The sequence below is a fragment of the Pezoporus flaviventris genome, unplaced genomic scaffold, assembly GCF_033815535.1.
Source record: "Pezoporus flaviventris isolate CSIRO_AGI_PZ_B2104156 unplaced genomic scaffold, CSIRO_AGI_Pfla_v1 ptg000066l, whole genome shotgun sequence".
Lineage (NCBI taxonomy): Eukaryota > Metazoa > Chordata > Aves > Psittaciformes > Psittacidae > Pezoporus > Pezoporus flaviventris.
Window position 1 is genome coordinate 1068909 of NW_026892614.1, and position 69202 is coordinate 1138110.

Here is a 69202-nt window from a genome sequence, read left to right on the forward strand (position 1 = left end):
TCATGAGAAAGCCAAGGGAAGTCAAGGAATCTGTCAGCTCATGATAGCTCAGACAGAATCCTCAAACCTGAGATGAAAGCACATATAACAAATATTTATCCACAATCTTTAAGCGTCTTGAGAAATCGCTGGTGTCTGATCTTTATCTCACTAAAATGTACCCCAAGGTGCCCATTGAGTAGATCAAGGATAAAATTATGCTTAAAAAAGAAGATATATAACTCAGTTAAGTCTCAGCTGCAGGACAAGCATGCTGTATGGTAGCTACTGATTATCTAGGTTTGGCAAGGAAAGGCCTGCCCACTGAATGGCAGCCCTTTCACAATCTGTGCTACTGTGCACTGAGGGCTTGGTCACACCAGAGCACAGCTCATGCATGCTTAAACAGAAGGGTACTCCTGCCATAGTCAGCAAGCAGCTTCCCTGCAAGGAATTAAAGGGTAGTATGTATTTAAGAGCTTTGCTGTATCTGGGTAAATGTGCTCCACGCCTTGAGGGCTTCTGCTTTCATTTCACAGTGATGCAAACTAGAATAACTCCACTGACATTAGTGGCATTACTTTCGCTTATACCGCTATGCAATAACGCCATAACTCAACCGTACTAAGTGCTCTACACTTCTGAGGATACCTTTGCCAGAAATGTCAAGGTTTTGCAGAACTGACTGTTATATGGGGCAACTGAGAGATTTCCATCTCTGTAATATTAATTTGTTGGCTTCTATCATCATGGCCTGGAGGAACCATCTTTCAACAGAGATATTGATAAATTCCCTAATATGTATACTCCTTTCCTTTTCAGTGCTTGAACTGAATACATTTATAAAGCAGATATTACTTCAATCGCAAAAATATTCCCCGCAAGCGGACATGTTACTGTTCTGGTTTAGCAGGGATGCTGTTCTTCTTCCTAGTTAACAGTTTTGTTTGTCCAAGGAAATGTTGAACCAAGGAGATCTCGGGCCATCTAGTGGTTCACAGGGAAAACTGCATCTGCATGCCATCTGTTTTGGGGATGAACTGACGGCAATTAACAAGAGAAGAGCTGATAAGGAGGGCTACAGGGGAAAAGTTTCACCTATTCCAAACCCGGTAGGCAGGGAGCTCTTGGCCTCGGTCACAAAAAATCAGCCTCTTAAAAGCTTTGCATGTGTCGCTGCCCAACGTTCAGCACCACTTTCAAATGACAGTGACAGGTACCAGGCAGGCTGGAGGAATACAGGAGTGTGATCATTTGCCCTTTGCACCTGTTCACAGACTGTGATAGAACAGGCCCATCCTAACGGGGGGGGGGGGGGGGGGGGAAGAGGAAGTAACAATGGAGGACTAGCCTTGTGATTAATGGGATACAAAGCCAAACGTGTATTTATGCCTTCATTTTCCTTGCATGGTTAATGGCATATACTAAAAATTGAATGTTTACAATATGGAAATGCTGCTTACTCCCACAAGAAGTGTCTCTCTTGAGTAGGGAAGCAAAGAAGATGGAGTGTAGCTGCCAGTCAGATACGTACCATTCAAATCCTTATTCTTGTCGACCTAAGTGCAAATAGCTTGGCTAACAGTGATAATTTTGCAGTCTATTAAATGCTTTTCTAAGGGCATTGTTTTGTATGGCCTAAAGCTAGACTACAAGGGGATTCTTTCTAATACTCTGCATCTTGCAGGCAACACTTTTTTTTTTCAGACTGCCCCGCTGAGATCAGAGATTTGCTTTGCCAAGTGTTGAGCAAACATATAAAAGAGAGACCCAAATATATAAAAGGTCCAAATTAAAATTCAGCAAGAAACTGAGGTGAAAGGAAAGGCAACTCATGCGTAGAAACAGACAGTATAAGAAAAGAACACAGGACAGAGATCAGTAAGGAGGGCAAATAAATAAATGAAACCAATTGTCACTCCTATGTCCACCCCATCTCCAAAGGCTTCTCTAGAGTTCCCCAGGCTCAGACTGTTGCCCTGTGTGTTTTGGGTTTTTTTGCAGTACAAGATAAAGGACAGGCTCTCTGATTTAAATGCCATTGTTAAGAAAAAAACAAGTACACTTCCTTCTTGATTGTAAATTAGATCTATACATTATAAGAAGTGAAAAGGATTTTATCAAGATTGCAACTTTGCAGTGCAAAGTTAGAAAGCGGCAGAATGATGGCAGTACACAATTTCGGTTCAGTCCTCTTGTGTCTCTATTATGGCACACTTTGGTTTCTTGATTATGTGCTATTATTCTCAGCAGCCCTGTGACATATTGCAGACCTGAGTTGAACTGATCATCAAAATTATGCATGGCAACTAGCAGGGAAGCTGTCAGCTACTAGAGAGATCTACAATGAATTCAGTAGCACCAGCAAAAAATAGATACCCGGAGTTCGCCTGGTAAAGGTTAAAGTTATGATCAGTATATATGCACAATTTTCCAAAACTGTATTTGTGGGTCTAAAGTCCTCTAAAGCCAGCAGGGAATACCTATGCCAAATAAGTGATCAATGTGCCTATCAGATGGTTCATAGCCTATTATGTAAACATGTTTGAAGCCACTTAGCAAATGCATCACACATTTACAGACCATACGGTAAAGGAAAGCAGTTAGTGTACATTGGATTCTGGCTACCAGATGAAATGCTGTTGGTCATTCTTTGCCCAGGAACATCCAAATGCTGTGCTCTTGGTGTTTGCCATTGCTAAAGTAAAAATATTTAAATACTGGTTCCGGTACTAATTCAAGTCTGCAGCAAGGAAGACCAAAGATGCATAGGCTAGAAGAGGTAGGCAGAGTAAAGGTGAGCAATGATAGCCAATTCTGCCGGAGCTGCTGCATTATGAAAGCAATTGGTGCAACTTCTCTTAAGGGGTACTTGTTCCTGGAGTAAATAGGTCTCGATGTGTTTATTCTCTGGCATAACACACAACAAGGCATTCCTGAATTCCCAACTGATCAGAGATTTGCATTTCCAGCAAGTAATTTTAACAAATGTTATTGCTTTTAAATGTTGCTATATGTAGATTGATCTTCACCATGTTAACAAACAGAATGAGATGTGAGAGATGGAACCTATCTATCTTATTAAGGCTATGGGGTCCAGACTGAGGGTAAATACCTCAGAAAGACAGTGGTGCTGTGCAAATAGAAGTACCAGACTTAATTTCAAAGAGAAAGTATTCTGTGTAGTAGGAATGTTTAAAAGGGCTGAGAAAGACACATCACAACACAGACCTAAAAGGAAAAAAGTGATTGCAACTATGCAGTATTTTGTGATTCAACCACAGGAAAGCTTCTTGAGGAATATTTAGATGTTTATATAATATATATAATAAAGGATAAGATTATTCAGAATTATTGCAAAGAATAACGTGAGCAAGAAGTGTGTTTTAATGCTGAATGTCCCTGCTAGGATCAGATCACTGAACACTGGACAGGAACGTTCTACTCATATGCTCACATGGGTAGAAGTACTCCTACCCATTATAACCGTAACTATCCATTCCTACTCAGGGGTTATGTGAGGAAGACTTGTGCATATCCTTAATATTGATATATTGCCCTCTCCTTGTAACTTCAACTTGAGTACTTTGCTAATCAGTTTCCAATAATTTCAAATAAGCAGCATGCATCACACAGAACTGAGTGAGGAGTTCAGGAGGGAAAGATGTGTCTATGAATGTTCAAATAAGTGCACTAAAGGGCAACTTCTTCCTCTGTGAGGGAGAAAAGAAGGTTGTTTGTATACATGTGAGCATCTACTTTTCCATAAGATTATGAAAAAAAAAAAAACACTGGAGAAAAGGAACCCTAAATTGCTCTATTAGAAGAGGATAACTAAGACCCATTTCTTCATCAAAACTGTTTTTTCTTTCTTCTTGTAAAAGTATAAACAGCATTATGTGTTGCTTCGTGATACTTTTTGCCTCCTCTGGAATATATAAAACTCCTAAGAATAGAATGGAGAGTGTGGGATCATGTTGGTTTACAACTGCATCAAAAAAAGACTGCTTAAGAACAGCAGAACCAAGAGAGATGATGGTGTTTCCTGATGTCAGGTGAATGGGCTGGCTCCACACTACTACTTGCTTCAGGTGAAGAAATGAGGCTTATTCCTACATTATCCTTTAGGGAAATCTGGTAGATACTGCTTTTTCATTTTCATTTTTTTCTTCTTCTCCTTTCTACCCTCCTGGGGCTTAATTGACATTCATGGCAGCAGTCTGACTATTGATCCATGGAGCAAAGATTCTGTCCAGTTCTTCTATGGTTTAACCTCATGCCAAAATCTAACCAGTTCATCCCCTTACTAAAACTTCCCTCTTGGCTGTCTTCTTTTTTAAAAAAAATAAAAATTATTGAAGGCATTGAAGGGGAAAGAGATTTGCAGCAGAACCGAGTGTCAAAACTCAGTTTCTCTCCCTGATTGTGCTCTGATTTACTGTGTTACCCTGCAAACAACGTGGTGAGACCTCCCTATGCCTTGCCTGCTTCTGCTCTGTAAAATGGAAGTAATTAAAAACACCTGTCTTATGGGAATGCCTTACACTGATACTTAATGGATTTACATTTGTAAAGCTCTTTGAATGCCTTAGATGTGGGTCTGTACAGAAATTCAAAGCATTGTTATCTTGCAAGATAAACAGGCATTTCTCAAGGTCAATCCTGCTTTATTCACAGTATGTGAAAGATGATAAAATGTGGGGATAGCTACATCACTATAATTCACATAGAGCAAAGCCTGCTGGTTTTCCTGTGCTTCTCAGACTATCATCCTGCCTTCAACATCTACTGTTTATATCTTAGCCTGACAGCAAAAGTCCCAGTGTAAGGGTAACTTGGGACTTAAAGACACAAATGCATGTTTTTTGAAATTCTATGATAGGGTTTGGAGAAAATGGATATCCTGGTTAGAATCTAGAACAAATGTGTGTTTTTCTTCATGCATTGCACATGCCAAGAGAAAACAACTTTAGAAGGCGTTTTCCCCATGGCTGTGGAATGATGTGATCTTCTCAATTACAGGTGATATTCCCTCCTAGCCTCTGGCACTATTAGTAATAGGTGAAATTGTGTGTTGAAACAATAATACAAAGAGAAAAGATGATTATATTTGAAAATCTGTTAATCAGTAGAGTGTTTCTTTTGTATTAAGAACAAGTTGAAATTCTGCTATTGTGTATCTTAGTTACTTTATAACTAAATATTACAATGGTAGCTATAATGATAAGCAATTAACATAGCCATATATGGGAAAGGGTATATGGGTGGATCCAGGGCAGTATTGTGAAACTCTGCCGAAGCAGAATTCACGAAGGTACCAGGAGCAGTCAAGTAAAAATAAGAGAATGCTGGCGTCCACATAATGGCTGGGACATGTCCAAGGAACAGAAAGGTGAACAGGACAAGCTGAGGAAGACTTCTTACTTCATCCAAGGAAGACTCCTTACTTCATCAGGATGACCACCAGAGGGGGGCTGCGCAAGCACAGAAGAGGCTGATGTCGTAATAGACTGATGTGGCAATCCTTGATGCATATGTATTAGTCAATGATGTAATCTGTGTTGAATATGTATTAGTGACGACATTTTTAGTGTAAAAATTGCGAGTGCAATGTAACGGGGTTGAAGCCAGATTTGGGCGCGTGCCCCTGGTTTCCCAGTGCTGCAATAAAGCACCTCATATAAACATTCCGGTGGTTATGTGTCAGTTCTTACGCTAACAGCACCAAGAACACTTTTAACTCTGGCCATAAAAGCTGTCTTAGTTCTGAATATAAGGGCTGTTACACTTTACAGATAAAGGATAAAAGTTCTGATCCAAGTTTTCTGTTTGTATGTAGATTATATATCAGGTTTGTCTGCTGTACGGAGAACAGGGAGGCCTTCCCACAATCTCTCAAGTATGTAACTGGGACCTCTTAACAGGACAAATATGTAAGTAGCACAGAGGTCTTCAACATGCATGAAATCATACAACTACAAAAAGAGGCAGAGAGTGTATCATCAGACCATGAACCAGCTTATGCATTCCCTTTACTTTGGTGAGGGAAATGAAAGACACCCAAACTAAAACCAGCTTATCCTATGCATGTGCCTTGTGGCTCTTGGCAACAACACAAATTTGGAATACCTCTTTTAAATGTAGGAAGGGCTCTTTTTTAATCTCTTTTCTAATTCTTCTGTTGCCTTCTTCTTCCCTTACAAAAATCAGTCCATTCTGTTTGTAATTCTGCTTAATACAGACAGATGAAGTGAGTCAAGTCCTTTTTTTGTTATTTATAACAGATGTGATATTTAGTTAAAATATTACAAGCAATCACAAAACCACTGATAATCTTAGAACAAGATAGTTGTGGTTAAGAGCCTAAAGTAAGTGAAATAGAACAATCTCAGGCTAAGAAAATAACAATTATGAGGAAATCTTCGGATTTGAATTTGTTTTTGTCCTTTAAAAAAATAAAATGTAGAGAGATAAGAACTTTCAAATGAATAAAAATTGTATATACCCCAAAGGAAAATGAGAAAGTTTGCTCTGGTTTTAGCAGATGTTTAGATTCACTGTATGGAGTTGCATCCCATAAGGCAGACTAATCCAGCTAGTTGGTCTCATATGTACAAGAATTAGAGGTCAGAATGTTTATTTGCCCCTTCCCCCCTGCCCCTCCCTAGAGATATGCTAAAAAGAATCCCATGAGTTCTTTTCAACTACAATAAGCAGTACAGCCTGATGTAATATTTGATAAAGCACATGAATCTCAAGGTACAAGCCAAGATGCAAGAACTTTCAAGGTATATTTAAATCTCTATTGACATAATTTCAACCATTTCAATAACATACAAATAAAAGGAGGCTGGCTTTGCAGTTGTCTTCAGTTTTACTTTGGAATAAATGGATACTGCCAATAGTGAGTTTGGGTTGGTTTTTTGAGTGATATGTCATGAAATATTTAGTTGTGACCTTGACTTAATTATAGGAGTGGAAAAAGAAGAGGCATTCAAGTGTTTTACTGAATTCATTGTTTTTGTTAACTTCTCATATACAAGCAGATTAAAGAGTATAATGCAGGAAGCAAGTACATATTGTGGGTGAAATAGATCTGATTAGGAAATAACTAATAAACATGTCTATAGCTTAATTATTATGGAAAGCTTGTTGACTTCAGTGAGGAAGCTTAAATCCTTAACACGCATTAAATGTCTTCCTGAATCAGTGCCTATAATGGGAAGTCTAGGGAATGCTTTCTTTCCTTTTTGGAAAAGGGGTTCTGTGAATTCTCCCAATTCAAACTAATATGCCCACTGAAGCATTTGCAAACTATCTTTAGAACTTTGCACAGTGGTCTCCAATTTTGCAGATTGCTGTGTATTACTCAGTAAGCATGCGTTCCTACCATTGCAACTTGTGTTAAATCCTGCTGACATCACTGGACTTACCCTAAAGAGGAATCTGGACCAAGTGTTCAGCAAGTAGCAACGCAATGTACTCTAGGACTTTGATCCAATGAGGAAATAATTATTATCGGTACTCTGTGGTCCTATTCCAGCTGCATGCTGGTTTTGCACAGGAGTTATTCCATTGACCTCATTGAATTTGCACTGGAATCAAGTTTGTTCTCTCTCTTATTGCATATTTGGATACATTAATAAGTGTTTATTTTAGGGGGAGAACATTGCTGAATTTCAGTCTCTTCTAAACCATGGGATTCAATGACTAACACAAGCTAGATGCTGGTCACAGAAAGCACTATGCAGCACGAGTTTAACGGCACAGTGTTAAAAATGAGTCACTTAATTAACAAAGGCAGGGATTGATTAGCATAGAACAGAATAAATGGTACACAGCGGAAATATTTCTCTGCTGTTTTCTTTCAATTTATTTCTCACTTTAAATTTCATGGATTAGGGAAACCAGGCTAATATATTTCACTTTGCAGTCCCAGCCTGAATATTGTGGTGACAAATAACAGTGAAAGTTAAATATGCAACAAGTCACTCTATAGATACTCATTTAGATTTGTTAGGTGAGTGTTCTTTGGCAGGGGAATTTTAAGTCAGAAGATGGCAACTCCTAGAATTCTCAAAGGTGAAATATATTTTGTGCTGTGTATCTTTCTAGGTGGTAGCCATTTCTCTGGAGAAAACATCAGGTGTGTTAACATGGAAATAAGGAAATATTCCAAACTTACAGTTTTATGTAAGAAACTATTGTATATCCCATTTCTGACTATCAAGGCTGAGTATTTATTTTTTTCTTCTAATTCTTAACTTACATATTGCCTTTCTATATTCAAAGTGTTGTATTCTGCCTTGCACTTCTTGTTTTCTGTCATGTCAGCTAGTTGACGTGTTTCTTCTGCTATTCTTCTATTAAACAGAAAAGCCTGACTATTAGCAGGCTTTCCCTTTCCTGCATCTGCAGTTTTCATTTCTGCTGCCTCTTTCACTGATAATCTCGTTAGTGGTGACAGCTCACTGAAAACATTCTTTTAAATGTCAGCAAATTGTGTATACTGCCTTCTTGATGGCGCATGTTTGCATTAGGAAGAAAACAGGACCATGATCAAAGCATTTTGAATCTTCTTTCCCCCACACCCTCATCTTTGCCCTCACCTTTTTTTTCCTGGGTTTATAGGGACATTCCTCTACTCTCCACTCTGCCTCAGTTCTCCACCTCTAACATGGAGACAATAATGGTGATCTAAAGAAGGGGAAGGTTAAAACAGCTAATGGATTGTTTCAAACTACAGGAGCTATGAAAGTACTATTTATGAAACAAAAATACAGATCACAACTGAGGTATGGCAGACAACCATAACGGAAATTCCTGGACTCAGATAACGAAGTGCTGCAAGACAAAGATGGAAGATACAGTAATTTGCAAACTTCCCCATGCTGCACAACGCTGAAGCCACAGTGACCTTTTTAAAAAGTAAAATGCTGTCAGTTAGTGAATGGTAATAGGAACACAAACAACTGCTGCTGGTAAGTTTATTATAGACTCTGATGTATATACCCACAGGAGAATTACAGCAAAAGAGAATGTGATTAGAGGCAGCTGCCAGAACTGGCGGGTAGATGGAAAAAACACTTCAGAGTTATGTAGGAAATGAGGTGAAATGACATGAACTAGCCCAGCTGAGATAATACAATGGTATATGCATTTGCCAAGTTTATAAATAAAACATTGACCTATTATTGTACTTCCATGATGTGCAGATCCCAGAGAATTTAATATAACATGATGCACATGTGGGGGCAGAAGGGAAGGTCATATACGAAACTATGATGCTGGAAATGGCTTTCATGTAACCTGTACAGGGGGAGGAAAATAAAAACCCCAGCATTCAAAACCTGACTGTTGTTTTTCTCTTTAAGCCAAAATTCTGATCAGGACTTGGGAACAAAAAATTAAGTTAGACTTCTAGCAGAGTCATTCAAATGATAGGAGATAGATGCATCACTTCATTTATTACTGTCTTTAAATGGTTTCTAGCTCTCTTTCAATTTTTGTCACTATCTCAGTCCATTGGAGCTTGATGTTGTTTTGATTTGAGTTAATGCAAACCTTCCTGATAAACAGAAGAAACAATCCAAATAATGTAAAGTGTCTTGTTGAACACAAATGTTTGTGTGTGCTTTTAAAAAAAGGTTCTCTTTCTTCAACTCCTGGTGTTTGGAAGGAAGGAGAAACTCAATAATTCAATATGTTCCAAATGGAGCAGGTGAGTATTTGATGAATGTACAGAACATGAACACAGTACAGAGATATCCTGTGGAGTGTCTTTGTAAATAAGATCTCAAAGTGCTATATGATTTTAAATTGGGTAGAATAATTAAGAAATTAAAAACCAGGCAGGTGAGGAAGTTGGGCAATATTTTTCAGCTGATGTAAAGATACAGACAAGTTTTCAGCTCTCACATGATAATAGAGAAAGGTCTTGCACTAAAGCAGCAGAGAGAAAGTTTAAACTAATAAAAAATATATAGAGGGAAAATCTGAATGTATTTACAAATGTGTGTATAAAACCTCTGAAGATTTTGCATAGTTCATTGGAAACCCTAAGAAGGAGGGGGTAAATACCAAAGAAAGGCAGAAGAACGTTTGATACTGTTCCAGAAAGATTTTAAGAGGTGGCAGAAAAACTGAACGTCTGCACAAATTACATAGTTATCACTTTTCCAATCTATCATGCAAGCAACTTTATTTTCCATATCTGTGTCTATGGGTAGGCTTTGATTTGGTTTTGTGTGTTTACACACCCTCCTTCAAGCAGGAACTGCCTGTTGCTGAGTTTTGTTGGTCTTTTGAATGACTATTGACACAAAATTGAATCACCTATGTTTACCTGCTTAGCTGTCACTCTCCAAAGTCTACAATGACTCCATTATTGCTGACTTCAAACATTTGCCCTTGTAGGTGAAGGAGGGCATTACAGGTATGACACCATGTGTTGTATCTGGATGCTCCCTATTCCTACCGTATTGCTGCAACCTAGAAATACTGCTGGAGAGGGGGACTTGCCTTAAATTAGTTTACCTTTTCGTAACAGTTCTTTGGCCATCTGACAGCTGCCTCTGTATTGCAGCAGACAAGACATAATACAAATAAACTTTTCACTCTGAATTCTGCTTCTGCTGCACAGTGCACAGTACTTCCAACTGCTGCATGAGCAAGACAAGTTACATAGAATCATAGAATCATAGAATACTTAGGGTTGGAAAGCACCTTAAGATCATCTGGTTTCAACCCCCCTGCCATGGGCAGGGACACCTCACACTAAACCATATCACCCAGGGCCTCGTCCAACCTAGTCTTGAACACTGCCAGGGATGGAGCATTCACAACCTCCCTGCACAACCTATTCCAGTGCCTCACCACCCTAACAGGAAAGAATTTCCTCCTTATATCCAATCTAAACTTCCCCTGTTTAAGTTTTAACCCGTTACCCCTTGTCCTGTCACTACAGTCTCTAATGAAGAGTCTCTCCCCAGCATCCCTATAGGCCCCCTTCAGATACTGGAAGGCTGCTATGAGGTCTCCATGCAGCTTTCTCTTCTCCAGGCTGAACAGCCCCAACTTCCTCAGCCTGTCTTCATACCCATCCTACTGCAGCATGTGAAGGACTGCATTCTCAAGTTTGTACATACATCACCTCCAGAGTCTAAGTAAAAATCCCACTGGATTACTCTTCACTGAGTAAGGCATCAAGGTACCAGATTGTCACACACTAGCTTGCAAGTGTGATTAGAAGCACAAATGGAAACCTTCCTCATTCCTCTCACTCTCTGGTCTGCCTCAGGTTCCCTGTGGTAATAATAATGGAGTTTCTAATGGCATTAGTCATTCCTTTACATTCAGGGAGTTTTGACTGGTAAAGGCATAAAAATAAGCAAGACACAGTACAGATAAGCAGTAGGTAACAATTTTCCATACAATTCCTCTGCACACATTTTCACTGCAAATGTCACTGTATGAAAGAACTGTATAATCAAGGCACAAATAAGTAAAGAGTGCAGAATAAACATGACAGCCCTCTTACTGCAAGATACGAATCTTGTACTTATTGAACTGTAAAGAGTGTACTGAACACTAAGGAATGGATCACCTGCAGTAAGATAAATTGTTTTTCTTCTTGTGATATAGTTCCACATGGTGTGTCGTCTCAAGAAAAGGGAGGAAGGAAGGTAGAAGTAGTAGAAAGAGGAGGAAAGAACAGAGCTTTCCATCATAAGAGGAGAATGAAATGCATAAACTAGTGAAAAGGCACTGTAGCTACGAAATTCAGCTGTGAGACACTTTTAGTGCAGGGAGAAGCCCCAGATTTTAATCTACTTGGTGATTTCAGAATTAGACACTAACAGTCCTTTTTGTGGCCCAAACAGGGACATAATTTTGCCTCTTGAAGCCACTTGAAGACAGATGGTCTCAATAGCACATTGAACCTTTTGACACCTGAACTTCAGACAAGTCTCTATTCAGACTGAGTCGCATTCCTGGTCTGTTAATGCACAGCTTCCAACGGGACTGTGATCAACTACATGAACTGCAGTAAGCTCCAGAGTAACAGAGAAGATGAAATTGACTTCTAGAGAGAGATATTACATGGAAAGAGATTTAAGAAAACCACGTGTCTTAGTTCAGCTGAACTCCACCTTCTAATACTTGTGTTGTCTTCAGATTTTGCTATTGGGTTCAAGCTGGTGAGATACGTAGTTCAAATGCTCTGTCAAACACCTTCATGTAGTGATGATGCATTTGTACTTGGTGTCATTTATACTGTGCTACATAGTAATATAAAAATTAGAAGTTAACCTCAAAATCTGAATTGTTAGGAAGCACAGAAAAGATTCAGCTACAACAGTTCTGTAGACCTCAGGAGCAGTATGAAAGTACACTACCTGGAAAATAAACCTTATAAATGCACTTAGCTTGCTGTTTCCCCTAGCTAGATAAGATTTCTGTGGGAGTTTTGTAATGAAATACTTGTTATTTTTGAGGAGTTTAGGGGAGTCAAGGAAAAGTAACTGGAAGAACTGGATAACTATTAAGGGTAAAGAACAAAATTTTAATATATTATTCAGGAGGGGGTTCACTATAGCATGTACTTCCATGTGCACAATTAGCTAAAGACCCCAAACGTTAAAGCAAATTATCAGTGTCTGTAACTTCTCCTGGGATTTCACATTGTTCTACTACAGTTCAAGTGAGACAATCTGCCACATAATTTTGGTAGATCTTATTTCATGTCTAGTTCTTGTAAGCAGGAATTTGATTTAGAGCTTGTATAGAGTTTCCGTATTTCTCAGGAAAACCATCTCTTCCTCTGCCAGTGAAGTTTCCCATTGTTACTTCAATTCTGCTGCTCCACAGAGGGGTCTTACTGTAATTTCTATTTGATTTGCAGGTGTCATGGGACAGGAAATAATTCTGAAGTGACTAGTATTCCTGCAGTACAACAGACAGCAAAACATACTCTCTGAAGCAGTTTCTTACTCCTAGATCACAGCCTGCATTTATAAAGTATCATGTGTAGAATAGAAGACCCCTTATAAAGCATTACTAATTTGGTTGGGATTGCATAAGCCTCTGGCACCACCTAGCTGCAAACACACGGGTTTTTAGTTTTTCACTTCAAAAAACACCTTTTTAGTTCAGATAGCACTGAATTAACTAACTAATAAAAATAGTTAGCCCACTTAAGGGCTAACTATTACTACAAATATACTTATCATCTGATCTATGGTTATCCAGATCTGTTCCAACTCTTCTGCACATGTTGGCTTGTCTCACTGATTTGTTACAGGATGGTGCATTAGTGCTTAAGTTATGTGAACTGACTCACTCGAAAGAGCTCAGCTGTCTCAGGCTCATTTCTAAGTATAAGATCGCTCATCTGAGCCAAGTTCCTAATGCGTATTTCTTCATTCCGGACCACAGCACGTGCTGAAGTTACTTGTCTGTTAAATCACAAATTTGTTTTCTCACCCCAACAGAGAAAAAAAAAAGAATCTAAAAGCAAACACAATAAATAAATACTTATTTTACAGTAGGAATTACAGCTGCATTTTAAAAGAAATGTTGATGAATAACTGTATCAAACTGTGCTGTTTTGTGGAAACTAGAAGAACTTTTTTCTTTGGATGAAATTTAGCAGTTTCCACTTCTCAAAAAGACGTGAGAAATATTAAGCTTTCCAAATTGTCTTTTTTTTTTCTGCAACCTCTCAAAAACATGACAAATACATTTTTGAATAAAATCAAACACCCATATTTTTAAAGTTTAAATGAAAAAGCAAACACAGAAATGAAACCTTCATTGCTCTTGATACGTTTCCCTGAAACCTTGGCATAAAAGAAGTAGAATTTGATATTTACAAAATAGGTTATTTATGAACTTGGTGGCCTTGCATAGGCTTACAGTTAGAAAGATGCTTGAGTTATAATGGACAGGTCTTCATGATTGAGTGATCATTTTACCATTAATAGTTATTATATGTGGCCAAAGAACAGAAAGCTGAAGTTTTTCTTTGTTAGTGTTCATCTCTGGAAGAGTTTGGAAAAATGCCTTTGATAAAGATGCAGTACCTACTTGAGAGAACAGTTGGGGGGGGGGGGGCTTCTTTTTCTTTGAAATGGCATTTTAGACATGTCAGCTTTCATGTCTTTTTGCAATATGGATTCAAGATTTGTTTGTCATTGCAAAGAATTTCTTGCACAAAATTAGACTTGCAAACTGCAGACTTTTCTTTCTGTATCATTATCAAAGGTCCTGCAAAAAAAAAAGTTCAAATGCCAGCATTAGCACAACTGGACCTGTGGTTTCTCAGCATACAGCAAATAACTTCACACATGTCCTGTGATCGATGGAGAGATCTCACATAAGTCTGAGTAAAATTTTGCATGCATGAACAAAGAACTACAGCCAAGCAAATCTGAAAGGCAAAAGCATCTCAAGGGGAAGTTAAACACTTAAACATTTAGTGAGAGTGCCTGAAAAGGTATTGAGGTGTTTCTGTGCCTTTCAACACACACTCTTCCCCACTATTCAGAACATACACAGCTGCTGGAATGGTTCGTCATTTCAGCCCAGAGAAACAGAATTCACATTTAGAATCATAGAATCATAGAATAGTTAGGGTTGGAAAGGACCTTAAGATCATCTAGTTCCAACCCCCCTGCCATGGGCAGGGACACCTCACACTAAAGCATGTCACCCAAGGATTTGTCCAACCTGGCCTTGAACACCGCCAGGGATGGAGCATTCACAACTTCCTTTCCCTTCACAACTTCACTACAATCCCTAATGAAGAGTCCTTCCCCACCGTCCTTATAGGCTCAACATACTGGAAGGCTTCTATGAGGTCTCCACACACCTTCTCTTCTCCAGGCTGAACAGCCCCAACTTTCTCAGCCTATCTTCACATGGGAGGTGCTCCAGTCCCCTGATCATCCTTGTGGCCCTTCTCTGGACTTGCTCCAAAACCTTCATGTTCTTTTTATGTTGAGGACACCAGAACTGCACACAATATTTCAAGTGAGGTCTCATGAGAGTAGAGGGGCAGGATCACCTCCTTCAACCTGCTGGTCACGCTCCTTTTGTTGCAGCCCAGGATATGGTTGGCTTTCTGGGCTGCAAGCGCACACTGAAGCCAGCTCATGTTCATTTTCTCATCAACCAACACCCCCAAGTCCTCCGCAGGGCTGCTCTGAATCTCTTTTCTTCCCAACCTGTAGCTGTGCCTGGGATTGCTCCAACCCAGGTGTAGGACCTTGCACTTGGCATGGTTAAATTGCACAAGCCTGGCATCAGCCCACCTCACAAGCATGTCAAGGTCCCTCTGGATGTCATTCTGTCCCTCCAGTGTATCAACTGAACCACACAGCTTGGTGTCATCCGCAAACTTGCTGAGGGCGCATTCAATCCCACTGCTCATGTCAGCGACGAAGATGTTGAACAAGACTGGTCCCAACACCGATCCCTGAAGGACACCACTTGTTACTGGTCTCCAGCTGGACATTGAACCATTGACCACAGCCCTTTGTGTGCAGCCATCCAGCCAGTTCTTTATCCACCGAGTGGTCCATCCATCAAATTGATGTCTCTCCAATTTAGAGACAAGGATGTCGTGTGGGACAGTGTCTAATGCTTTGCACAAGTCCAGGTAGATGACATCAACTGCTCTACCCGTGTCCATCAGTTCCGTACCCCATCATAGAAGGCCACCAAATTGGTCAGGCAGGTTTTCCCCTTAGTGAAGCCATGCTGGCTGTCACCAAGCACCTTGTTGTTTTTCATGTGCCTTAGCATGCCTTCCAGGAGAATCTGCTCTGAGATTAAATTTAATAAGACGAAATAATAGGAGAGTAAAGAAATTTGCCAGAGCACAGGCATATAAAATACTGAAAAGAATTTCTTCTTATCCTAAAAAAAAGGAGGAAGGGATTTATTTGGGGAATTAAGAGAGTTTTATTTCCCTTCTGTACCTACTCCTGCAGGACCTCACATGACATGATTTCTCCTGATGAGTTTGAATAGCCCTTATCTGGGTGACAGTTGCACCTGGGCTGATAAATCCTATCTGTTAATTATAACCCAGTCAAGGGGAATAATCTGGAAGGATAAGTTTCGGAGATAAGAATCAATTAGACAAGAATATTGGGAATGAGAATGGGGTGAGGAGGAAAGCCTTGACCAGAAAAGAAAGTTATGCTCTGGAGAAACAAAGTGGAGGTACAAAAATAGTAAGGAATCATAAATGCCTGTCAGAGCTTGAAGTTTAAAAAAAAAAAAAAAAAAGTAAAATGTTGCATATTTGCAGAAATAAAAACTAATAATGAAAGAAATGGTGCTGCTATGTATGGAGATGGTATGGGATAAAGATAAATGATACATAACCAAACAGTAAATAGTATCTTGTTTCGTGTCCTGCATATATATTCCTATTTAAAGTGCAGTATAGGCAAGACTGTTAATATAAATGAGTGCATAGATATGGAAAGTAAGCACATTCAATACAGAAATAACTGACCCAAGGCTGGTGGCAAGCTTATTTAAAAAGATGTCCCTTCTAGTCATAAATAGTTCCATGAGATTTAAGGATAGGATATTTTCCATTTAAGAAAGGAGTAGTGGTGTGATTCAGACAACTCAACTGGTCTGTTAGTTTAACGTCAGCTGGTTAAGCACTATCTAAACATTGTAAACAATATTTTGCTGAAAGAGAAGGCCTAGAAAGAGATAGCTAGTGGAGCATTTCAATATCTGTCTTCAGAATTTTCCTGTCAAATATTTCCACTAATGATGCTGGCTCAGAAATCTGGTGTGCTGATGAAATTTGCTGCATAGACTTTGCAATGATTAGCAAATCGGAGGAGGTACTGAATACCAGACAGGAAAAACTGGATTACTACAGAGCCCTGAGTAAGAGAAATGAGATGAAATTAAATCACACAAAATGGAAGGTCATGTATTTATATCATGTATTATTGATCATTCCTTAATGATGAAATGACAGAAGGTCCTATATTTACTTGTTAGTCATACTTGTCTATTACCACCAGTATGATATGGTCTTCAAAAAGACAAATATGTCTTGGGATCATATTAGGAAAGGTATTTCCAGCAGCCAATGTATCGAGAAAGGATTAATTTTAATACCTAAGGCAGTGTTCAGACTTAAGCTGCTGTAAGGATGTATCTTAGAATTTATCTCTAGCCAGCCACCCAGGTGAAGAAAAGGATTTTCTTATTTCTTAATGCTGGAAAGGTGCAAAGAGAATGTTAGGTCATGAAGAAAGATGATCAACATATGTGCCACCCCTGGTGGCATTGGGACTTTATAGCAGTGTTCTGTAGCCACGGGCCTCCAGGAATGATTTTGCCAAAAAGTAGCAACACTTATCTGGCTCTCAGCACCCAAACAATAGTAAGAACAATTAATTGCCCATGAGGAAACTTAATTACAGCAGGACAAGTGCAGAGAAAGGCTGTCCATTTCCCTGCTCACTTTAACAACACATCTACTAAGAGAAATCTGAAAGAGATGTGCTTCATCTGCTCTGAGAAAGGGTACACATGAATGGAAAGCCACGGAAAGATGTGCATATAAGATAGAGACCAACTTGTGTGTAAACTGCTGACATTTTTTTTTTTCAGGTTGAATTTTTTTTTTAGGTAGCAGGTGGTTTACAGACATCAGAGCTCCTTGGCAATAAACTGGCTTCTCAGCAAGAGTAAAAGTGCAAGTTTGTGATGTAGCCATCTGTAACAACAACAGACTCATCTCTATGATCCTCACAGTCCCTTCCTGTCCTACTAAATTTCTGAGCAAAAATTTCCAGCCAGTCTTCCCCCTTTGTGTTTTTTCCCCCTGCGAATTACCCCTGTGATTGTTGGAGGTCATAGCAATCTGAAAGGAAGACAGTGAGCAGGCAGTGAAACAGTTATGTGTTGACACAGGAGTCACAGACAACGCAGAGACCATCAATGTGATCAAGCGATTGCCAGATTTATTACAAAGCCTTAACTCCTTATATACTGTTTCTTACATACACTTACAGTGATTTGGCACATTATGAGTGGATACATGTCTTGAAGAACCTTAGTGACTAACATAAATTGGTTAAGCACAGGCGTGAGAACTTGACCTCGAAAGCTTGCCAGCAGTCCACAGTTCTCATTAACTCAGTGAATTCCAGCTTCTTCTTATCTTGCTTAAGCTTCTTCGGGCCTCTCATGGCCTTGCTGTATCTTTCAGGATTATTCAGAGTTTATGTACCAATTATGAATTCTCCTGTGAGAACACTGTCTCCACAGTTATGAAACTCTAGTAGGAGTCAGTTGGAAAGATAAGCAGAGAGAGTCTGAAATGATGGTGGCTTTTGTTTTGGTCTTGCCTCTGTTGTAATATATCCATTCTTAAAGTTAACATCTGCATTCTCCAGACTGTGCATGTGAATTGAATAAAGTCTTTGTAAACTTCCTCAAGACTGAGCTAATATCCTAATGGTAAATAAACTAGCAGGATTAGGGCCATATCCTTCCTATCAAACTTCTTTCTTTGAGCTGGAGTCAAAATTAGATCAAAAGGCTCAGTACTCTGTAGCCTTGTTCACTCATGCAATCGTTTACCTATGGAAGATGACTGTAAAATTATTGTACAAGGAAGAAGTCAGTGATGACTTGGATTATATTTTCTACTTAAAGGAGGACTTTCTGTTCCCCCTCAAACACCGTGTTAACAGATAATGTGAGTTGTTAAACTGTTTAGCTTGTCTGAAATAGATTTTTCCAAAGGAGGCATTTTCCATTAAAATTTTTTTGAAGTCTAAATTTTATGGGAAATTTCTGAGAAAAATTTTGTTATTTTTTTTCATATTTTGAATATTTTTTCAAATATTAAAAAAAAAAGAAAAAAAAAGGAGGAAAGATATAGGAGGAAAAATCTGAAAACACCCTCAATATATAAAGTGTCTATACAGAAATTAACAGAAAAAAACCTGCTCTCAAGTCACTCAAGTTTACAGACCAAAGATGGCAGATTAGAATAAACCATAGATAGGAATGTTTCATTCAATCCCACAACTATATTTTGTCCTGATACAGTAAAATAGGCTTAATTTGGTTTTGATTTTCCCTGCATATTAATCACCCTAAAGGAAGTGCTTTACTATGGCTATGTTCTAGATCACAATTTTCTATGACAGTCAAATGTTTTGACAGCACGAACAAATTACACGGAAGTTTCCAGAACATTTCTTTGTTATTAACCACCATTAGTTATCTGCAGAAAGTGGAGCCACCCCAGTTGGTGGAAATCAGAGATTACAACTAGGTCCTGCAGGTTTGGCGGTAATTTTTTTATTTATTTTAATTTATGTGCCTTACCCTCCTCCCTCACCTTTCTCCCATAGCGTACCTTTTCAAGTCAGAACTAAGTTCCTCACTATGGGTACTATCTCCTCTGGTATGAGTGCAGAGCCCAGGTCCCTATGGGCATAGTGTGCTTTAGCAGAAGAACTTTACTATGATGTTCCCCATGACATGATTTTAGTAGGGCTTGTGCTCTTGCTTGCATGCTTCTGCACATGTGTGAGCTCTACATGTTGCTACTGACCAAAGAGGTCAGTCTCTTTCTGTTTTCTCATAATATGTCTAAATACCTCCTTGATGGCAAATACAAACCCACAGTCTAAGGACCTGCAGTCTGATGTGCCATGTCAGGTGTAGACTGCAAGGTGATTAGATCACATACCTGCATTCCATTCCCTGCCCTGAACACACACACATCTTTGTGGCAGGATATACTTTGGGTCTGTGACAGCGCTGTGGCAGGTAGTTTCTCTTCAACGTTACTTCTTCATCACCCCAAGGAGCTAAATAAATTACACACTGGCACGACTAACAAGTGAGCAGGAAGTGCAGCTGACAGTGGGCTAGGGGCTGGAGGATCCCATCTACCAGATTACAATGGTGGGAGAAGGCAGAAGCAAGCACAGGCAGTAAAATTAAATAAGTATTCCTACTGCATGTCCTTAATGAGGATTATTTAGTCTATGTTATAGCTAGCTTGTCACTCCATCCAAAACTATGGACATCTCCTATTGTCTGTAACTTTGCCAAAGACCAAAGGAAAAAGTGTATAATGAAGCTCATACAAGTAAGTGAAGGTGAAATAACTTAGGTTATTATATTGAAATGTGAGGATTTGCTAAGACTAATTAAATCAATGCTCCTTAGATAAGTGAGGGGAAAGAAGGATACCACTGTTCCGATAGCTGCCTCTCAAGGGCTTGATTTTCTGTTACATTATTTTACCTATCTGTAATCACTGACATGAAGGTGAGTGGCAGAATTCTCTTCTCTAAAAACAGCATCTCAAACCCACTTTTCCATCACCTAAGTGACTAAAAAATGCAGAGGCAGTAATGATCCTCTCTCTAAAAACTCAAATAAAGTTCTTCCAAGGCGTTGTCGTATTTTCACCTTTTATTTGGAAACCTGTTGCAGAATGACTCTAAGAGCAGGACCATAGAGTCCTGGAGGACTGTGCAAGCAAGGCAGGGGGTGGCCCCCACAGGTGGCCGGAGACCGGACCTGGGAGGAGAATGTGGAGGAAGCTGTGGGGGCTAACCAATACTGTTGTGCCAAGAAGGAGTGGCTGAATACCACTCCTATATATGTGTGAACTGTGTCACAAATAAAGTAGAAGTTGCTTATCACCCATATTGGGTTGGCCTGTCTGCTTCTCCTCGCCGCTTACAAATGGCACCCGAACAGGGACGTGGATACAGGGCCCCGGTCATCGGGGATCCGGATACAGGGCCCCGGTCGGCAGGGACCCAGATACAGGGCCCCGACTGACGGGGACCTGGATACAGGGCCCCGGCTAACGGGGACCCGGAACGGCGAGTGAGCGGCGCCGGCGGCAGCGGCCGGGAAGCGCGGGCAATGCTGCTGCGGTGGCGTGACGGACCCGGGTGCTTGGACTAACCGAAAGGAGTCCGCCACTGGGGCGAACCAGACACTGCTGCGTCGGGAGGCCGATCCGGAGACCGATCCGGAGACCGAGGTTACAGGACGACCCAGGGGAGGACGATTCGGAAAAGGCTGGCCATGAAAATGGACCGAGAGGTAGCCCTGAACTTATTACAGTGCTTCTTATAAAAGCGGGGAACTGAGCCCTGAACTTTTTATAGCGTTTTTTATAAAAGCGGGGAATTGAGCCTGAGACTCTAAAGCAGCTAGCAGGTCTAGTGGCTAGGGAAGGCTAAGGGATTTTTTGCAGATCCTAATACAGTTTTTGAGGAGAGTGAGTGGCGAAAGTTTGGTGAAGAACTATTTGACTCAATGCTTAATGATGATAAAACAGCAAAGAAACTCAGTAAACCACGGAGAGAAGTAATGAACTGTATAAAAAGATACGAGGCAGAAAAGAAAACTGCCGTGGTAGCAACGAAGAAACTAGGAACAGACGTTCCCGGTCGGTTGAAACCGGGGGAAGATTACAACTCGTTTCCCCCAACTCGCAGGAGCAAAGGGTTTCCCCCCCAACCCCCCCCCCTTCCTTTTCTCCCCCTCCATCAGAAGGTGCCGCGGAGGAGGTGTAACCCCCTGCTCCCCCACCACCCCAGTTCCGAAAGTAGGGACTTTGAAAAGGACAAAGTATATTAGAAGGGATACGCATGATAAATGTCGAGAAATCCGAAAGAAAGAAGGCGGTGCCTCGGCGCCGGATCGATTGCGGCGCCACTATGAAGCACGCAGTAGAAAATAGGGATCATGCGCTAGTGGGGGATTTAAAGGAACCGCGAGCCTCTCCAACCCACTATGCCTTAGAGTGAAAAAAAAAAAATTAACTCAGTCACGGAGGAGCCAGGTCTGCAGACGGCTACATACCGAACGGGAGACATCTGATAAGAAAGACACAGCTGCGAGCAACGGAGACCCCGAGTTCGGCCCAGGATCAGCCCCCGAATCCCCTGAATCCGAGCCAGATTTATATCCTCTGCTTCCACACCCTGACTCTTCGTCTCCCGGGTGGGTCTGCTCAGACTTACTGGCCCTGGAGACGCTCAGTTGTAACAATGGGTAACCAAATATGTGATCATTACTGGGGAATTTTCTGCAATGGGCATCTTTGCATATCCTGTGTTTACTACACAGCAGGGGGCTAAAGAGTGGGAAGCTCTTGATCTCAAAATAGTTAAGGAGGCCTGACAAACAGTGACCACGTATGCGTTAAAATCCTCTTATACTCAAGCTGTATATGTTATGATTTTTTCTTGCAATTGACAGGGGGAGCCCATACAGTTTCTCTGTGATACTCATGTACTAGAAGTTGGTAAATATAAGTATGTCCAGGTTTCTATCAACCCTTGGAGACCTCTGTAGATACTGCTGGCCACTTCTTCCAGCACAGGCTGGCCACCTGTGTTGGAATGAGTGTGCATTTTGGTCAGTATAAAAGCCCAAGCCTCATACGATGTGGGGGAGGCAGAGCCTCTGTGGGGATGCCTGCTAAGGTTGAGCCTGCCACCTCGCACTGCAATGATGCTTCTCGGAGCTGGTTTGCTGTTAGTCTCCACAGGGTCCTTGTGGGACTGTAGTGGGAGTAATGATGGCTTTTGCAGGGACTAAAAAAAAAAAAAAGGGGGGGGGGGAGGAGAGAGTAATGATGCTGCACTTAACCTGTCTACTTCTGAAGAACTGATAACCTGGGGGAGGGGGTATATTTGTGTCCTCCTGCCTACAGGTCCATGGTGACTGCCTGCAAAGTTTGTCAAGCCTTGCCATGAGCTGGACAGACGAATGGATAAACCTGATGCCTCAGCTACAGGAGCTGACTGTCATTACCCCAAGCAGAATGAGATAGAGGAAGAGAAAGAACAAATAACTGCAAAACATCACTTGGGGGCAACTGAAAAGTAACATCCTGAATATGTGTGCTTCTAAAATAGCTATTATTAGAGGTTGTTATTTTGTGTATAAAACCACCTGTATTTACTAGCTAGTTGCTAATAAGAAACTGCACCTTGTATTGTATAGATTTGTCACTTGTAAAAGAGGTGTTAGAGTATGGAAATTTGCAGTAGCTGCTAGAAAATGCTAAGGCAAAAGCTAGAAAAATTTTAATACAATGGTAGTGTTGTAAAGCAGGTGATGGAACAAATTTAAGAGGGGGGGAGAATTCCATTGGTAAGAAATTTCTTTGGCTAGTCCTTCACTGCCATCAGCATCTTCAACATGCTGCTGCACCCTGTAATAGATACTCAGCTAATGTAAATGTGTGTGTGCCTTGCTGTAGTAGCAACCTGTTACTGGATGAAGCAGGTGAAACTGTGCATTGACAACAAGGTGCAAGGACTGAGGCTGACCAAATGCCTGCTACCACAATCAAGGGCAAGACTGGGTTGGCTTCTGTGTTTGCCACCAAGAAGAACCTTTAGCTCCGCTGTTGGCTGCAACCCAGCAGGCGTGGAGCGGTGGGGACACATGCCATGCCAGACCTTGATGTGAAGGATCAGAGAGCTATACAGCCTGTTATCAGAGAGCCATAGAGCAGAAAAAAGGGGCAGGCCCAGGCAGCCTCTAGTTGGCATATGTTGGAAATATAATCTAGCCCAGATCCCCTGCTCAAGTAGGGCCACCCAAACCATATATAAAACATAAAGGGGGAAGATGTGGAGACAGTGTTCTCACAGGAGAATGCATAAGTGGTACATAAACTTTGAATAGTCCTGAAAGATACAGCAAGGCCATGAGAGGCCCGAGGAAGCTTAAGCTTAAGCAAGCAAGATAAGAGGCTGGAATTCACCAAGTTAATGAGAACTGTGGACTGTTGGCAAGCTTTCAAGGTTGAGTTCTCACACCTGTGTTTAACCAATTATATGTTAGTCACTAAGGGTCTTCAAAACATGTATCCAATCATAATATGCCAAATCACTGTAAGTGCTTCAGCCGGGGCCTTGGGTCAACTAAGCAGACTGGGTTGCTGAGTTGCTAAGCAAACAATTCTACATCGAAGGCAATTCCTGATTTTCTTTAATGTTGACTCTGTAAGACATGCAACACAACCTTTTGTTGTTGGAACAGGGACATGGATGTGAAGAGTTTGATGGAATGTGTTGTATGAGTCTCTCTGATTATGCTAATTCGATGCACGCACAGCTGAGAACCCTGGCTCAGCTTACCCAGCAATAGTAAATGAGCAGTATTCTAAGAATAACTAGATGGTTGTCTTCACAGGGCATTACAGGTTGAGTCAAACACTGTTTAAAAGTATTGCACTTATGTATCATTGACTAGGTTAATCATCGTAGCTATTAGACTTCTTTATAGTTGTGTGATAAAACAGGTGAACAGATTAACCCATAATGCCTTGCTTGCACAAAGAAAAAGGGGGGAATTGTTGCAGAATGACTCTAAGAGCAGGACCATAGAGTCCTGGAGGACTGTGCAAGCAAGGCGGGGGGTGGCCCCCACAGGTGGCCGGAGACCGGACCTGGGAGGAGAATGTGGAGGAAGCTGTGGGGGCTAACCAATACTGTTGTGCCAAGAAGGAGTGGCTGAATACCACTCCTATATATATGTGAACTGCGTCACAAATAAAGTAGAAGTTGCTTATCACCCATATTGGGTTGGCCTGTCTGCTTCTCCTCGCCGCTTACAGAAACCCAGCTTAGAAATTAACAATGCAGAAAACATTGGGAAGAGGAGATGAAAGTACAGAGTGAATCTGCAAACAGCTCCTTTTTGTCTTTCTTTTACAAGATGTTAGCCAAAGATGCGAAAGAGGGAAATATTCAGTGAGATTTTGTATGCTTAATCACAATTCTTTACTGTGATTTGCAAGAACTGAACACAATTGAAGTGCCTAGGGGATCTGAAATGACAGATGTGGGATGCTAAATCTGGAATTGACTTAACAGGATCTGAAAAAGCACAGGCTTTGATATATGCATCTACAAAACAAAAATGCCAACAGTCCATAAAGATGCCCTGATGGTTTTATTATTTTGTTTTGTTCCATTTTTTGCCTTGTGACTTTCTAACTTGATATAACTCTTTGGATACAAATTAACGTTCTCAGAGAGCTGTTTGTTACAGTTTCACTTACCTTGATGGAATGTTTAACAAACTGGAAGTTGGCTAGTTTCAACAATAAGAAATAAGGCAGATTAAGAACCCAGCAATAAACACTACCACCTAATCTTGAAAGGGACAAAACAGGTATACTTTAGAGCCTTGATGAAACTTAATCAATTTTCAAGTCATATCAAACTCATCCAGCACAAAAACAGCCTTGAAAATCTGTGATCTTGCTTATTGTTTTGTTAGGATGTGGAGGATTTTGTTATTGTTATTGATGAAATTTCGCACTTCAAAGTAAATTAAATGAAAAATATTCATAATATTTCATAAAATTAAATGTCCAGCTGTATTTGAAAAGAGGAAGTATAATCTCTCCTCTTAGAGTAGATAAAGTCCAAGGACTGATTTGTATTGTCCAAAATACAGCTGAATTCTCAGGTCTGAGAATCACCCACTCACCTAGTGCCTTATGCCTGTAACGTCAATGGTGCTGATACCTAAAGAGCCATCACATACCACCAACATTCATAAAGTTAAGCAGGATTTCTTTAATGTGGAAAGGAGGAATGAATGGGAGTTACTCATGGGAAGAAAGGGGAGAGCATTGGAAGTTCAAGGAAGAGGAAGTCTCCTGGTGTTTTCTGACAGGCACTCCTTTTACTGTTTCCTTGAATTCAGTAAGATATGAAAAACAATGTAGGCATGCTAAAAGATTAACCCCAAATCTACAATCTGGGGTAGCTGCCTGGAGCAGAATAAGCCCCCAGAGTTAAACTAAGACAATGGCTGACTTTGTTTAAACCTTCCTTTGGTTATGTCTCTGTCAACCTTATTAGATGGGGTTGCTGTGTGTAGTATATTCTTTCTTCTCCCAGTTCTCAGGAATTAAACATACTAAGCACTCAGAAAAGTTGTGGTCAGCCCATAAACAGCCTGTTTACCTTGAACATTGCATAAAGGGTGAAACTGTGCAATCCTGCTCCAGATAAACAAAAGGTCAGCAGCTGTCCTGCACAGAATTTCTAGATAAAAACAGGAGGGCACAAAGTGTTATTGCTCCTCAATTCTGTAATGCTGAAGGGTGATGATGGTATTTCATGCAAAAGAAGGAAGCCAAGAGAAAAAAGTATGGTCATACATAAATGATAAGGTCAAGCTCACAGCTCTTCTTTACTTTCCTCTCTTTCTTTCCCTCCTTCCCTCCTTCTCTTCTTTTCTGCCTTTCTCCTCTTCCTTCTCTACTTACTTCCTTTTCTCCTCTTTTCTACTTATGTCAGCTTCTATTTTTTATGCATTTCTTAATTTCCTTTCTGTAGTGTAGTTGTGCAAAAGTATGGAAGAGTAGAATCATAGAATTGTTTAGGATGGAAAAGACCTTTAAGATCATGAAGTAAAGCCGTTAACCAAAAACTGCCAAGTCCACAACTAAACCATGTTCCCTCAGCTGCTCCTTATAACACTTGTGTTCTAGACCTTTCATCAGCTTCACTCTTCTTCTTTGGACCCGCTAGGTTTAGCATGTAGGATCAATCGGATTTCATGGTATTCTACAGCCCATTATTCTACATGCTGCTAGATACTGCTTAGAGAATGCCACAAATTTCATCACTATGAGCTTAGTAATATTAAAAGATCGTTTTTCTTTTCTTGCTGTTGTAAGCAGAAAAACTGGAGGACATCAATAAAAATACAGCAAAGGAGGAGAGTAATAAGATGAGGAAGGAGAGTGTTTTTCTCACATAGAAGGTAAGGAGGTATAAGAGAAGACAGCATCGACACCTATTTTCTAACCAGCCTGGCTGGTTCCATGCCAATGATTCTCAGACCATTTTGATTAGAATGGCAGGTCTTGTTCTGACTTATGCATTTTTGAGAGGCTGCTGTTTTGGGGTAGCCTTGGCATGGGTATTTACAAAATCCCTACTTACAACTCTGTTTTTTGACACATGCTTTTTGATTGCATAGAAGCAGTATGCCCTAGAGAACTGTGGATATTATTTTGTGCAAGCTACTAGGAAGAAACACCAGGAAGGCTTTCATGCCTTTTTCTAATGAGGAAAGCAAACTATAACAGAAACCTCTGCTGCATCAGCTCCCTATGATTTCTCACGTGTACATAAATTATGCAGTGGTATACTTTGAACTGAAAAATGCTGATACTCATGAGCAACTGTGAGATGTCCTAACCTAGTCATTAATACCTCATATATGCCCTGAAGTTTACTAGGGAATCTCTATCCTCCTGGCAGTGTCTTTAAAGGAGTGCCCATGTTGCTCACTAGTAAGAAATGCAGAGAGAGACAATGTATCTGCTCTTGCAGGAAACAGACAAAACAATCAGTGTGTCTTGAAAAGTCTATAAATTATTTAATGCTCAAATTGCAGGAAGCTGGATGTAGAGTCTTTCCCTTAGTTTGCACTAGACTAAGCACTCCCACAGTCTTTCCTAACTGCAGTCCCAACACAAGCTCTGGCTGTTTTCCAGCCCCATATGAGGACAGGACTGGGTCTTCCACTTTGCTCTGTTTTTTGTTTAGGCATGCAGCCCAAAGTTTCAGAAAGATGTTGAGAAACTCTTAACAGATGCCTAATCTAGATTATGAGGCAACTGTGACTCAGTGTGGCAGATCCATCCAGCTCAAATGGTGTGCTCCCTGTTGAAACTTTTAAAATTATCATTAGTATTTCATTATTAACGTATCTTTAAAACTTTGTCTGATGCTTATTTGAAGCATGAATAGCACTGGAAGTAGTCCAGCACTTTGTATTTTCATATTGTTCTGGAATAGGCTCCCAGAGGATGCTGGTATGTGATTGGACTCTGCCCTTCTGTTGCCCATGTAGATGTTGTGCACCCTGGCAGGCACACAGTTTTATGAACGGCACGGTGCAGAGTCTCAAGGAAAGCTAATTAATCTAAATGTGCATGAATGCTGAATGAGACCTGTAAGACGTTAAGTGTGAATTCAGCAAAATCTGAAGAAAACACACAGCTAAATAAGACATGGCTAATATAGGCTCCCTGTAAGTCATAAAGAAAGGCAGCAGCAGGAAGGGCAAGAAATCCCTGTCTTTGGAATTCAGACTATAGAATCACTCTGTGCCAAACATAAGTGAGTATCTGCATAATGTCTAGAAGACAACTGAAAGACCAGTGGCAAAATTTTCTGTGGATCCTAAAAGTGCCTTGAGTAACTGTCTTGAGCTTCACTAGAGTGACAGTGATTTCTGCAGATAGACGTAGATAGGAATGATTTTGCCCGGGTAGCATATCACAATGCAAACACATGACAGTGCATAGCACCTTGGCTTAAATATACAAGCCTCAAACTTTTAATTCTTTACTGAGTATTAGCTCTTTAGATAGCTGCTGAGAAAAGGAAAGAAATAAAACCTCCAGCTGCTCTCTCAGATGTGCAAAAACTTTACTCTTCATTGACACACGACATGACACGACATGACATGACATGACATGACATGACATGACATGACATGACATGATGGTGTCCCAGTAAAGTTAAAACAGAATTCTCTCTTATGCAGATGCTTTTATTCCATTACATTTATTTTATGGTTTCATTTAATTTTTGGCAAGTGTTTCTGTTAAACAGCAGTAGCTACTTCTGAGAGTAAGAAGCTGTCTTTGGAGATGTAAAAGCCAGTTTTGTGCTGCTTTAGTGAGATATCCTTCTATTTGTGCAATCTGATAAAACAGGAAAATACAAGGCTTCATATACACAAAGATATTTCACTTCTTAACTTTCCTCATATGCTCAGCATTGCCATATTCAATTGGATTACAGATGTAGGTCAAGCTTAATATCGTCTTTAAGTAAAATAAAATAACTATAGAGCCACAGAAACAGACTCTTCACTGTAGGTAACAACATTTACTGGAGAAAAATATTAGAGATCCTGCAGATTTTTGTTAATGCTGTTATTTTTTTCTCTCTGGGGTTGTAACAAATATTGAACTTTAATTACTTTACAAATAATTAAACTTATTTTGCAATTGAAAGGTTCACTGAATTGAACAATTACTACATCTAATACGAAGTTGAAATGCTCTGTGTATTTTAGCCTTCACTGTCACTTGCTGTTTAATTAAATTCATGAAAGCTTTTAATTACAGTTATTCCAGTTCTACAGGAAGAAGTGAGGCTTCATAAATCTGCTGTAAATGTAAATATCAAGCTTGTTTCTGCATCCTTTGAAAACTGTAATTAAAAACAGTATTTTGCTTTGTTATCTTCTCTATTGTTTTGTTCTACGTATATGTTACCTTACTTATCATACTGATGAGAAAGGTTTCAGAATGGCCACAGCACAGGTCATTAATTTTCATTCATTTATTTTCAAATGCAATGGCTTCAGGTCTTTTCTCTTTTTTTTTTTTTTTTTTTGGGGGTGGGGTTTGTCGGAAGGGAGAAATTAAAAAGGGGAAAAAAAAAAAAGTTGCATTAAGTTTTCCTGTTAGTTTCTACCCAGACTAAATTCTGAATAAAGTCAAAAGTCTAAATTCTTAAGACTGAATTGGACAGAAGAAGGTGTTTTACTACAGAGCAAAGATTAAAGTATAACCTGTCTAAACATTTCAGAACATATAACTGTGTCTTGAAATAATGGCTGACACAAGCAATTACAAGGCCCAGTTACTCATACATCAACAAGTATTACACAGGTCAAACGCTAAAAGACTGCGCAGAGAATCATTAATGTTTTTGCAACCATTAGTTGAAAATACAAATACCCCTGACACAGCAATTTGGTAATGGAAAAGTATTTAAACTGGAAGACTTACCATAAAAGCAACATGGTGTATAAAGCTGTGGGGTTTCACGGCTACAACAATACAACAGCTGCACAGTTCTAAGGCTAAGAGCAGTAAATGTCACTTAGGGAAAGATATGTCTTCCATAAGAGTAGCTGACATGATTCAGGAAGGGGATCCAGGAAAATTTTGGGAACCCAAGAGCTCCTTTCATGTGTGAATTAAGTTCGGAACAAGTGCTTCAAGTTCAGCTCAGCAATGGGTGACCATGCTCTGCAGACCCATTGCCCAGAGGCAGAGGACAGTGGACCACCAAACATTTTGCCAGAAGGCCCCTTGTCTGCGAAACATTGGGAGTGTGGGTGTGTTAAACACATAAATGTATTGGCTTTTGCAATTCATAGGTGTGGTTATGTGGGTATAACTGTATGAGATTACAATAATAACAGATACAAAGCTCACTAAAGACACAAGATTAGACAACAAGTTAAAAAGGGCCAGAACTCTTGAGCAAAATGGAGTCACATAGCAAAAGAATTTGTCAAGGTAAAAGATGGGGGGGGGGGGGGAGGGGGATGACACGACTTGATGTAAGATAAGCTAGTGCCTGGAAAACAGAGTTAAAGCATTTTTTAGCTTAACTTAGGTTGTAGAAAGAGAACAGTGTTTGTGTTGTAGGTCTGTGGAATGTAGTGGCCCCACTAAACATGAGTTAATTGTTTCACACTAGTCTTCTAAAGTATCTTTAACTTTAAAGAACAATGTGTTGTAAGTCTGTGGTGAGATAACAGGATTTAGTGGCCCCACTAAACAGGAATGAGTTCTTTCACACCATCCTTACCATACTTATCAGTTAGTTTAGAGACAGAGCCTCCCAGCCATCTGCTAGCTTTGGATACTCATTGTCTGCCCATCCTGCAATAAATTTTGCAGGAAGGTCACACTGTTCTAAATCTTTGCTAGTTATCAGAAGAATTACAGATATGGCTGGTTTCAGCTAGTTGTGTGATTACTGGGGTGTCCAACTGTGCCAAAGGTGATAAGTACACTGTGAGGAAGACTGCTTACTTCATCTTGAAGACCCCTACTCACAAGAGGAAGACTGCTTACTTCATCCTCAAGACCCCTGCCCACAATCACCGGAGAGCAGTGCACAGACGCCAAGAGGAGGGGACTTACGATAATAAGTTCCTGGGGCTAGTTATAATATTCCCCACCTATACATGGGAATTATGAATATGCATGTGACTAATGCAATTGTGAAAGTATATAAACCTGTAACAAATACTAATCACTTGTGCCTCTGGCTACAGTCATGCGCTCAGCGCTGTTGCTTTTGCTTTATTGACTTTGTCCCTCAATAAAACCTTGTTATCTGGTTTAGAGGAGTGAGTTCATATTTCACAGTGGGGGAAAACAAAATGGACTGGAAAACTTAAATACTGTTTTCTTATGCCCCGTTAAGACCCATTATGCCCCACTTACTTCCTGTGGCCATCTTTTCACAATGCTTTACAGGTTTTACTTGAGACTCGGGCAGGACTGATGTTGAAGCTGTTGTTTCTACCAGAAATGTTCCCAGCTGAGGATAACTGTGGATCCCAGTCCTCTGCTTGTCCCTTCTGGGACACATACCTGTGTGTGAGCCCTCCAACACCCGCTTCTCCCATGAAGACCTTCCGGCCCCAGGCTGTTAGCGTAAGAATTGACACATAACCGCCGGAATGGTTACATGAGGTGTGCTGGGAAACCAGAGGCACGCGCCTAAATCTGGTTTCCACCCCATCACATCGCGCTGGCAATTTATACACTAAGAATTTCATAGCTAATACATATTCAACACAGATTACATCGACTAATACATATGCATCAAGGATTGCCACATTAGTCTATTACGACATCAGCCTCTTCTGCACTTGCGCAGCCCCTCTCTGGTGGTCATCCTGATGAAGTAAGGAGTCTTCCTCGGATGAAGTAAGAAGTCTTCCTCAGCTTGTCCTGTTCACCTTTCTGTTCCTTGGACATGTCCCAACCATTATGTGGACGCCAGCATTCTCTTATTTTCACTTGACTGCTCCTGGTATGTTCGTGAGTTCTGCTTTGGTAGGGTTTCACAATACTCCCCTAAATCCACTCATATACCCTTCCCCATATATGGCTATGTTAATTGCTTATCGTTACAGCTACCATTATAATGCTTAGTTATAAAGTAACTAAGATACACAATAGAAGAGTTTCAACTTGTTCTTAAACTTTCCTAATACATAAAACCCCTCTACTGATTAACAGATTTTCAAATATAATCATCTTTTCCTTTGTATTATTGTTTCAACACACAATTTCACCTATTACTAACAAGGCCTGGAGCTCTACAGCTGGCTCTTGGCGGGCTGAGGCGAGGATAGCGGAAGCAGGAAGTAAAGGCTGTCAGCGCAGGCTTTGCCGTTGCTGCTGAGGAGACCGTCAGCGACTGCCAGGGGTCCCTATCGCAGAGTACAGCTCTGTGCCACCGCTCCCTTCCGCTTGCCCCGCTGAGGGGAGCAGACTACAATTCCCGGCGTGCCGCGCAGCACCCACGGCAGCTCTAATTGGCTGCCGCCCCTCCGCCCTTCTCCGGGTGGCGGTGTGAGGCGGGTGGCGGTGCCGAGGTCCCTCGGGTGCTGGGGGCTGGCGGGGCCGCATGGCGGCGGCGTGGTGGGGGTGGCGCGGTGGCCCCGCGTTCCTGCGGGGGGCGCTCGGGGCAGGCCCGCGCCGCGCCTGCAGCTCCGGGGCGCCAGTGCGGACTCCCGCCGCCGCGGCTCAGGTGAGGTCAGCCGGGAGTGAGCAGAGGCGTTGGGACGGAAGGTGGTGGCCGGGGCCTGCGGGAGGGTGCTGCTGCCGCGGGGAGGCCTGTAGTGCCGTTGCCGGAGGTTTGGAGTCCCCGGCCGATGCCTTGCAGTTAAGACAGCGTCGTTTGTGCTTGTGATAACCGAGGGTTGGCCTGGCCGGGGTGCCCGAGCGGAGTGCCCCTGCCATAGCAGTCTGTAGGGCGGGGGGGCCGCAGCTGCAGCCCGCCGGGCTGGGCGCACCAAAGCTGACCCGCGCTTTCCAGTAGGCACGCTTAATTCTGCAACCTGTCCCAGAACGATAGGTGATTTGTATGGTGAACGTGACTTGATTATATGGGTCTGAGCGGGCGTCAACAAAACGTGTAGTAATGTATAATTATATTGCCTTACTTTGCTGAATGTCACTTTTCTTTGGCAGTAAGTAGGACATTCAGAGTCTGGGCTGAACCAGTTCTGTGTTCTCTCCTGATTTGAAGAAGAGGTTACACAACAGCATTTGTTCTTGCCTAGGTCAAAATCGAGTTCTTTGGCAGCTTTTGGTCATTGTGCTCTGTCTGAGTGGTCATGGGGAACTTTGTGACTGAGCTGTTTGTTTGTTCCGTCCCTGATGTGAAATCAACACAGGTGTTCTCCTGATCCAGCTCCTCGTTTCGCTTTTGGTCCTCAGGTGGATCTGATCTCTTGGTGTCCAAATGGAGGAGAAAAAGCTGCACAGAAAGGCAAAGGTTCTGTATAGCAGAAATAGAGTATGACAGGCAGAGTAATCCCATGATTTATTGATTTACTTGCAAGCTCATGGCTGACTTTAAGGAGCAGAAACTAAGCTAAAGCTACTAGTAACCGTCTTTGTGTCACCAACATTGAATGCATTCACTACCATTTATTTACAGAGAGCCAAATGGAGTTGTGCAATTCTTTGTTGAATGCTTACTTGCCTCAGGAGTCTTGAAAGGCTATTGAGTTTCTTCTGCTTTTTCTAAACCATGTACTTTTTTTTTTTTATTTATTTAACTACTTTTTATGAATCAAGTAGTTCTAACATACATTCAGGAAGACTTTTGAGAGAGCTTGATTACATCAATCATCTCTGAAAGCCCTGTTCCCTTAGGGGATGAATGCCACTAAGAATGGGATGGGTGGTTTGTGTGTGTGGCATAGTAACTGAGGCAGGTGTTCCGGAGTACTTGGGATGTCCTGCGGGGCATGAGAACTCAACAAGCTCACGCAAAAGGAAAGACAATGCAAAATTAGTAACTATAGAGTAGTAATATACTCGCTGCTCATCAGTGTTCTCAGTCTCTCCCAGCATCCATCTGTAGAGGAGCAATTAGTGTTACAGCCATAGGGCAGTGAAACATACTTTAAAATGATGGGGTGTTCAGACATTCAAAGCAAGTGTGAATATTGCTTGACCATCTTTTGGGTTGGTTCTGAAAGTGTTCCTGGGTTCTGTTTAGTTTAATGAGATTTCAGTTGAGTTCAGGGGGTGCAAAGGGGAGAAGAGATTCTGTGTTTAATCCCATTTTAAAATGATCCTTCCAGCTATGGAAGGAAGAACTCTGTGATTCGGGAACTTCAGGAGATGACTGAAAGCTGGTGTCCATTATAAGTCTTTAGGTGAGGTTATAAACGGGGGGTCAGTATAGCAACTGTATTGGTGTTGTGTCATGAGCTTATGTTCAATTTATGACTCTGAGCTTGATACTGCATGCTGGTTTTTGACGTAGTGGAGAATGTATGCATACTATCCATTCTCTATCCTCCTGCGTTTGCTATTTGTACTAACACTTTATATGAATGCTTGGTAAATTATTCCTTCCAGCAGAAAGACTTAATAGCTTTATTTGCGTATTGAATGTCCATTTAGTTCTTAAAATGTTCTGTATATGAAACATGTGATGAAAATGGATGTATTTATAGAATTGAAATTATACTGACCAGATAACCTTACTGGGCAAATACAAGGCTGTAAAAATTTGTTGTCAGTTTTGAAGGTGAAATCAGATATGCCTCGGAAGCTGATCCTAAGTTGTTTACAAATAAACCCTAGAACTTGGATCAGCTTATTACTGGATTGTTTTGCATTGAATGAGCCTGTTTGTACCTTGGTATTTAAGATACAATTGTCAGTCTGGAGGTGTGTGCAGGGTGGTGTCCCTTTTTCCGAAGACTACATAATGGCAGGTAGCAACAGGCTCTATGAAAGCAGCGTTTTCATGGTTGGTTGACTGTGTTCAAGCATTTCTTGACTAATTCACAGTTGACAGGATAGCACCAGACTCCTTTGTTACCTTGTACACATGATGATACTTGTCCAAATTATGTTCTCGAATTAAAAAAAAATCGTATAGGATTACTTATTTCTACTACAACACTGTATTTTCCAGTATAATAGAAAAAGTACATTGTACTTTTAAAATTATTATTATTTTTATTGTAAGCTAGAACTTTATATGCAAAACCGACAACTTTTTGAAACCAAGGAGGAAGATGAGGGGAGTCTTAAGATAGTGAGGCTTGAGAACAGTAACAGTAAGGAACTTAGTTTTTTTTCCTGCTTTTGTTGTATCATTTCTAGTAAATGTCTTCCATCCTAATACAAAGCTTCATTTCAGCTTCCTCCATCTGTTCATGTAGATCCTTTAATTCAGACAGAACCACTTGAAATTTTCTGTGGCCTCCATGAAGTCTTCACCACTGGGATAAAGGGCAGAGTGCAGCTTGTCTTGGAAGACCTCATATGGCCCATATTTTTTGCCAGTCATGTCTGAAACTCTGTGTCCTGGAGCTTCATTTTGTGGGTAGCTGGTCCAAGCTGAGCAGTGTTCTCTGTGCCAGTAACCAGAACTCTAGCACGCTGTGTGGGGTCAACTGTTGGGCAGCAGCTGCTGAGCCCTCAGAAAAATATTTGTTTTGGACTCTTAGCTAAGGCCTCATACTGGCACTTGGCCTGTTTAGACCCATTTCAGCCTCTGTGGTTGTCTAATTTCGAGGTTGAACAAGGACATTATGTCACCACTTCCCTACAGATTATGGTATTAAAGGTGAGGCATGAAACAGAAGAGCTTTTGCTGAGTGATGTCCATGATGCTGGCACAGCAGCATTAGGTAGTGTGGTGAAGGTGGCAGCGCTGATGCACAAACCCAGCAGGATTGCAGGAGCTGAAAGAGGCAGTGGCTGTGAGAGCAGCACTGGCAGTGTTGTTAAGTACCCAGGCTGTGGTGGTCCCTGAGGCCTGTGTTTGCAAGCATTACTGTTTCACAGTGCAGAAGTGTCACTGGGGATAAGATGAAGGTGGAAAGGTAGAGCAAGTATAGTACTCAATCTTCAGTTTGATAAATAATTAACAGCTCTGTTCTCTTCCCCCTTGTGTTTAACTGAGCATTTCCAGTATCTGTCAGTTTGTGGTGTTCCTGGTGGCTGTTAATACATCTAGTGACAGCTTCAAATTTTGCTGCTTTGTTTAGAATAGAGTTCTCCTCGAAATTACAGGTGAATTGGCAGGTCTGAAGGGCTGACAGATTGTCAAAATATAACTGCTAGGTGCAGTCATCTAAACTCTCATTCGTTCACTACTAGTATAGAACATGGGATTGACAGCCCAGAGAATGAAACTGTTTCTTCACAGATGAGATAAAGCCCACTGTGTCAGGCTCTGCCTCTGATGTGCAGAAGTGTCTCCTGTCAACTATGGAGAGAGGGGTGTGGAGACTGGAGATTATAACCATCCCTTTTAAGTGAAAAAGTTTAGTGCTTGGGCATTGGTGCGTTAAAATACCGACAACCACCCATCTTTCCCAACTGCAGGGAATTGAATAACCCTTTCACTTTAGCTGTGAACTGCATCAGGTAGCTTTTGCTTTCTTCGTGCTCTGAAAGCTCTCACACAGGCTTCAAGTCTAGGTCCTCATCTTGTTCTTCCCCTTCAGAAAATCCTACTCATGCAGCTACTTGATAGAGTGCTTCATCTTTCCCCTGAGTTAACCAGACAGACAGCTGAGTTTCCATCTCTGATATTTGTCCTTCCATGTGGAAATACATCAGTGCTAGGTGCAGTGGCAGTTTTGGTAACACAGGATCCACTCCCACTGGAGCTCAGGCTGATGCTACTGAACTCATGAGTGGCTCCTAATTCCTCTTTGCTGACATCAAACTGGACAGAAACTGAACTAAGCTTAAAAATTTCCATCTCCATTGTTCTTCCTTCCCAGACAAACCCATCTTTGTACACAAGAAGAAGATGAAAAAGATGGAAAGAAACTCTAGTAGCTCTGAAAAACTTTCTTCTTTTTCCCATACCAGCACTGGCTATTTTGCAGCAAGAGAGCAAATGTTATTTCTAACAGGAACTTTAAAGTATCTTGACACCAACTGCCTGTTGAGTGCCTTTTAATACTTCTTCTGCACAGTTCACTTTAGAGAAATTAATGAAGGGCAGTATTTCTCACTTCACTCCCTCCCTGTAAGGCACAGGGAAGGGCAGGATATTCCTACTGTTCTGTCATCAGGTGGAGTGGGTAGGAAAGCCTGGCCCTGAAAAAGGTGCAAAAATGAGATACTGAGGAAAAAACAGGAGAGGAGTGCTACAAGAAAGGCTCAATTAATTTTAGTAAGCATGGGAGTGGTTTCCCTCTTGAATGTGAACACCTTTCCAAAATAGAAGGAAGGAGAACATCAGAAATGAAGCCAGGTGAGAAAGCTGTGCAGTTTAAAATGAAAATAGTGAATGCATAATGAATGCATAATAAATGCAACAGAGACAGCATTTTGAACTTAGTTTCTTGGGGAAACTAAGGTTGTGCAGAACTCATAATGTGTAGGTGCATAGGCTGGATTAAAACCTAGATGGCTTGTGCTGCCTGTGCACATTGGAGAAGATGGGCATGTAGGAACCTCTGTAGGTGTGAGCAGTGTGTGTGACTGTGAAGAGGTTGCCGCTGACACCTTTGGTGCTACAGGGAGGAAAGGCCAGGCCTGGGGAGGGCCTTATCTGTCTGCTGCTGTGGCCACCACTACAAAACAGAAACTGAAAGAGATTGCTTTCTTGTGGCAGAAAAGCAATTACATGGAACTTCTGTTTTATCAGGGGTAAACAGATGCTTTCTGGGCTTTGAAACAGCCACTTTGTGTCTCCTTTATCTTCTCTGACGCCCCTGCAAGGGATGTTCTTAGGGATCTTCTTATCTAACCGCAAAGTTGCTTGGATCAAGCAACTCTATACCCCTCTCCCCCCCCCCCCCCCCCCCCCCCTTTAAACTTGTGAACACCATGTATTCAGCAACAGGTTTGTATCTGCTCCTTCACTGAAGTTCACTGTATGCTCAGGAACCCCTTAGCTTCCAATTTTCATAGCTGGCCACTAAGTGTCTGTATGTGGTTAACTAACAGGACAAAATGAAGGTAGTTATTTTAATTATTTCGATCCTGGTTTCACTTTTTCATTTTGTGATGCTATGCAGCTGGCCTCTGTCAGAGTTATTAAATTGGCCTCCTATAAAATACTAATTTAACTGTGATGATGAAAAGACCCCAAACTTGACAGGTTTTATATGAGTTTGTTTGTGGGCATTTGTATCTACTGCCTGAACCAACTATCCACCAGCTAATTAAAGTATGTTGGTAAAATTTTGCTTTTCTGCACTACTGTGATAAGAATTGGTTCAATTGCTATATGTTTCACTGAAGGTATTGAAATATTTTCCAAAAGGAGCAGAGTATTTTCAGCTGTGCTTTACAGGTGTAGAAAAATAGAGATATAACATGGTAGTTTGAAAGTTATGGGCTAAAGGCAGTGGGACTCCCTGAGCTTAGACCTTGCTATAGTGTTCTGGTGTTGGCAGTAGCGATGTTTTAAAGATGCTTGGCATAAACTTGAAATGTATTTGTTTCCATTAGCAGCTACTGGTTTGGGATATTTGATACCTAAAGTGATCAGACGTCATTGTGGAAGGCAAATACTCAGTACTTCCTGAAAACTGTGTTGCTTTAGAATATGTGGCTCTGTGCTTTAAAATACCCAGAAATTGTAAAAGAAATTGCTTTTAATATTCACTTCATGACAGTTAATAAAGACATTATTAAAATTCTGAATCTTTTCATGCAGGCTTGAACAGTTGGAGTGTTCAGGATCGCACATTTCTCTTCCAGTCCCACTGTGCCCTGTATTATTTGTCATCTTTTAACTGAGACAGGCTGTTTGGCAGTATTCTGTTGTATAGGTTTGGACAAGACCATGTTGGAAGTGTTCTTGAAGCAGATAATTGTACACAGCAATAATTTGGTTTTGCTGTTAACAAGATGTTATGTCTTGCACATTAAAGTTGGTTGGGACATGAGCATTCCATCAACTTTTAGTTCTCTCATGCTGAAACACAGGGAGGGACCCTTCTATATGATTTCATTTATCTGAGAGCTTCAGTGAGATTGTGTGGTCTTGTGTCATTGATTCTGGAAAGTGAAGAGACACACAACTGAAAAAAAAGCTGCTTCCTATTCTGCACAAAAAAACTGAAGCACATGTGGCAGAGAAGTGTATCTTAAAATGCACAGGGAGGAGTGTGATACAGCTCCATGGAATTAAGTAGGGTGTGAAACTTAATAAATGATCAGTTTTGAACATAAATTACATTTTTGTCTTGTGCAGCTGTCCCTGTGAGGCAAAATGGAATAATAATTGTCAGTTGAGTTCAAAGTTAATGTTTATACAGCAAGTTGGCAGGATAACTATTCACATACCTAGCACTTGCTTGTTTTCATTACAGGAATTGCAAAGCTCAGGAAGAGGACGCTTTCTACTGGAACATGCTGCTCCCTTCTCTGCTTTTTTGACAGACAGCTTTGGGCGTCAGCACAACTACTTGCGAATTTCTTTGACTGAGAAATGCAACCTCAGGTGTAAGTGTCTGCTTGCTTGCACAATGACTTTGTACACAATGATGTGCAAAGGCCAAGAACCGAGTTAGGGTACTTACTGCTGTGTTGGCTGTGTGCTGTTTCTTGTCTTCGCAAAGTAATGGTAAAGGATAGACTGATTTGGTGCTGAGCTGCTGGTGGGATGGGGAAGGAGGAAGCAAGCCTAGGGATTCGCCAGAGACAGGTGGGAGTGACAGATCTTTCACAAGAATTGGTGTGGTTTGGGTGATGGTGCGTGTAGATGGCTTGTATGCTATACCCAAAGTATGTGATAAGCATGAAAGCTTGTACCTAGGTGTTCCCAAATTATGTCTACAGAGTCTCTGGAAATGTCCCAGTGCTTGCTAGATCAGTTTGGTGTTGCTGGATGCAGGTTAGATAGCAATAAGATCAGCTTTTCCTTCAAAGTGGATCCGTTGTAATTTTGAGACCTGTCAAATGAGTTCTGGGTTTTCTTCTGAAGGAAAACAGGAAATTGTTAGGAGATTTTTTCTAAGATTTGGTGTATGATCTTATCCATATTTAAGAAAAGCCAAGTCACATTAAAGACAGTTGCATTTGATGTATTTTGCCTATCAATATTAGATTAACTGCTGCTGGTTATTTTTTCCCCATGTATTTCTGTATTCTTTGTTTCAGGTCAGTATTGTATGCCAGAGGAAGGTGTTCAGCTGACCCCTAAATCAGACCTACTCACTACTCAGGAGATAATCACTCTGGCCAAACTGTTTGTGAAAGAAGGTGTAGAAAAGATCCGACTGACAGGAGGAGAGCCACTTATCCGTCCTGATGTGGTTGATATTGTGGGTGAGTTCCAAATAAATACAGTGTGTTTCAAAATGACTTGCTATATATTGATCCAAAACCTATTCTTATCTACTAATACAGTCCAGCAACCTGAAGAATAATTATATATTAAATGATGGTGCTTTTTCCCAACATTGTTCCTTTTGGAAAACTTCTACTTCTGTTCTCCTGCTTAGAGGGAGCTTATATCTTTCCATATTGTAACAGCTGAACTTATCATAGTTTTATTCAGAACCTAGTAGAATTATGCAGCATTGGGGTTAAATCAACAATTAATACAACCATTGTTCTCACTGAGGAGGTACAGTCTATACATGCTTACAAAAAAAAAGAGATTTTCTCTTGTGTTTTTTTTTTTAGGGTTGTTTTTATGTCTTTGTGTTGTTTCCTTGATAACAGATGTCACTTGTTTATCTGTGTTTGATAAGGAATGAAGGAAATGTCTATGTTGTCACAGTTACTGATGAAGACTGTTACTTCAGCGGAAGATAATTTACTGGGTTATTTTTAGAAGTCTAGCTCTTTCAACAGGTATTGTGTAGACTGACTGTGCCTCTTATAGGGGGAGGGATTTGTAGGCTTTTGTGCTGATTTTTTTTCTTTTTTTTTCCTTGAGCCAGGTGGGTTTTTTTTCCCCTTTTCAAAATCTTGTACATTCTGGCTATTATAACAATTCTGTGTAGTGGCAAAGAGTTAGATTAAGGCTATGTAGGTGGGTGTACTTTGGTGTATTGTAGGGAACTGAACTCGTATGTTTCTGCACATCTACTCTTGTAAGTACTGAAGATAAAGGATTAATATTGAAGATGGTCTTGAAAGTAGAGTGCCTGCCTACTGATACACTGAGCTTTGGTGCAGAGAGAACAGTTGGTCTTTGCTCCTGCTTTGTTTTGTTCAGGATTTGGAAGACTTTTATGGTCTTTCCTGAAGGAAGCAGCAGAGCGGTGTAGTAAGTAGAACTGACCTGTTCATAGCTGGGAAAGGTATGGTTAGAGTGAGCTGGCTTAGGTATTCTTGAACCTTGATTGTGAGAAAGCTGCAGTAACTTCATTGTTTTGGAACTCTGGAATTCTGTAGGGCATTTTGCCCATGCATGATAGCTTATTTTTTATTTAGGATTGAGTGCAGCTTTATCATTCACTAGCAGTAGCTGATGGCTTTTTGTACTCATCATGGCTACTCTGATATTGAGGGTGTAAGTTGAGTAGCCAGGTCGCTGCAAAATAATTACAACCTTGCTGCAATTCTGAAGTATTGATACTGGAAGGATAGAAAGCTTTTTTGTTTGTTTGTTTTACAGCATCAATAGAATTCTCAAAGGTTTATTTCTGTGGCTGAAAGAGAGAGATGGATCTTTTTGAACCACTGGGCTTTCATTACTTTGTGTTCTTGTTCACAGTTGAACTTTGTAAGATTCATAGCGATAACTTTAATGGATGACAAGAGAGTAGTGATCTTGGGGTAAAGATAATGGATGTTAAGATGATTGTGCTGTTGCATTAGTTCATTCTGTCATGAATTTGTATCAGCCTGGCTGTTTTTTAAAAAGGCATATTGAAAATTGCCAGATCAAATCTATAAACACTTTATATCTTCTCAGACCTTGGTGTTACACTGTGATGTATAAGCTTGGGACCAAGATAAAAGTCTCAAAACTAAATAGATCCCATGTAGCAACTATGGGAAAACTCACTGAAGGAAAAAATGCCCAAAAATATCTTCTGCAGCATCTTTAGCATTATGTACTGAATTCAGGCTGGCATAGAGTTAATCTGGATTTCTAGATGATTTATAGAAGCTGGCAGCAATATTTTGGGTGCTGAATAGGGTTGAGATTTAAGTTAGGTTTGTTTTCAGCAAACCTTTCTCTTAACCATAAATGGTTTATGAAATACCAGTAAAGCTCAAAAATATTAATGCTGGATTACCATTACTGTATTTTTCTAATACTCAAGTGAAAACTTTGTTGTTTCAACGAACAAAAGGGATTTGATGCACTGTAGGAGACCATGTTATTCAGAGACCTGCTACAGTTTTAATACATGCACATACATAAGCTATGACTCAGCAACTAACACTCACTGAAAGCTAAATCATGTCCTGGTGACTGCTGAGACTTTTCTGAAGCAGCTGACAGTGGAATATAGAATCCATCTCCTTTGAACACACAAAGCTTAAATTATCACTGGATATAAACTGATGGCTGTTTATTATTAATAGTGTGAGAAGTACACTTCTCCACCGATAAAATAATTTTCAGTGGGGTAGGGGATGGTTGGTTAGATGACTGTTTATAGCTACATACACATTTCAAGAGTGAAATGATGTAGAACAGACTTGTTAATGTATTAGGAGATACACATACTTTATCTGTATTTGGTCAGGAGAAATGCAATTGAGAAAATGATTGGAGTGGAACATGTAAGAAGCTTGTCTGTTTAAGAAGATGCTCCTGATCATAAATGAAGAAAGTAAATGTTAAAGGGTATACTTGATTGCTTGAGCCTGACATAGAAGCTTTTAGCTTCATGCTGTTGAATTACAGCATCTGTTATGTTTCCTTTCCTGCTCCACACTTTCATTGGTTGTCTTTGCTTGTCCTGATTGTTGCTAAAGCTGTGACCACTGGTCAGCAAACAGAATTAATACAGGTACAAGGTGAGTTACAAAGTTATGAAATCTCTCTAATCTGTTTTGGACTTGAAGGTCAACAATCAAGAAACCAAGTGACTGCAAATGTTCCGCTTGTTAGCTTGCACAAATAAGGCAGAATGTACTAACTGGTCCTTCTATTTGTTGGTGTTAGTGTTAAGCCTTTGTCTCTTAATTTCTCACAGTAAGCTTCTATCCAAGTTGTTATTACAGGTGTTTCCACATATTAATGTATTTCTAGTGCCGCATCCTGTCTGATGAGGAATAAGGTGCATTGATAACAGCTGCTGCCTGCACTAACTACCCTGATCAATTACAATTTTTTTATTTTTCCCATTTTAGTGCTACTTTTTTTACTTTTCCCATTTTAGGCTGCAGCATGACTTTGATTTTACTCAACGCCTTTATGCATTTTGTATTTCTAGTAATGAAACCTGTATGTCTTTTTTTTGCCTCTTATTAGGAGGTTAAGCATTTTGTGCATTCTGAGGCTGTAAATAAAAGCAGTGGTGTTATATGCTACCCTCTGACTGCAATGTGTATCTTGTGCTCTCACAAAGAGTAGCTTGCTAGTGGTAGCTAGTGTTAAATAATCTTTGCCAAACTTGTGGCAGTAGCATTCATCCTCTAAGAGGTTATTACTCTTCTATTACAACTTCAGGTTCCAAATGTCTTCACAGAGCTCTTAATCATGTTGCAAAATGAAGCTGCTGTGAATTTCAGCATCTTTGGTGTGACCCAGCTTGTCCAATTCTAGAGTTTTTTGCCCATTTTAGGGTGAATATTTTGAGAATAGCTGGGAAATGAGATAAAGCAGAAGTAAAGCTCATATCAACATGAACAAATAGAATAAGGAGGAGAGAAGGGACTAGGAAATATTTGTGCTGTAATTAAAGCTGCCTCAAGAGTAAGGGTTCTTCAAATGTTTCTCAACTAATTAGGGTGGAAAGGAAAATAAGCAAATTACTTTGCCACAGCTCTGTTTCTGCAGGTGGTTTCTGAGGATTTTCTCCTATTTGTTATTGTACTGATAACTGGAGGTTTGAAAGCATGCCCTCTGGAGAACTGGTATGCTGAGGGTTTCTGCATTTGGCTTATGAGAAGGCAGCTGTTTTCTAAATGTTAATCATATGATATTAACTGCTGCTTATGTGGTTTTCTTTCATTAGCCATTTTTTAGTGTCTTGCATAAGCACACTTCAGTTGGCTGGGCTACTACTGTGGGTAATGAAAGTATGTCAGTTGTCAAGTGCAAGTGTTTTGTCCCTTGGAAGCTATTGCCTTGGATTCTCTGTAATGGTCCAGTATGTTGACCTTTTTCTGTTTAGTTCGGAGCATATGTGGTATTTCTTTCAGCAGCTCAGAGTCACAGCTGCTGGTAGCTACCTCTGGGTTAGAACTGGTTATTGATAAAGTATAGTAGGATAAAAGTTCAGGTGTCAGATGTAAAAGGTGTGGCTTGATGCTAATTATTATTGCAAAACACAGAATTCAGTTTGCAAAGCTAGATTGAGGAAAAGATAAACAAAATCAGAGGCTTTCTTCCACCAGTAAAATAGCTATTTACTCTAAGAAATGAAGAACAGAATCAGCATGCATATTCAGTGTTTTGCCTGCAAAAACCTACTGTCTTTCGTACCTTCTGAAATGGATTTATGCTAAAATGGGTCTCTTAAGCCAATACAGCTGGAAGGAGGCTGAAGCACCAAAGTGTCCATGTTTTCCTCACACCCTCAGTGACATTTTTCTTGTTTGTTTCACAGATCTCCTTTTGGGTTTTCTGTGTAACTTATAGTTGAATTACTTCTTTTAAAGTGTTCTATTTACTTTTATTTTCCTAGGTCAACTGCGCAAGTTAGAAGGTCTGAAAACCATTGCTGTCACAACCAATGGGATGAACTTAACCAGATTGCTGCCCCGACTGAAGGAGGCAGGACTGAATGCCATTAACGTTAGCCTGGATACCTTGGTCCCAGCTAAATTTGAGTTCATTGTCCGGAGAAAAGGTACAAGGTTGGCTTCTAATGCAACTGTGTTCATACTTGCAGTAGTGTCAAGAGTTGTTTGGCATGTTGTTCAACTTGGTTACTTTGGTAGGGGAGTGAATTGCTATCCTTCCAAGGCTTGAAAATGTAGTCTGTACTAGCTTAATTGATAGTGACTCTTTTCTCTTCTTTCTGCAACCTTTAGGCAGGTAGAGAGTCTTTAATTGGAGCTGGTAGAGTAGAAGATGCTCAACTCAGCACAGTCGGTGGGACTGTGACTACAGTTGACAGTAAATGGCTGATTACTGGTTAGTCATGGACATCAAGACAACTTTCCAAATCTTGTGTTGGTCTCATGTGCTGCTGCTATAGTTAATACTGTCAAAAAAAACAGATGTTCCTGCTATAGCAGACAGGAACTAAGATGCTGCAAGAACAGAACTTATCACAGATAGTGGCAGTTTCTGGAAGCTGTATTTCGGCATGCTAGCAGTGGTCTCCCATTCAAGTACTGATGTTCTCTACTTCCATAATTTTTTAATAGGAATAAACATAAACCATGCCTGAGATCGCTTGAGGAGGGCTATTGGCTTTGTAACTTTCATCTAGTTGAGTAGTAATTCCAAGCAAAGTCTCAAAAATGCTTGGGTGTGCCCAGTGTTACAGATTCTTGTCTAAATGAATCATAAAGCTCATTATGAAGTTCAGCTTCGTGGTTGGGCTTCCTTCCAACCTAAAGCTGATTTGATCTTGTGTCATTCTATTTCTGTACAGTAATGTAACTTTTCAGCCTGTGAACGTCTAGTTCAGACAAAACCTTCGCATAGCCACTAGATGGTGCAACAACGCAAGATAAATTTAGAGAAAGGGCTGTAGAAATCTGGGGTGCTGTGAGAAGTAATTTCAATGTTTGAATCACTCTGCTGTCAAGTTCTGCTGGCAGGTGCAAAAAGGTGTCCTTGTCTACAGTCTCACTAAGAGCACTTCTTCAGATTTTTACATCATAATGCCAGAATCTGTTCCTTTCATAAATCTGACTGGAGCATTATCGTTTTGGTGTAGGCTATTGCATTAATCTCGTTGTGCCATGGCACAGTTGGCTTCCAGAGAGTATGTAATGACAAGCAGGTGTGGACTGTGCTCTTTCCTACTGTTCTCTGCATTTGAATATTACCTTGTTTGTGACATTCACTGGAAAAAAAGCCCTTCCTTTGCTACTGAAGGGACAAACCTAATCCTTCAGCTTCCTGAATTATATAGCCACAGCTCTTCATATCTGATTGGAAGCTGTTAGGAATATGCTGCTTAAAAGTAAGCTGAAAGTTTTGGGGGGATAGGGGTAATTTTTATTCATATAAACATCCTCTTCCCCCTTTGAAGAAAAGAAAAAAAAAAAAAGTTTTTACCACAAAGAGAGAAATTGCTCAGCTGGATAGCACAGAGAATGAACAGAGAAGTTTCTATGATCCAGTATTTTTAAGGAGGAGAATAAAGTCTCCTTTGGGTTTTTTCTCCTTGGGTTTTTTCCAAGTTAAAAATAATAATGCTGAGTTGGGATTTTTCTTTTATTAAGGGCTGAAATTATATAAATGTATTTTTTTTTTTACTGTGTTCGAGGGTTTTTCATTTAATAGGAGATTTCCATGTACGGAATGAGCAGAGAATAATGTGCCTGCCCTACTGTGCTATCCTGTCTACTGTGGCAGTTCCAGAGGTGACAAGATATAGCTCTATTAAGGTGAGAAGGATTCTTGATCTTAGAGTCCCACAGGCTGGTAAATTCTGTGGAAAGTAAAGGTGGCATCTGATTGTGGAGCTAACCAGGAGCTCGAGAAACTTGGAATGAATTTTTCTGCTCCTCTCTTAAAACCCTAGAATGAATTTCCAGGAGGCAGGAATTTTGTGTCTTTGTGCAAGTGACCTGCAGTACATCTGCTTTTATTCCCAAATGACTGGGACAGAGGGACTGACTATGAGGTGATCAGTGTTTTCACTGATGTATGAAAGCAATTAGAGGACCATAGTATTTCTACTTCTCCCCATCTATCTACCACGTTCTAAGGGCTGAACAAATTTAAAGTACTTTCTTGCAGGTAGCCAGTCTAACTTGTTTTCACAGCCTGTTCCTTCTTTTTTGTTCACTATAGAAAAATCAGATAATATTGTACGGTGATTAAATCATTAAACATTGGCTTTCTTCTTGTAAGGATTGAATGCTGGGAGGTGTCCCACATAGGGTTGGTCTGGATGTGTCTAAGGTTATCTGTGCTTTAAAGTTGGCTAAAGTTATGATTTCAGAAGAAATCTAAACTGATGAAAATATTTAAATATTTCATTGGGTGGAAAAGAAGTTGTCAAGTTTTAAATATCAAACAAAAACTTAAAGAAGTTCTGACCCTTGACCATACTTGCTGACACAATGACATCTAGTATTAATTTCTGCTCTAATGTCTTGGAACATTGTGTTTATTCTTTTTGTTATTCCATTACCACACAAGGACTTTGATCTAGAGAGGGTGTTTCAATAAATGTGACAATAGAAATAAACGCCTAACAGCTTTCCATAAAAAAAGAACAGAAGACTATTAACGTCAAAATAGGAAATGCAGCTACAGATTTCCATTTTTTTTTATTGTAACAGATCTTTATTTTAAATATACCCCTGCCCAAAATTCCTTTAGTAGAAATAACTCATAGTTGTTAATCAGAACAGCTTACTTTGTTTGAAGAAATTTTTGATAGCTGTTCTAAACCACACTCTTGTGCTAGCATGGCAGGAGGTAAGAGGCAGGACTGGGAACGACATTTGAGTTAGATGCATTGCAAGCTGTAATCCTGTTCCATACCTTCACAGTGAGATGAGCCCAGCCATGTGAGTGTTTTGGGTTGACAGTTGGACTCAATGATTTTAAAGGTCTTTTCCAACCTAAATTACTCTGATACTATTCAAACTTGTGGAGGTTTTGATCTTTTGCTTGCTAGTGGTTGCTTCCTGGCCTTTTTAGTTAAGTTTCACCTTTTTGCAATCCTGAAGTCACACAAAAGGTTTTCCAAGCTATTGCAGAGCTTTTTGATTGCATTTGTGGCTCCAGGATGTGCTTACAGCAGTGTATCATTATCTCTTTTGTCACGTTCAGCCTGCAAACTTGCTGAAGTATACCACTGGTACTGCAGACTTACTGGGCACATGCAAAATTAGTAGGTGGTGAAGGAGAAGGGTGACAAGTCATAACTTCAAACAGTTGCTTGCAAGAGTTTTTTCACTGTCTTCTCCTTGCTCTTCTCCTTTTGCAGCTAGGACTAGTATCAGGACTGGCTCATAAAGCTGTTTCTTCTGCTTTCTGGTGTCCATGCGTAATAATGCCTTTACCAGCCAGAAGGCAGTGAAATTTTTTGCATCTTTCCTTTATTTTCTGATTTTGAGCACATCTAATACTAAGTATGCACAGAATATGATTGAATTATTTCTTATTCCTGGTAAAGCACCTACAGACTTTTGGAAAATATTGCCCTTTTGCTAGCATGTGTAAAGTATTTGCTGTTGACTACATCTTTGGAAGAAGGAGCTCAGTCTCATACAGTGTTTGGTTTCTCGTACCTGAGTTTAGTGTGCAGAACAGGATGGGAGCTTAAGTGTATTACCTAGCAGTACAGGAGACTTAGTCACAAACATGGTGACAGTATTTGAGCACACCCGCTCACCAGAAATGCATACCCAGAGCTTGGTAACTTGCTAACTCATTCTTGTTGCTATCACATTGTTTCTCTGCCAGCTGATGAGTATGGCAGAGAAGGAATAATATGTCAAATCTAAAACTGATATCTTGATGAAAGGTCTTAACTTTGTTTAAAATTGAAGGTGTGGTTTGAATGAGATTATTAAGATGCTTTCCTAAAGGTTTTTGGAATTCCAGAATTGCATTGTTACTTTATTTTTCTTCCAAGTTTAAGAAGAACATGTATGGGTAAAGATACTTGCCCTAAATTAACTATCTATCTCTCTCTACCTGGGAGGAGCTGACAAGTGGAGGCCACACTAAAATGGTAGGGTGAGGCTGGGCATTTTGGGGGGGGGGGGTACTGGTGTAGTTTGAGCCTCTTTACTTGCAGGTCTTCTTACCTGCAGCCCTGTTTGCTGAATCAGATTGTTTTTTTTTTTTTCTTGTACTTAATAAGTAACCTCTTTTTGCATTCTGTATTTAAACAGGAGAAATAATTTTTTTTTTCTTTTTATATCTTAGGCTTTCACAAGGTAATGGAAGGAATCCACAAAGCCACTGAACTTGGCTACCGTCCTGTTAAGGTAAAGCCAGTGTTCATTTACTCTGAAACTGTTGTGTTTTACCATAATTGTGATTAAAAGATGCAGTTCACCTGATGAGGAATTTGTTATTCTCTCCCATAAATAAATTTTAGTAAAATTGAAAAGAACTATAGTAGATTGAAGATTGTGTTCAGAGGCAATGGGAGAAATCTGTATAATCTCATTGCATAGCTGAGGGTGCTTGTCTGACCCAACTGTGAACTTGGCCAGGGGAGTTAGTTAACAGGTAGAAAACTACCCTGCATAAAAGACATCAGTTTTCTCTTGGCTTATCTCCTTAGCTGCTTAGAGCAGACTCTGATGAGTGCCAGTGTCAGGGAGAGTGAAAGGGAGTCCTTCTTTGGGGTGCAGGTAAACCAGTAACATGAAACTTCACCATGACTCAGCTGTTTGAGATTCTGCAGCTGTGGTTCCCTTCAGTTTTTCCAGTATTTGGGAAGATCTATTATGTGTGAGTGGTTTAGGCTATAGAGCTATGAAAAAACAGTTGAAATTAAACTACTTTTTAGGCTTTCCTGGAAGATCTTAAGAGTCATGATGCATGATGCTCAGACATACAGATTTGCCTTACCACCAGGGAGTGTTTCAGCAACTGCATAGCTATCTTTCTCTACAGATAAAGCAAAGAGGACCTGAGGCTCCAGTGTAAATATTGTTTATGAGGAATATCCAGAAAACTCGGTTTCAACCTGCTTTGGAGGAAAGCAGAACCAGTCCTGGAGCCTATGGTTATGGAGTGCACTGTGAACACTTCTGGATCTGGGGAATTTGCCTATGCCATAAATAGTGCTGTAGAAGGTCCCCTGCCAGTGCTTTTGCAGAAGCTGTACAACATAAGAATGGGGAGTGAAATTGTCATTTTAGACAGTAAATACTGCCATACACTAGATGAGTAAGATGATGCCTTTGTTGCCTAGCTCTTGTTAGTCACCTTGCTAAATGGAGAAATAAAAACTTTAATGTTGTTGGATGCAAAAACTTAAAGGCAAGCTTGGCAGAAATGATCATCTGTATCATTGCAGTCCTGCCGAATTCTCTCATCATTTTTGCTTGCAAAAAAAAACCCCAAAAGTTCTTTTTATGTTGCCTTCTACAAGGACTGTGAAACCTCATGTTAAGAGGGAATAAAGTCATACTCTGCTCGCTAATTTCAGGTGTTTGCTTTTCCTGTAGGTAAACTGTGTGGTGATGCGAGGCTTCAATGAAGATGAACTGCTGGGCTTTGTGGATTTCACAAAGGATCTGCCCCTTGATGTGCGGTTCATAGAATACATGCCCTTTGATGGTAAGCAGTCTGCTTTGAGATTCTTCATGGCAGGCAGTGTGCCTTGGAGACAGATGAATCTAGTTTGTGATTATTCACCCTGTTGACTTGTCTCTTGAAGTTCTGGTGAGCTCTTTTGGGGAATTAGGAATTGCTTTAAGTTTTATGTTGTATCTTTTGCAGCTTACCTGTCTTCCTGGGATAAGCTGGAGAAGGATTGGTGGCAGGATTAGTGGGGGCTGGGCTACCTACAGGAAAAACTGAGATTTGTGGAGAATGTAAATGTGGTTCTCTGCTAACTAAAAAAATATATACCAGAGTTTAAAGTTATGCTGGTTTTGTTAATTCTAGGCAATAAATGGAACTTCAAGAAGATGGTGAGCTACAAAGAAATGCTTGATACAATTAAACAGCAATGGCCTGAATTGGAGAAATTGTCCTGTGAAACTTCCAGCACAGCTAAGGTTGGGGTTAGACAAAGATCATGTGAAATGTGTCCCCATTCTTTCCCTGCCCTTAATCCCCAAATTCTCCCAAATTTAGCATTTATATTTGACAATCAAAATAAAAATACTCAGTGTGGTAACTGTAGGATTTTGATCAAGGTGCCTGCCTGTGATTTGACTCATCACAGTCTTTACCTTTAGAAATACAATGTGTTTATTGTGTGCCACAGTCAGATATAAAGAATTTAAGGCCTGTATCCTGTATTTACAATTTTTGAAACTGTCTGCACATCAACAAGCCGGATGAAACAGTTGTTCAGTGAAATAACAGTACTGCTTTAGAGTGTGTAGTGTCACATGGGGAGTTTCTAGCCTACATGAATCTATGGCTTGTGGTTGCTTGAGTACTGGCATCACCAGTCATTTGATAAGTACAAGAGCAAACATTTAACGAGCTTGTGAATTTCCAGGAAAAGGCAGAATAAACAGGAACCCCTGACAAAGCTGACTTTTTTTTTTTCTTATTCTGCTGTAACCTTAGAATTCAAGAAAATCTGTGGTCTTTGGACAAATGCAGCAGTAAAAATGAGGAGTAGATGTTTGACTTTTTTTTTTTTCCTCCTCTGTATTTCTGTAGAGTTACAAAGTGCCACATTTCCAGGGCCAAATCAGCTTTATCACCTCCATGTCAGAGCACTTCTGCGGATCCTGCAGTCGGCTGAGGATAACAGCAGATGGGAATCTAAAAGTTGGTAGTGAAACAGGATTCTCTTTGCTTTCATGTGGCAAGAGTAATGTTGAAATTCTTCCCTCCAAAGTAGCTGGGATGTAAAGTAGGATAGAAAGATACTTAATTATAAACAGGAGTTAGCTGGTAATCCTGTATGTATTCTTGTTCAAGCTTGTTGGGCTGTTAGGGAGATGTTACATCACCTTTTTTTGGTTTCTCTGTTTTGCTACCATAGTTAACTTCACTTGTAAAACATGGTTGCAAGGCCAGGAAATATAAACATTTGTTTTAATCTTAGATGCAAAATCATCTTAAACATGTGACAAGCAGATGATTTCCCACTAAAAAGAGGATCCAAGCAGCTGCGAGGGCTGGCTTTTGTGTTTCACAAGGATCCTGTCATGTTTCACCAAACATCTTCTTGCAACTCTTCTCATTCAAAAGCAGCCCTTACATTTGTGGAGCGGCTGTAGGAAAGGGAAGGGGAATAACTATTTCTTGCCACGTTGAAGCTGGCAGTTTCTGGGGGAATATTAAAGTTTTCAATTAAAAACTGGCATTTGCACATTGTCACCTGATATTGACAACAGCTGTGCTGCTGTTTAACGTCAGATGACCAAGGCAGCCTGAAGGCCCAGTGAGCTTGCATTACGTAAACATCCCAGGTTGTCTATGTGTGTACATAAAGAGAGATAAAGAAAAAAATCTCCATAAGTGTTCTTTTTCTTCAGTAGGATGGGCCTGTTCAAACCTCTTTACTCTGAGTTTAGGATGAAATACTTGTAGTAGCTATTTACTTTATTATTTCTCATTTCTCCTCTTTGTTTGTTTGGGTCGGCTGTAGGTGTGCCTTTTTGGGAATTCAGAAGTGTCCTTGAGAGATCACTTACGGTCAGGTGCCTCAGAGGAAGAGTTGGTTCAAGTCATTGGAGCAGCAGTGGGCAGGAAGAAGAAACAGCATGCTGGTATGTTTGTTGTACCTGAGAAATAACAGCAGTGACTAGAGAAAGCAATGTCCTGGTACTGCTGCAGAATGCATTGACTTGCCAGGAGAAGGAAGGAAAGGAAAGCTTCTTGAATGAAGCTGCATTATTTAAGGAAAGTATTTTCCCATCTGATACGAGTATTATCTTGTAGAAAGCTGGTAACGTACCAGTCCTGCAGATACTCCAGAGTCTGAATGTTAGTTTTGAGTCTTCTAAGTTTCCACATGAGCTAGAATCTGGACCATCTACAAGTCTTTCAGGCTGACTTTTGTCTTTAAAGAGATGCAAATACCACTGCTCACAACAGCAGCAAAGTGTAAAACTAAGTAAAAATTGATGGAGTTGTGCTGGATCCCTTTGCTGTAAAATAAGTACCAAAATGAAATTGAGCTGTTGGTCCAATTACTGCATTAAATGACAAATCCCTTTTTGAGTGTGCAGAAATTCGTAACCACCCATCTATTGCTCTGCATAAGGTCATGACACAGGTTCCATGATGATGCAGTCCCATCCTCAGGTTAGATTAACCTTCTGAATTTATATTCATAACAACTGTATTTCAGTCACATCTGTACTTAACCATATTTTTGTAATCTGGCTGCAGCTGGGAATGCTGACCTAATATATGAACTGGCTGTATGATTACGCTAAAAATACACTTCGGTCCTTTTGTTCTCTTGCAGATTCTGCCAGTTTACTAACAGTTGGTTTTGCCCTTTTTGCATGATGTGTAAAACAAATGTAAAGGGAATTTTTAAATCTGGGCATAGATTAACTTCAAAGTTCATTGGTTTGCCCAGATAAAATAGTGCTGTGTAAATATAAGGGAAGGGGTAGAAGGATTTGGTTTCTTTACATTCAGGCCATTCATTTCTGACTTTCTGATTAAGGGAAAAGAGTGTTTTTCCCCTCTAGTAAAGCCATTTTGCCATCAGCAGCATTTACCTGGCATTGTCTGTCATCTTCCAATTTGTGTTAATCCCAGTGTTGTCCCTGGGGCCCTCTGTGATTGGACAGCTCTGAACTAGAGCACTGTTAACAGCTTATCCATGGAAGTAATACAGTTAAATGCTATTGTTAAGAAACAAGAGTCTCAAATTATCTGAATTCTGTAGTAGGGAGACTATAATTCAGATTAGGGAAAGCTTTCTGGGAAAGGGTTCTACAGTTTGATAGAGCCATAGCAGCTGGATGCTTGGAGGCTGTGGCAGCTATGGTTTTAAATAATACCATGCTGGATTTCCCTTCCTCCAGCTTCCTCAGTCTTTACTGAGCTTTGATTTTTCTAGCATGCAGGTTGCACTGTGAAGAGCAGAAAACACAATATGTAAACCAGATGCATGAGTTCAAACCTAAAAAGCTAGGATTTTTATGTGTTCCTTATTTTATTTCTAGGCATGTTTAACATTTCCCAGATGAAAAACCGGCCAATGATCCTGATTGGTGGGTGATAAATCAGTACGTAATAAACATACAATGATTTTGTTTGCTTTTTGTCTTTGGGGGAGCAGGGTGGATTGGGCTTTCAAGTCTAACTCGTGTTTGGTTCTGGCTTAGGTTTAGACAAAGAAATGGATTTCTATAAAAGGCAGTTGTGGTTCACAAGCTGAAGTAAAAGAGGAGAAAGGTCTAATGTCCCTACCAAGCCTTATTCAAGACCGTAGTGCTTGTACTTCTCTTGCCTTTATTAGGAAATAGGATCTACAGCGGTCTTCTACCATAGGTTTTCACTGGGACTGTTTTCCCTTTGTTGCCCCACTTTAAAGGTCCATCACTTTTTCCATGTTGTGTGGTGCTGGATTGTATTTCTCTGTTTGATTGCTTTTGCTCTTTTGTATTTGGCTACTACTGTGTTGTGTTCCAGGAAGAGGGGAAAGAGGACCCTCTGTTTTAAGTGGGTATTGACTTTCTCCATAAGGAGTAATGTTCTGTTTTGGAGTTTTATTTCTGGGGGGTTGTTTTGGGGGTTTTATTTTCTAATAGTATTTCATCTTTAAAAATAGCACTTATATTAAATATATTTATATAAAATAGCATTATATTAAATATATAAATATATTTATATTAGATAGCATTTTATATTTAATAGCATATATACTAAACTCTTGACAGCTCACAGGGACCTACGTAATTTTTCAGGATGCATTTGAAAAAATCTCCACATGCCAAAGTTAGCATTCATAGCAATGTTTGTATGGCTACAGCTCTGATCCATCCAGTTTCCTTTTGAGTAGTGCTTTAACATTGTCTAACATACTGTAAGGGAGGCACAGCCTGTCCAGGTCCTCCCCCAGCTGTTCCGTGTCTCTTTGAGACTAACTGCTGGCAGTCACTGCAGACTGGAGATGAGTGGAGAGTATCCCACTGTGACACATGGGGACTCATTAGGAGATTTCCCAACTGTGTTTTGAATTACTTACAAACTTCAAATCGTGCTGGCATGCGAGCAGTCAGTGGGGGTGTGTATATGGAATTAATTTAATGAAACTTAATGAATGCTGTGGAAATCACTAATTGGTTTTGCTAGTCCCAGGGAGCCAAACCTGGCTTCTTCCCTGCACTGCTGTTGTCCAATCCTTTGCTGTATGGTTTGTATCCCATTTCGCTTAATCAAAATATTCCTTTTGGCAGGTTGCTGTCCTCATGGGTTCACTTCAGTTATGGGAATTTCCTCTGTAATTTAAGTTATCTCCTGCCTTCCTCCTACCCCCAGGATTGTGCTAGTTGTAAGCTAACACAATTAAACTTCAGGTGCAGTAACACAGTAACAGAATATAAGGAGATGCAGTGTATGAGATGGTTTCAGTTGTGTTGTATGTAGTGCTGTAGGAAACTTTTTTTTTGTATATGAGCAATTTGGGTGAAAATAGAGATGACTAGGTAGAACTTGAAGAAAATTAGATTGTGATTGTTAGGAAAAGCAAAGATGTTTTGCACGCATTACTGCCTATTACTGTTTTTTTTACTTATCACTACTTGAGCAAACAGCACTTCTCTTCCCTGCTCCCACCCATGTGTGTCTACACTGTAGAATTAAATACTAGTCTACCTTTGCAGTCCAGCTTCTGAAGACATGACACCTTGCCAGAGGTTTAGCTTGAGCTTTAAAGCTAATCAAGAAATCCAGAAGACAGTACTTTGAGTTCCTGGATTTCAAAAGGAGTATTCATGTTAGGCACCATTGTATAAAGAGAGAGGGAATGAAAGAGTAAGAATAATTTTCAGTGTTCTTCTAAAGCAGAGCAATGTTGCACTCAAAACATTTATGTCCATTTAATTCCATTCCTCTGAGGGTAAACACATTAACACTGAACTTGCAGGAATCTTAATTTTAGTGGGTAGGCCATCACTTGCAGATCAAAAAGGGACTTTGCCTGAATTTAGATGACTGCAGGGATTTAAAAAAAACAAAAACAAAAAGACCTTGAAATCTTGGATTGATTTAAACTTTCAGATCAACGTTTGGAGGGTATTATGGATGAAAAAGCCACTAAGCACATCAGAGGCTGACACTAATAAGAAAAAGAGATTGCTTGGTTTGTTTTTAAAGAAAGAGGGCATGGTGGCACAACCAATGCTGTGTCTGTTACTGTTGTGTGGACAGTCCAAGGGGATTCTTGTAAGCGTGGTCTAATTCCAAATTTCTCAGACCAAAGAGAGCAGGAGCTCCAGAAAAAGAGAAACATGCTTATCAATGAGGCTATTAAACTAGTGCTTAACCGCTTACCTCTATACTGCTGTCTCTTCACTTACAAAACAAATCACTATTTATGCATGAAAAAGGCTCCTTGTCTTGACAGTTGGCATTTAGCCTTCTGCAAATGCCAAAACCAAGGGATTAAATGGTGAAAAGGGGGAGGAGGGCTTACTACTTCTCTGCCAGCTGGAAACTGCCAGCTCAGCTTGGAACACACTTCTGAGTAGATTTAAAATCTATATGTCAATGAGAGGAGCATGGTTTTTCCAGTGTTTAAGCTTCAGCTGTCATTAACATGGTAAGAGCTGTTAATAATAAAAGAGCTTCCCATCACAGAGCCACCCTCTGAACTCAGAGACACTGCAGTTGCAGTGCTTCTGCTTCCTGCTGTCCTTAGGTGCTGGCATGACCCTTCCCTGCCGACAGGGATGGAAGCAGGAAGTGTAGCTGCCTGTGCTGGGAGGAAGGTGCTTGGAAAGGCAAAGTTGAAAATCTGAGTGCAAGAATTTCCTATTAACCCTTTCAAGCCTTTGAAAGAAGGCTGCTGCTGGGACAATCTCAAATGGATGCTGAGATGCTGTGACTCTTTTCTTCAGAATGGATGTTCTTATAAGCTTTCTTGGCTGCTGTTTCTCAGTGTTCATAGTTTTGAAAGCAAGTTGTTTCTTCTTATCAGAGACCTTGAAATAAGTGGTTTGAGTCTTTGGATTGGTAATAACAACTACCAGATGCATGGAACCGATGAGAGAGAAAGGCTTGAGGATAAAAGGGGATGTTTGGAGGCTTATTGAGGTTTTTGCAGTACAGAAAGTCCCAAGCAGTGCTTTGACAGGCTTCTCAGGTACTGCAGACTCAGCTTAGCTTTCCAGTTAATAATATGCATTCTCATGTTACTCATGGTTTTTCCCCTCTAGAACCTGCATTGATCCTGTTCCCACTATGCCAAGATGCCCTACAGAATTCCCCAAATTCAAAACAGTGGGGTCACACATTCAGCCATTGGCTGACTTTGAGAGCAAGATTCCCCAAACAAATGAGGAAAGCATTAATGGAAAACAAGCTTACAGGGCAACTCTACTTGCCAAGATCTTGCCCAGAGCAACAGTGGCATATAACAACAGGAATTCTGCAACCACATCTTAGAGGTCCCTGTGTCTTCCAGAAGGACCCAAGCTCCACATTTGACCTAAAGTGCCTTGATGCTTCTCCTGTAAACCAAGTTTCAGTGGACTACCAGTCCAAAGGGGCAAGTCCAAGATCAGAATTGGGCACTATGGTATCTCGTGCCTCTGACAGCTTAACTCACACTGATGAAGAAGGACGGGCCACAATGGTTGATGTTGGAGGGAAATCAGATTCAAGAAGAAGTGCTGTTGCTGTTGCTGTGGTCCACCTGGGTGAGAAGGCATTTGGGATGGTAAGGCAGAACCAGGTGAAGAAGGGGAATGTGCTGGCAGTGGCCCAGGTTGCAGGAATTCAGGGAGCCAAGCTGACGAGCCAGTTGATCCCATTGTGTCACAACATCCCCCTCAACCATGTGGAGGTGTCTCTGAGCCTGGATGAGGACAGATATGCAGTGGTTATTCGCAGTGCCTGTCAGACCTGGGGGAGGACAGGGGTGGAGATGGAAGCTCTAACAGCTGTCAGCCTGGCTGCCCTGACTGTGTATGATATGTGCAAAGCAGTTACTCATGACATTGTGATTGAAGAGGTGAGGTTGCTTAGTAAGACAGGTGGCCAGAGGGGAGACTTCTCAAGAGTTTAGATCATACCAGACACTTCCGTGTGATCACTGCTGATGTTTGGCCTTTTACAGAACTACCTTTGCTTAGCTGGTAGGCTTGGAGACCTCAGCAGGTGTACCCTACAGCAACCCTAAAACTCCAGTTTGCCTTACACTGTCAACTTACTGCTGGAGCCACTTATCCCTGTTGATAACCTGTTTTTTAGAGAACAAGCTTCTCCACTCTGCCAGTACCTAAATTTCACTGTCCTTACCATGAGCTAGAGCCAAGATCCCTAGTCATGCCACAGAGTTGGGTTTGTTTTTCCTTCTTACTGTGAAATATTTGCAGCTGCCGTCATCACACCATGCAACTGTGAGTTCTGGAAATGAAGCAAGTGCTGAAAGTGCTGTTATTTGGCAACTGTTTCTAAGTCAAGGATTAAGATTTCAGAATTGTGTCCGTATTTCTCCCTGATGTTTTTGATTGAATTTAGAAGGTGACAGTGAGGAGAACACAGCTTGGGAACCTTATCATAAAGCAGAGATTATAGCTGGGGAACAGCCAGGTTCAGATATGCAGCTCCCATCCCTTTACTTTGCTATTTCTTCCCCTGCCTGCAAATGGAAATATCCACTTACCAGTTTCAAAAGAAAAAAACAAAGATGTCAGCTACTCAGTTCTCTTCTCTGTAAAACATGATGATGTAGAAACAGAGGATTTCTGGGTTTGGAAGAATTATTTTGCTGATCCAAAAGATTCCTTTTACAATGGCAGAAGCATGTTCCAGCATTTTGACCTTAGCACTCACACACATAGAGGCCCTGTGTCTGCATGCTCAAGGACTTAACTGTGCCATGCATGGAAGTAGGCATCAGCTCTCCCTGGCTGTAGAAATAGGTGTCACACCAAGCCCCAGAAGACCTGAAATTTTTCGGTCCTACAGTGCAGCTCCTACTAATGAGCAACCTGCATTGTCCTGACAGATAAAACAAACTTTAAGACTAGTAGCCACTTGGAAGAGCAAGGTAATTGGTGTTGGCTAGGTGAGAGTGTTTTCCTGCATGTTTCTCCAAATTTGCTTTTGTGAAGTCTTCTGGCCTCAAAGCATTTAACTGTCCCCATAAATGTTACAATGCCCACTGTCACATAGCATTAGATAGTTTTGATAATTGACTATCCTAGACAAGAGTTTACTTGAGAGTGTTGTTAATACTGATGGATCCTTTTCAAATGTTAATTTAAATTCTCTAAACTGGGTGTTTCCAGCTTCAGTTTATTTGTTTTCTAGTGCTTATGGCTAATGTGAAATTGCATATGATTCAGGGTGCTCCCTTCTCCATACGCACAGAGAGTTGAAGACAGCTCTAGTAACATCAGAGAGGCTACCAAAAAAGCATCTTAAACCTTGCGGGTAGCTGCTTCTCATGAAATAAGGTTTAGTTACTGTGAGCATCAGTAAAGCACACATCACACTGTTGTACATCCTACTCACTTAAAGTAAGCACAGGTCTAAGTGAGGAGGCAAAGGTTTTATGATAAATCCTCTGCAAATTTCGTACACTAGCTACCACAGAAGTCACCTTTTCCATCATAGATTAATTAATTTGATTCTTTTTTCATTGTCACTGTGAGATAAGCCACACACACAGGAGCTACAGCTGAATGGGGAAGGGGTCAGAAAAGCATGGTGCTCAAACTCCATTAACGTTTGTACACCTACATCCAGTGTTACACTCATGATGCCTGGACAGCACTGATGTGTCTGTTAAGAGTAGGGGCAGGAGCGTACCTAGCACTGCTGTACTGAGCACCAACAATCCCCCAGCCATGCAAATACACGAAGTTATGTTCACCTTTGGAGCTGCTGTGCCCACAGCACAGAAGTTTCCCTAGCTCAGCATGGAAACAGATTGCCAGAAAAAGGATGCACGTGTGTAACCTGCTAAGTTAACCAATTACACACAAGCAACTCCCCCCACCACACACAACCCACCCTGCCCGCCCTGCTTCCACCCATTCTCTAGCTAGCTTTGAAAACTAAAAGGAAACTAGACGTATTCAGTAGTATTAAAATGATGCTTTGGGGTATATGGTACTTTGGCTTCTGAGAAGTTTGTGATCATGCTGTAAAGCTCACACAAAGGAGTGACTCAAGGCTACACAAGGGACTACTGAGCACATGCATGACTGCCACGCACATTTTGCTACTTACGCACATTTCACTACTTTCTTGGGTTAAGAGGGGCAGAAAGCTTTGGGCAAACAGATTTTGGTGCCATTTTATGGTTGTGTTACATTATCAAGTCTTGAAACTATGCAGATATATATCTATATAGATATAACAATATATAAATATATAGATAACAGTCAACATTTGTGAGCAAAATTAAGCTGACAGCAGTGTATGTATCAGTGGTGCTGGGTGGGCAATGGTGTAATACGTATTCATGAACTGACTTTTTGGAGGCTTGCTTTTTTCTCCACTGCATTTTTAATAAAGACTAATTGTAATGGAGTATGTTTTGTAATACTTTGGATTCCTGTTTTATTCATTCAAAGCAACATCTATGTTTTAATCCACAGCTTCTATGAATAGTTAACTCAGGACGAGCAACAAGACAAGTTACAATGATTAGTCATCAGTTAGAAAGGGGTCAGTCACAATAACTTATTACTATAAAGAGTCTATTACTTCCTTTTTTTTGTTGAGTGAAGCTCCTCTCTATCTGCTGGTCTTAAACTGAGTAATCCTATTAACATAATAATTTATCTCATCATTATTCCAGCTTCTCCCACATGCCTGTTTCAAGTCAGTGGCTGCATATAACAGCACTGCTTTGTGTTGAAGGGTAACATAAGGTACTGGTGCCTCCAGAGCCCTCACTCTTAACACTTGAGGGACCATGCACAGAACCTGAGGTCTGGGGAAGTGCCTGTAGAGAAGTCCATACCCCCTCAATCATAAGTCTAAGGAAAATTCCCCTTCTGACCCACCTGAGCTTCCAGGAAGTCTCTCACCTATTACCAAGAAAGCCTGTTTCTCCTTGAGGAAGTTGATGAGCTGTTAACTGTAGCCAGGCACAGTGCACTTGCAGGTGCTTTGCAAGAAGGCAGACAGCAGCTCTACTGGCAGAGGGTCTCTCCAGGTACAACCTCCAAGTGCCGGAGTAACAGCACGAAGTTTACATCCTTTTTTCTAGGAGCTGCTTCCTAATTTGGAATTAGTTTTTTGAAGGTTTAACCAAAAGAAACAGTATAAAGCACCAAGCCCACGACATCCCTTCTCCTGAAGGAAGCCGTAAGAATGAGTCACATCTCTCGCGCTGTGCTGCCAAACACCACACAGATGCCAATACTGCAGAACCTGGCAGCCCTTACAATGTTACAATATAGCTTTTGCCTAATGGAAATTCTGCCTCATCCAAGCTAATGTCCCATTTGTGAGTTCCTGCTTGTTCATTGCTAATCCAGCCTGTGTCTTCTGTGGCAGTTCGGTCTGTCTTTCCTTCATGGCCACATCTTGAGGCTAGTCACCCCAGCTTCGGACTGCCGTGGAAAAAACTGGATGTGGCATAGAAGGGAGAAGCCAGCAAAAGCTGTTCACTGTTGCTAAAGAGATTAAATCTAGGTCAGAGAGAACCGTGCTCTCAGAAATTGCTGGAGAAAGAGTGGGACTTTGAAGGAAGACACGGCTTGAAATACCTTAGGAAGGAATTTCTTTTTCGCAATGGGAACCACTCAAAAACAGACTAAAAGCAACAACAGCTGAGCACTAAAAAAGGGAATGAATTTTAAGCTATTCTAAGCCACTGGCGACCTGTAGTCATTCTCTGTAAGTTGCTGACGTTACTCAGCTTTACATGGGATTTGACTGGACAGAATCTGGCTTTTCATCCCACCCCTTCTGTGGCCTTTCAATAGCTTGCAGCACCTTCTGGCTGCCTCAGCAGCAGTTATGCAGGCATCTAAAGAGCCTAAGAAGGGCTATAACATTGTGTGTGCTTTGGCCTTAATACAGCACTGCTAATTAGTTACACGGAACCACAGTTCATTTAGTAGAGTCTTGCTCCAAGAGAAGCTTAACATTTCAGGCAGCCCAGCAGTTGGAAGAGTTGCTGGTTGCAGTGGCATGACTAGACTTTCATTTTTTTGAGACTTCAGGTTAAAGTCCCAGTGTAGGTGTCAAAATCAGTGGATCCAAGGAGTCATTACTGCAAAGTAATGACTATGGTGGGCAAACCCCTCACACATCTGGCACACTCCCTGGAAAGGCATAGGCTGGAGCAGCCAAATCTTTTTTCACAGACTGGGTTTGAAGTGCTTTGAGCAAGCTCTGTGCACCCTGCCGTAAGAGCAAGACAAGTTTGTTTAAGCAACAAGCTTGAACAGTGGCAGCCAAGACACAAATCCAGCTGTCTCTACCTTCCCTTGTCTCCACACTGCTAGTGACATGATTAGGAAGCTTTCAGTTTAGCATCTCTGTTTTTGTACTTGCCTTCTTGCTCCTTTAGAGAGCAAAGGGTACCCAAAGTAATAGCTGAGTACAAGTTCTGAGTACTGGAAGGGATGGGTAACCTGAGATACCACTGAGCTTTGCTCTGAACAGAGCAGCACAACAAACTAGGCACTGCTCAGCTTCATGTGCAAACCCTGACTTGCAATGGCATGGCCATGCCCCACAGGCAGCCTGCCTAGAGCTCCTGGCTCTCCAAGGGACACAAGAAGTGCTCCATGGAGCAAAACTTCACACTTCATTGTTGCTTAAGAGTTTCTTCCAGAAGCCCAAATCAGCAACAGTATTATAGTGACAAATGCTTCACCAATAGCTCCATCAACAGAGAGGGATGGAGGTTATCTTCAAATTCTGGAGAGCCTCCTCAAAACCAGAAACTCTTAAGTACAACTAAGCTGTTCCAGCATGGTTTAGCCTTAAAAAAATAAATACAACAGAAACAGCCTTCTATGCCCATGATACTTCCAGTGTGCACAGCTGGCAGGATGCAAGGCCAGCAAAAGCAGAGTGTCCAGTTGCAAAGTCAAGGGCAGCTTGGCTGCAATGTGACAACAGGCTGGGGAGGAAGAGGAGGAGGAGATTGCAGGAGGGTCAGGCAACCGTGTAGTGTTAATATTATGCTTGGAAGATTCCACATGCCATCAGATACATAGCCACTCCATTAGTAGTGCCCTGGGCCAGTTGTGGAAAAGCTGAATTAGCACCAGCAGAGATGTGCAGCATTGCACAAGGCAGAGACCCTGCTGGTAGCATCTGCCTCGGGGGGGGGGTGGGGGGGGGGGGGGTGGGAGAGAGGGGTTTCCAACCAGCTATTACTGCCACCTACTAAGGCCTTAACTCCCATTTCATTAACGGGATCATTCAGCACTCATGCCTACCCACGTGCAGCTCCAGCAAGACTGGAATTGCTGTTGTCTCTAGTGGTGTATGAAGCTGCACCCTCCCTCCCTCCCATGCCATCTTATCCCATCCCTTCCCACTACCTCCCCACTGCCACCCACAGTCTGTGTGCCTCCAAGAGCTGCGCTTCCCCTCCCTGGTCCTGACGCTCAATGGAAACATTTTAGCTCTGCGTGGCTTACTTGGCTCCAGCAGATCAGCTCCCGGGGCCATCCTCAGCCCAGATCCAGGAAACGAGCCGAGCTGAGGGAAGGAAATAATTTCTGCTGCCCCTGAAGCCTCATCTCTCCTATTGCGGCTGGCAGCCCGAAAGGCTCCATCCTGCCAAGACTGAATCTTAATTGAGATTAGTGGAAAAGACAAGCTGCTGCCAGGCCTCATAGAGAACATGGACAGAGTTTGCCTGGCCCCGCAGGAGAGGGCCTTCACTAGAGTTTACAAAAAGTAAAGTAAAATCCCCTGCAGGGCTGTGGTGTCAGTGGAAGAAGCAGGCTGAGGCCAAGGAGGACAGGAAACTGCTTAGACAGGTAGTTTGCAGAGGAGGAGGATGCAGAACCAGACCATGTGGAAAATCCTCCCATCCCACAGCCTGCTGGGATGGGAAATCACCAGCAAGGCTGAGGGGCATATTGCAATCCCCAGGACCTGAAGTGAATTAAATACTACAACCAGCCCTGAACAAACACACAAAACTATCACTAAAACTTTGCGTGGAAACGCTCCTGCTAAGAGCTATAGGAAAAAGGACAAGCTTGTCTTCTTATGAGAGAAAGTCAAGAGCAAAGTCTCTTCAAGCATCCTGTCCGCATGTGGCACCAGGATGCTACATGATGCTTTTTCCAAGCCACAGACACTGATTTCAAGCCCATTTTCTACAAAAGCCATAGCCAAAGCTCACTTGTACCTCTGCGATTAGGCACCATCTAGCCTCCCCTTTGGCTTTAAGGAGGCACCCAGAAGTGCTACTGCCAATTCGTAATGTACCCAAGATAATGTTCCTGGCCTGATAAGCTTATACATGCAGTGCCCTGTCATCTCAGCCACCATCCCGTACCAGTGGCAGCAGAAATGCACAGTGGGAGTGGAGCAAAGCAAGTAGCCAGCAGTTGGGGAGATTCTGACACTGTTTGTGCCACATTGCAGATTACAGTGAATCCCTGAAGTCCCTACATCAGAAGGAGGTCACCATGGTCCACCAGGGTCCTGCTTGGGCAGGGAGCTTTAGAACTCACTTTGCTGATTTCAGGGGTCGAGGGTTACCAGCAGCTTATGCAACAGATGCCATGCAGGCATCTCAGAGCTGCTGCACCTGAGAAGTGAATGTGGGCTCTTGCTCTGGTAAAATAGCATTAATGCGATTTTCCAGGCAGCAAACATGCTCCGAGGGACACACCCAGGACATTCAGCCATCAGTAACACACTGTGTACAGAAGGCTGTTGGCCAGCCAGACTGGGAGGTGTATTTAAACATAAGTTTCTCCCACTCATCTTTATAGCCTGCTGTTTCCTGCCCAGCTCAGTGAGGATGCCTCCAAGCACATCCCTCTGGGATGTCTCACATGCAGTTAGCCCATCACTGAAAAACATAGCTTTTGCAAACCTATGCCAGAGAACTCTCGCTGAATCCCAGCAGCTGGAGGGATTTCATTTCCACTTTGCCAAGGCTGGCATTTCAAGGTGTTTTTATTTCTTTTTAATCAACACACTTGGGCAGCTCTGGAGGGGTCTGGAGGAGGGGAGGGAGGCAGCACAGCCACTGTATCTGTACAAAATGCTTCACATGCAAGTGAAACGACTCAGTGCGTGCATTGCAGTGCTGTTGCAGGCCATCATTCCACCTCCACAAAGCTGTTATTTATTTACTTAAAGACTTGCATTCCATGGAAAAAGATGCCCCAAGATAGCACTGTATTTCTAAAATTAAACCCAGCTGGAGCAGAGAGCAAGCGAGTGAGCACTCCTGTGCTCCCACCCTCACGGAGCTGCTGGAGAGCCTGGCAAAACACCTCATGTGTCCTCAGCCATGAGGGAGCCAGGCTCAGAACAAGTGTCTTACCCAAAAGCAGAGGTGCCACCACTTACTACACAGGGGATGAGCATTTAATAGCAGTGATTGCACATCCTTCCCCAGCAGCCCTGGGAAAGCCCTTGCCCTGCTGCATGGGAGCAGGCATCCCACCAGGCATCTGACACAGGTTTGAGTGTGGCCAGGAGAAGTACTTTAACATAATTTATGAGAACAGGTGGCATTCCTTAGGCTTATCTCTTGTCTAACCTACCTGCTTGGACTTAACAATCTCAAAGGTCTTTTCCAACCTAAATGATTCTATGACTCTGTGCATCCTCCTTACAGTGAAGCTCTACCCCTTGCTGTTGTAACCTAAGTTAAGAAACCTGTTTCCACAAAAACCATTTATAGAAGAGTGTTCCAAGTGTTCCTCCAAATTTGTGTGGCACCAGCAAGGATTTCCTTCCCAGACAGGCTCTTGGCACCTGTTCCCCTGCCTGTCACGTGCGTGAGGACCCCTTCTCCATCAGCAAGTAGCTGGGCTCAGAAACTAGTGCCTCAGCTCTTGGGAGCAGCTGGTGCCTGAGCTGCTGTTCAGGGGTGTCACCACGGCTTAGATTTAGCCTCATCCCTCAGACAAAACGTCTCCAACACACATGCAGCTGAAGATCACCAAAGGACTGGTCAGACACTGGTGGAGCCCTACACACGTTGCGGCCTGGAGCTCCTTGGAGGCACTTGGGAAGCAAAGCTCCCAGGAATGGCTCTGTGAGGGCTATTGGAAGGATGGTACAGTTCAACCCCAAACCTTGATGCTCTGCATCCCATGAAGATGGGAAAAGATTGCAAAAACTGAACCAGACCCAGAACCAGCGATGGAAGAAGTGGGGATGGCTGATGGGATGACAGCTGAATAATAAGGAAAACTATGAAAATGCTGGTGAGGTTGGGGGTACCTGTGTGGCTGCTGTCTTCCAGGCACACGTGCCAGCTGTCCCATGGCTCAAGGACCATGTCCTATTCTGAGATCCCCCAAGCTGTGAGCAAAGAGACAGTCCCTGGCATCCCATGAAGCTTGTTGCAATCAAAGCAGGAAGAGGAGGACAGTATCACCACTACAGGCTTGGACTGTAATCCAGGAGGGCCTGATCACAGGGATGTGGGCCAGCCCACCATGTCATGCTCGATGCGTCACTCAAATTATTATCTGCAGATGGGGACACTAACCTGGCCTTCCCATTGCTCTCTGTACTCACCAGAAAGTGCCTGAAGACAGATTTGCAAGCCTGAGAGCTCCTCACATCTGACCTGCATCCAGAGCGCTAATGTTTACCACCAGACTGACAGGGTTGCTTTAGTAACCCTAATGTGGCTTTTATCCCTCAGTTTCTCCCAAACATTAGAGGAATATTTCACCTCCTTGCCTCTGTGTGTATGGGTACCAGCCCAGATCCTGTTCTAACAACTGAGAGGTGCAGGCATTCTGGGATGGCGAAGCTCAGTGCAGAGCTGAAGTAATGGGTGGTCAGGAGGAAGAAGGGAAGCAAACTGGCCACCACTCCTGTGAGAAACTGTCCCTCATCAGAGCTCAGCTATTTCTGTGATTACATCCATTTGCCCATAATTATACTGGTTCTGCTCCACACAGCACTAAGTCAGGTCTACTGATCTCTATCCAAACTCCTGCTGCCTTCCTGTTTGGATTAGGGTGCCAGCATTGGTTAAAACTTAGAGAGTAAGATTGCCTCAATATCTGATTTATCCCCTTCCTCCTCCCATCCTACTTTGGGATGTGCTGGTCAGCTTCCCCCTGGGAGAAGATTAATCAGGAACAGAGAACTGGCAACTGCCTGACAAGGACAAGATCACAGCAATTGGACAAGCTGCAACTTAAGAGTCTCTTTCATTGACACTGGTACAAGTCCAAGACATGCTTATTGATGGATCCTAACACTGACACTCCAGGAGCTGGCACAAGATCAGCATCCCCAAGGCCACAGCTAGTTCTGGTCCCAATGTCATATTGCCTCAGTGCTGGATCTGCCTTTGTGGTGGAAGGCTGCCCATCCCTGTGACTGCAGAGGCAGCTTCAGCTCTCCAGCTGTGGAAAGGGCCTCTTCTCTGCTTAGGAAGAAGCCTTTACTCCTGCTTGGGAGTCCAAAAGGAAGGAAGATCCTGGATTGGACAACTCTGGGAAAAATCTGCCCTTGGGGGTTAACCATCTCTTTCTGCAAAGTAAGAGCAGATCCAGACTTGCCTGGAGACACAAATATAGTTTGTGTTACCCAAGGAAACTCTTGCTCAGTTCTAATACCTCACTGTTCCAGTTACTGCAGGAGTTAAGATGGCTGCTCCAATCACACCCAAAGGCCATCGCACACAAACAGCAGCCGGCAAGGCATGGCCTTCATCAGGCCTTTCTCAGTCACAGGAACATGCAGTAAGTAGCAAAGAGATGCTTTAGAGCACCATTTCTTGTCTCTTGACTCTGGTGACCACCAAACCTTCCTGGGGGGATGGGGTATGTGTAATCCATCTTTGTTCTTTTACAATACTGCCACAATGCCATAACCAAATGAAAAATAGCTTAAGCTTTAAGTAGATGGACATTCATTTTCTTCGTGTGTTGTTTGCTCCTCCCTATGGACAATGGAGCATGCAAAATCTTTTGATCTTTATTTCCTTCCTCAGCCACTGTTCACAGACCACCTTCTGAAAACTTTACAGGCCACTGGCTTTCCAGGAACCACAAACTGCAAAACACTGTCAGAGTATGATAATCAGAGCATGAGCTATGGGTTCACCACAGGCAAGTACTCAGGACATCTCTCATGGGGTATTGTCGTGGTTTAAACCCAGTCAGGTAACTTGTTCACTCACTCCCAGTGAGTGGTGCCGAGCTGACAACAATCGAGGTCCGTGTCCGACAAGAACAGTCCAGCAACAAATCACCACCGCTACTATCAGCTAAAACAATGATAAGGGAAAATAACAAGAGAAGAGAATACGATACCACCGGCCAAGAAAACGAGTTCCACCCGGAAGCCCCTGTCCTTCCGGGTAACTCCCAGTTACCCCCCACCCCAGGCATGACGTGCTGTGGTATGGAATGGAATACCTCCCCGGCTAGCCCGTGTCAGGCGCCCCGTCTCTGCTTCCTCACAGCTTCCCCTCCTCCCTGGCAGAGCATGAGCCTCACAGAGTCCTTGGTCAGGGTAAACATCACTTAGCAACAACCGAAAACATCGGCTTCACCAACACTGTTCTCAAACTAGAAGTCAAAACACAGCACTGCACCAGTTAACACAAAGGAAAAACATGACTGCTACTGCTGAACCCAGGACAGGTATCCAAACTGATTCTTACAATACTCCTTATATTTTAGAGGATGATAGAACACAAGCTTTGCCCCTGAAGACCGATTGGCAAGGTAGATCCTTCACTTACAGAGAAGTAGAGTATCCCTATTCCCCAGGTCCCTTGGGCACAAGATCCTGTTATCTCGAGAAATCTTACAATCCCACAATCTTTTAAAAAATCCACAAGGAACACGGGAAGAAGGGAGCCCTTCCCTCTGCAG

The 69202-nt window shown here is 41.5% G+C and overlaps 1 protein-coding gene across 4 annotated transcripts; it reads left to right on the forward strand.

Moving 5' to 3' along the window:
• Window positions 1-32490: 32490 nt before the first annotated feature.
• On the forward strand, window positions 32491-60716 carry MOCS1 (molybdenum cofactor synthesis 1). 4 transcript variants are annotated; one of them, XM_061470894.1, is made up of 11 exons: window positions 32491-32650; window positions 39433-39565; window positions 40223-40390; window positions 44884-45048; window positions 49269-49330; window positions 50525-50636; window positions 50967-51079; window positions 51699-51809; window positions 52636-52756; window positions 54173-54220; window positions 57389-60716. In XM_061470894.1, exons 3-11 carry the CDS (start codon window positions 40234-40236, stop codon window positions 58237-58239), a joined length of 1740 nt encoding a protein of 579 aa, XP_061326878.1. In that variant the 5' UTR covers window positions 32491-32650; window positions 39433-39565; window positions 40223-40233; the 3' UTR covers window positions 58240-60716. The 4 variants fall into 4 exon arrangements, with proteins under 4 accessions (XP_061326878.1, XP_061326876.1, XP_061326877.1 ...); XM_061470892.1 differs by having other exon boundaries at window positions 32491-32645; XM_061470896.1 differs by having other exon boundaries at window positions 32492-32645; window positions 54173-54235; window positions 57389-57517.
• Window positions 60717-69202: the final 8486 nt, after the last annotated feature.

Bases quoted from the DNA above. Each gene is read 5' to 3' on its own strand.
- MOCS1 (XM_061470892.1), top strand. From the start codon at position 32,523: ATGGCGGCGGCGTGGTGGGGGTGGCGCGGTGGCCCCGCGTTCCTGCGG. The intron at 32,646-39,432 runs GTGAGGTCAGCC...TTTTCATTACAG, and splicing joins CTCCCGCCGCCGCGGCTCAG to GAATTGCAAAGCTCAGGAAG. The intron at 40,391-44,883 runs GTGAGTTCCAAA...TTATTTTCCTAG, and splicing joins TGATGTGGTTGATATTGTGG to GTCAACTGCGCAAGTTAGAA.